General features: G+C 36.9%; 1 protein-coding gene and 1 pseudogene across 5 annotated transcripts; one reads left to right on the top strand and one right to left on the bottom strand.

The window, feature by feature from the left end:
* Positions 1 to 21,993: 21,993 nt before the first annotated feature.
* LOC145980360 (uncharacterized) lies at positions 21,994 to 55,031 on the bottom strand. Of its 5 annotated transcripts, XM_083113411.1 has the most exons (5): positions 47,504 to 47,668; positions 42,927 to 43,153; positions 40,866 to 41,566; positions 30,588 to 30,668; positions 21,994 to 23,021 (listed from the first exon to the last, which is right to left on the bottom strand). In XM_083113411.1, exons 3-5 carry the CDS (start codon positions 41,564 to 41,566, stop codon positions 22,088 to 22,090), a joined length of 1,716 nt encoding a protein of 571 aa, XP_082969537.1. In that variant the 5' UTR covers positions 42,927 to 43,153; positions 47,504 to 47,668; the 3' UTR covers positions 21,994 to 22,087. The 5 variants fall into 5 exon arrangements, with proteins under 5 accessions (XP_082969537.1, XP_082969539.1, XP_082969538.1 ...); XM_083113413.1 differs by lacking the exons at positions 42,927 to 43,153; positions 47,504 to 47,668 and adding an exon at positions 54,589 to 54,715; XM_083113412.1 differs by lacking the exon at positions 42,927 to 43,153.
* A 7,692-nt stretch (positions 55,032 to 62,723) lies between these two features.
* Positions 62,724 to 63,358, top strand: LOC145980216 (NADH-ubiquinone oxidoreductase chain 4-like; annotated as a pseudogene).
* The last annotated feature ends 8,731 nt before the right edge of the window (positions 63,359 to 72,089 follow it).

The raw sequence follows: 72,089 nt of genomic DNA, 5'->3' as shown, positions 1-72,089 counted from the left end.
AGCTACTCCTCAGTGCACGTCACTGGTGTTATCCAAGAAAAATCAAATTAATTAAAAAATAATGGTTAGATATTATCTACACTTTGATGAGTTGTGTAAAAATTTGTAACACATTTTTTGTAGGCCTACTTGCTAAAACATTAAAACATGGGTCCCTTACTCCACCACGGATTCAATTTGCTTCAAATGAAAGACTCTTGCATCAATACAGACAATGTTTGCCTACTGGTTACGTTAACCATTGTGCAAAATATTGTGTTGTTGAAATACATGTGTTTGACATCCGAAAAAGAAATAGGAATCCCTTGATTGATCAATGACTTCTTGGATTACAGTGTCATCATTAATATTTCACATAAAGTTTTATAGAGGGAAATGTTGTATCCTCTTTACATTATGAAAAATACCTTCCTTAATGACTATGGTACGAAACCAAACAATATAAGGGCCTCCTTCGCCTTACCCCATTTTCACGGCACGAGGTCTCTGGGCCTCTTATCGTCACCACTTTTTGAGCAGAAGCGTACAAACCCCAAATATCAGGTTTTTTTTTTTATGCTGATACTGATTTCTGCCAGTCACAGAATGGCTTAAGATATATGAATAAAATTAGGAGAGTGCACTCCATAGCAGAAAAGTTGACATAATTATTTGTCAAAAAATTAGGTTGTGCCTGAGGTACTTAGACAATGTCTGCTAAAGGCACAATGTATTGTCATTTTCTTGAACCTATATTCATAAGATGCCACCTGATAGCACCGACAACTTTCACAACATGTACAGGACATCAAGGCAAGCAACTTTTCTCAGTCACTATTTGCTCGTCTAATTCTTCTCTTGATGTTACAAGCAATTGAAATATGGCATCTTCTGTCCTTAATGTATGCAATCCCATTGATAGCTTCGCAGTTGCAAATGTCTATTTTTACTGCCGTTTAAAATTCTGAGAGCAATATACAAGATGCTATGGAAACAGTCAGGGTTAAGACTTAACTTTTCATTTATAAAATGGATATCATAACACACACCTATGTTGCTTATCTTATTTGTGTATGCAAGCGAAGCGAGCAAAAATATTTTACGAAATGTACTTTTATTTATATAAAATTTGAAATTGAGGGAGCAATTGGCCATCTGTGACCCCTGCAAGTGTCCTTAGCCATCTGAAAGAAAAATGCAAGAAACACTTGAAAACTAATTCCATCTTGAGTATCCATTTGTCCTACTATTCTTAGATTCTGCTAGTCATGTTTCTTTACTTCAATGTTTGCCCCCCTAGATTGGACGTCAAGAGAATTATTGAAGATTAGGCACACACAGGAGATGTACTACGTAGAAAATTTCAGCAAAAAATGCAGGCTCGACCAGGACTCGAACTTGGGTCTCTGGCACACTGTGCCATTGCTCTACCACTGAGCCATCACCCCCTTAAACTCAAGGCCATTTCGGTCAACAACCTCCCCGGGTCGAGAAAAGGAGGGTGGAAATTCTCCACACCCTGCAAAAATGATACTTAGTTGAGCTTCTAGCTGTGTACTGTGAATGTGTGCTTTTACAGGCGGATATGCTTTCACCTTACATTTAGTGTTTTAGTGGTTTTTTTTGTACAAGAAGTAAACTTTTGAGGGCATCATGCTATTTCGTAGTTGTGTGCCATATTGTAAAGGCAATTATGACAATGAGTCAACAGTGACAATTTTTTCGTTTCCAAACCATCCAGAAAGCCGAGAAAGATGGATTAGAGTTATCTACAGGAAATATTTTTCTCCAACAAAAACTTCCAAGGTAATTTCAAGTAGCTAGTATAAGATGCATGTTTTGTTTGAAATGGCATTTTCAAGTTGCCTTTGTATACTCCTAAACACCTAGAAATTCCTCTCCTTCGTTTAAAGTTATTACATGAGTAATTAATTAGACAAGAATCTATGTTCTATTCATTCTTATAGACAATACTACTTTTCTCTAGATGTAGTTCTCTTTATGATATTCCTCCACTTGCACATACACCTATGCTTAACTTAAATAAACAAAAACTCACCCTTGATATTTTTTCTCTTCCCTCTAATATTTAGTTGGGTAAGCTTATAACAATAAAGACAATCTAGAATAATTTTGTACTTTATAAAAATGCTACGTTGCTTTTCAGACTCTCTAGGCTACGCGTAATCACGATGATGAGTACAAACAGTGAATTGATGAAATATATCAACAAATAAGCAGTGCCTATGAAGCCAAGGACAAGTCAAACTTTTCCAATTCGAGAAGAAACCAACAAAGAAACATTCATTTCAAACTCGTGGCGAAACCGAGAACGGCCCAACATTTTTGTAGTTCAAAAAGAAACTGAGAATGAGAAACAATTACAACTCGAGACTAAACCGAGAGTGAAACATTAATTTCAAACTATTCCGATGCGAAACCGAGAAAGACATTTGTTTCAAAGTATGAAAAACCGAGCACGAGACAAACATTTTCAATTCGATACAAAACCGAGAAAGACGTTTCTTTCAAAGTATGAAAAAACCGAGAACGAGACAAACATTTTCAATTCGATAGGAAACCGAGAAAGACATTCATTTCAAACTATGAAAAACCGAGAACGATACAAACATTTTCAGCTCGATACAAATCCGAGAAATGCATTCCTATCAAACTATGAAAAAAACGAGAATTTAATATGCTTTTAATGTAATTGTATTTTACTTACATTGCGTAATTGTGCTTTATTTTTGTGAGGGGGCTGCTTAATTTAGGAGGGAGGAATCTTTGCGTTTAATTGCGTGAGATTATTCTGAGATTCTAACATTTTGCTTAGAGGTGATTTATTTTTTATTTAATCTGCTTAGTTTTGATGTAATTGTAGCTTACTTACATTATGCGTTTTTGCCAGTAAATTTGAGAATGAGCTCATGAAACTTATTCTTGGTGTTTTAATTTCCATCAGACGTTTTGAGGTAAGGATATTTCAGAATGATTTTATTTTTTTTATTGTGATTTGAAAATTTTTAGGCAGGAGATGTAGATTTTAAATGACCTACTGGGAATATAGTCAGCCAGGGTGGGTAAATCCAAGTGACACATGAATGACTTTGTCAGTGAATAAGTTAGAGCCATGCATTGCAGCTAGTTTAAAAAAAGTGTAACCTTTATTACTTACACTGTGCACGATTTTCTTTTTTTTCTTTAAAAACAAGATTTTTCTGTCTGTTTGCTGCCTTTCCAGGTTAAATGTGTCAACGACAATGAATGAATAAATATGCATGCCTTAACTTGTTTAAATTAATCGCTGGCTGAAAATATGTATATCCTCCTAAATTTTATCTATTAATATTTTTCTTTCGAATGCGTTTCAATGCTAAGATCAAACTGCAAAGAATTGTGCGTACATAAATGTAAATCACTACATTTAGAAGAAAAAATTAGATGTTCGAACTTATCTAGTACAATGTATATATTACTTTATATTTTGGTATATGAAAATAATTGATTTTCAGCAATTTGTATATCCTTATTTACTATTCTTGTTTAACAACATTCTGCTCAACATTACGTAGTAATTCTTTCCAGCTGTAGAAGCAATATCGTGAACTGCTGAGAAATGAACAGCTCTGGCTTCTGCTGGAAGGGTCAGATCGGCGTGACGTCACGCGGCAAGGGAGTGGCCTTCTAGCTCTAGGGGGTGATGACTGAGCTACAAAACCGGCCTGGCCTTGCTGAATTTTCACTGTTGCTGAGACGATTCCACGCAGGTAAAACAGTGAGAGCGAAACATCAGGCAAGGCCAGGCCGGCTCGGTATTTCATCGGTAGAGCAATGGCATGGTATGCCAGAGACCCAGATTCGAGACATGGTCGAGCCTCCATTTTTTGCTGAAAATTTCTATGTAGTACAAGAAAGTTGTTGAATACGAGGGGGTATCAAAAAGTTTTGCCTGTTGAGGTATAATTTGTTTAATAATGGAAAGATTGAAACATTGAACATACATATAGTTTGCCTATAGTGTCCTCTACTCAGGGTTACCCTTAGACATAGTTCCCATCACGTTTGATGCATTTGAGCGAGCATTTTATCCAGCCCTCAAAACCAGTTTGGAAAAATTCCACAGAACACTCCCTGCCCAACAGTTTCAAAGCTGTTTTAACCCCTGTAGGTCCTTTAATCTCATGCCACGAAGCACAGACTTAGCTCAGACTTAAGTAGTTAAGTTCAAAGTGGGAGAAACCTAAAGTGTGGACATGACAAGGAGTGGCAGGCCATCAACGTCGTTAACAGACGACAACCGCCACAGGGCTGATGAGCTCATTCGAGGATAGACGCATCACCATCCAGGAAATTTCTGAGGCAGTGCACACGTCCTATGGGTCAGCACATGCAATGATTGAGAGTTTGGGATACCATAAAGTCTGAGCTAAGTCTGCTTCGTGGCATGAGATTCGATGACCTACAGGAGGTGAAAACAGCTCTAAACGGTGGGGCAGGGAGTGTTCTGTGTAATTTTTCCAAACTGGTTTTGAGAACTGGATGAAACGCTGGCACAAATGCACCGAACGTGATGGCAACTGTGTGGAAGGGTAACTCTGAGTAGAGGATGCTACAGGCAAACTATATGTATGTTCATTGTTTCAATCTTTCCATTATTAAACAAATTATACCTCAACAGGCAAAACCTTTTGATACCACCTCATAACTCGATAAAACCAGTTGTTTGGTAGTTTAAACTATCAAAGGAAAGGGAGAAAAGCAATTATGGGCTAATGTAGCTTTCTTTCTTTTTACTTCAAAGTAACATAAAATACACCTCCTCTCTGAGTGGGCATAATTTGATGGAGGGACACTCACAAAGAACACCCATGCCAGGGTGCGAAATCCTGGGGTGGGGGGGAGGAGTTTTTGTTATAACAAACAAAAGATAAGCAATTACTTTTAATTTCAAATATACTTTACTGAGAATAATATCGAAAACACACACATATTAGTGCAGTTGTGAGTATTGAATTTATCTCAAGAGATCGTTAACAAATCTACATCAATACACACAATAAAAGTAAAATAAGAATGCAATACAATAATAACTATGAAATCTAATTGATTTATATTAACATAATGCACAAACTAAACAAAAACTTGCACATAATAAAACCACTTGAACTATTTCATAATTTATTAACATCCTTAACCATTTGTTAAAGAAATTAGCTTCTTTGCAATATCTGATATGTATGAAGGTAACAAATTAATTTATTTTATGTAATTAATATTAATACTATTATTAATAATAATAAATTTGTAATTGAGTAATTTATCTTTACTTTTATTAACATTACAAATATATAAATTGTATAATATACACGTATGTTTGTGGGTGAGGGGATTTGAAGATGAAGAACTTTCTCCCCCCAACAGTTTTCAATAATTTTGCACCCTGACCCACGCCCAGACTGTAATTTGAACCCAGGACTGCTGTGTTGTAGCAAGATGTGCTAACCACTCTGTCACATTCTATATGTGAAATACACCACAGTGTAAAGACATTTGTTGATGTTATCTTGAATACCCTCTACTCAAAAATTGCCATCAAGAGCTAAATTATGTGGAAGTTCTGTTCAATGTTTGACCACATTTTGAGATTTAAAATAAATGTGCATTTTATGCAAAACTGTACTCATGCCCTCAAACAAGTGATTGAAAATAAAATAGTTTTGTGCAAATAATATTCATTTAGGATGTTTCATGTCATAGTTGTAATGCAGTCATAACTAGCAGAGATGGTTCAATTTTTAATTGACATGTTTTGGAATTTCTCAGTTGACACACATGTACACTCATGTCCATCAGTTAAGGGATTTGCGAGATTCACTAGAAAACCTTGGGTCCTGTGATAATGGATGCACGAAAACATGCCCCGGCAACACAAACACATGACACATACGTCAAGACAGATCGGTACCATGCTAGCTATGTACAATACAGATTCGTGTGGATGGAACAGTCCGTGTGGGAAGAGGTGTTGAGTAAATTGTTTCTGACTGCATGTTGTGTGTGTTTAGCCCACAGTATTAAAGTCGTAGGGAAGCATTTGGATGGCATTACCCGTGGCTGTTTCATCGGCAGATTAGAGACTTGATAAAGACAGTGAGAAGTGGGTCAGGAGTTGAATGTCACCAGTAACATCATTTCTCGTCCATGGAGATGCTTCCAGGCAGATAGAAACTTTAATGGCAGTATGGGCATGGAAGACCATGTGCTACAACCCAGCGCCAGGATTGTTATCTTGCTTTAAATGCCCGAAGATGTCCAACCAGCACAGCACCTGCACTGGCTAGAGATCTTGCAACAGCCTCTGAGACACACATCTCCGTCAGACTGTGTGGGCATGTTTTCGTGCATCCATTATCGCAGTGACCCAATGTTTTCTAGTGGATCTCTCAAATCCCTTAACTTATGAACATGAGTGTATAAAAATTGTACGTAAGAATTGATCAAATTGGATCCACTTCAAAAATAAATGTGTTATACCTATGCTCCACTACTATTGATGAGATATGTTTTGACTGTAGTTCCAGATGCCAGAGTCAATGCAGTTACTTGGGTCTACTATGTGGAAATGAGGTTGACTTTTCCAAAAGGTCACTCCTTACATCCCCGTTCAGTTTAAATGGTAGCGACTCTGGTCCCAGATGGAGACCATAATTTTGAAAATTGACTCTTTGTCTGAAATGTCAGGTAGTTGGAGCAATGTACCGACATGCCACCAAATGAAATATTGCATGCTCAATTAAAGTGATTGCAGTGTCTCGAAAGTAAACTAACTGCCTTCTGAAAGTTTGCAAACCCACTTCAAGTCAATTATGTCAACAGTTTTGGAAGCTGTTCATAATTATGTCATTTTCCCTTTCCGAATTATTTTTAGATACACAATGTTTAATTATAAAGAAAATATATTTAAGTGTAATCTCTTTGAAACTTAATTTATGAGAGGTAGTTTGAACAAAGCAGAATATTGGTGACAAATAGCATTATGGACATGAAGAAAAAAATACTGGCTCTATTTATCAATGTCCCGACTTGTAGCAGTGTACCAGCTGAGAAAGCTCCTCATGTGAAGTTCATGCCCTGCATACCAAAAAAAACTAATTTCACATCATCTTTGCTGGTGTACCCAGACAATACAACGTGAGCACAAAAACACTCCCTGGTTTAAAGATGTCATAAAATTAATAGTTACTTGAATATTTTGATAAAATTGATATCCAAAGCTCAGTTAACTCAAAATATTTTAATCTTTCTTTTCAGAATCGCTAGTTGTGAATTGGGTAGCTAGAGGGCAGTAACATCGAAAATGGCGTTCACTCCGCAGCAAAGAAGCTGGTGCATGTTAGAATTTGTCAAAACAAGCAGTGTTGTGAGAGTGCAGTGTGCATTTAAACGGAAATTTAATGTTGATCCACCTACACACAAATCCATTCTGCAGTGGCATAAAACATTTGTTGAGAGAGGATGCATTTGTGATCAAAGAAAAGAACATTCTGGCCGACCGTCCATCTCTGAGGAAATTGTGGAGCATGTGCGAGAAGCTTTTGTACGCAGTCCCAGAAAATCAACACGTCAAGCCAGCAGGCAGTTGCAGGTGCCACAAACTACCGTAAGCAAGATTTTACGGAAGCGTTTGCGTTTTCACCCGTACCGGCTGCAATTGGTTCAAAAGTGATATCCACATGACAAGGTAAAGTGACGTGAGTTTTGCGAGACTATCCACACTTCTGACAAAGATAATTTTTAGTGATGAGGCGACCTTCCACTTGAGTGGAAAAGTGAACAGGCATAATGTTAGGATCTGGGGAAGCGAGCATCCGCATGCCACTCTTGATGTGGAACGTGACTCACCCAAGGTGAATGTTTTTTGTGCAGTGTCAGAGCGTCAAGTGTACGGTCCGTTCTTCTTTGAGGGGCCAACAATCACAGGTGAAAGCTACTTAACAATGCTACGTGACTGGTTAATTCCTCAACTTGCTGCAGAGAGACGTGACTTACATTCTACAACAAGATGGAGCGCCCCCACACTGGCATCAATCTGTAGGCAGCTTTCTGAATGACAATCTCCCACACCGTTGGATAGGACGAGCTGGACCCAATGATCAAAATCTATGCCCCACGATCACCGGACATGACAGTTTGTGACTTTTTCCTTTGGAGGTTCGTGAAGGACCAGTTCTATGTACCTCCACTACCCACAACCTTGAATCATCTTCAGGAACGCATCAGTACAGCTGTCAACTTCATCACACCCGATACTCTTGAGAAGGTGTGGTTGGAGCTGGATTATCGTCTCGATGTTTCCCGCGTAACAGGTGGCACGCACATTGAGCATTTGTAATTCCAATGAACACCACAAAAACTTTATGAGTTTTTACAACTACTGTGAACATTTCTGTAGAATACTACTTTTGGTATTAAAGTTATACCCTTTCAAAACCAGGGAGTGTTTTTGTGCTCACGCTGTACATTCAAAGTTTGGAAGAACTAGAAGTCACCAGGTGCCATGTCTGGAGTCTGTTGTTCTCTGTGTATTGGGAATACCAGTCAGCAATCACCTTTCATACCATTAACACAGTACAACAACAGAATCCCTTCATCTTTACCCATGTCAACTTCCACTGCAATAATGTGTGCCTTCTTCATGGGAGTAGCCCACTTCTGCCTGCAGACAAATGACCAGATGACTACCTGTAACTTATGATGGTATAGTTCCCATTCGTACATTGTATTAACAATATTAGAAATATTTAAAACTTTAAAAAAGACTTAACGTTGGTTAAACATATAACCGATTAATGTAAGACTTTTCCTCCGGAACGAATGAGGATAAAGAATACTTCACTCCTCTCTTAAGTAATAGACTGTTCTGGACTTTTGGCGCACAAAGACTGCAGTCGGCGGTTAGATGTTATGATGTTGCGTCTTTGCGGTTCGTGTTCGCGCGCTCGTTGCTGGCAAAACTTGGAAAATTTGCAGTGACACGAGCAGTTGACATTTTGATATTTCGTTACGTTGAAATGCTGAATTGAATAGTGAGTTCGATCCCAAAAACGAACTTGAACGGTGAACTTGCAGCCTGGAAGAAGGAAGAGTTGCAGCGTAACCGGATCGGATCGCCTTCTACAGACTGAAGCGGAATGATCAGGAAGTGCATTTAAGAAATTAGGAAGATACGTCAAAAGTGGTTTTGTTAGTGATAAGTGAGCCTTATTTAAGTGTCGAGAGCCCTCGTGAATATGGTTTATGGATTATTAGCGTCGATCAGTATAAGGTAACAAGTACAGCGCTGAACTACAAAAAAACTAGCTAAAACCGTGAGTAATATTTCCAATGTGTTACATTTTTTTTATTTTGTGTTCATTTTATGCAAGGTTTATACATTGAAACTTCACCAAGACAATCAGGGCATTCTCTGTATATCCCTGTATCTGGATTTTCCGGTGTAAACCAGGTGAAGGAGACTTAACAAGGGCCTCCTTGCGATTGTTTAAGTAAAAATAGAATTTGAGTAATAAAAACATGTGAAATGTAATTTTCATCTTTGCTTCATTCATTTAATCAGGTTTTGTAAAAAACTGAAAAATCCTGCTTGTATCTTGAACGAAAGCAGGCAAACACATTTCAAAACCAAAATACTCTTTTTAATGTTATATGGTGTCCGAAACTCCCGGGAGTTGCCTTAGATTGTCTTGGTGAAACGAAAATAAAATAAAAGGGGTAACAGGCATTGTGTTTCGTCGTTGTGGGCGATGTTTATGTAAACATTGAGTGTTGCAACCGGCGTTCGTGTTTGTCGGCAGCATGGCTCGTACAATACGGAAAGCTCCTTGTTGCGGCAGATTGTTGATTTCAGACGCTGCTGTACAATGTTCAGACTGTAAACAATGGGTGCATAAAGACTGCCTTGAGAAAGATTTTTCCTGCAAGCAGTGCAAGAACGGAGCTGAAAATGAAGTTCATGATAATGAAAAAATAGACGAAAATGAACAGGGTGTTTCGAAAGAAAGTGACGAATTTGGTTGTCTAGTTGATATTGATCGGGGAAAGAAAAATGAAATTTTAAGTAAAGTTTTGTCGCTTATGGAACAGAGTAGGCTAGCGCAGGAGAGCTTTTGCCTAAAATTGGAAGAAAATAAGGAACAAGATAATCTAAAATGGGAGAGATTATACGAACAAATGGAACAAAATAGGTTAGAACGGAGACAGGAAGAGGAAAAAGATAGGCTCCTGCAGGAAGACTTATACAGAAAATTGGAGCAGAAAGAGGAACAGAATAAATTGGAACTCAAGGAAATAATAAATGCTTCCATGCAAAAAATAAATGACAAGATGGAGGAAAAACTAGGCGTTTTGGAGGTGCAAGTCACTAGGATAGAAAAAATGGAGGACGTTATGAAGGAAGATAAAGTATCATGTCAATTTCAGACCGGAATTAATGAAGTAAAATATGATTGTAATAAGGTCCGTGACAACAGTGAGAAGATAGAAGATAGTTCTGATCAATTACTAGTGGCTATAGAAAGTAAACAAAGGGAGACAGATTGGAAAGTGCAGGTTCTAGAGGAACGAGTGTGCGTGTTGGGAATGAAAAATCAACAAGTTGAAGATGAGTCACTCGGAATACAGCAATCTCAGGAAGTGATAAGTAAAGAAGAAAGTTTTCACGAAAAACCTGAGAAAAATGATGTTTCCTGAACTGAAAGAATGTGTAACTTTAGACGTGACCGTACCGGAAATGACTCTGATCAGTAGAAGGAAGAGAAGTAAAATGAGGCTTAGATATATTTCTGTAAAGAAAAAGAAGAAAACGAAGAGAAAGAAATTGAAATCTGCAAAGAAAGTTGAAAAAGCGTTAATGAAAGTGAAGAAGAAAGTTCGTAAAACATCTAAGAATGTTAGCGCAGAAAGATCAGACACAAGTATGAAAAAGATGAAACAAGAAAAGAGAGCAATGCATTCATCTGATGAGGGTGAAAGAAAGTCCCAAAAGAAACGAGACAGGAAAGAATGGAAGAAAGTTAAGAAGAAAGTTGCTAGTGATGATTCTCATAGTGAGGAAAATATACTAATGGACAACAAGAAACGAAAAGAAAAGATTTTAAGAAAAAGAGATAATACAAATAGTTTTGGCAGACTAATAGTTTCTCTACTTCACGAAAGTTGGAAGAAGAAGATGAAAAATGAAAAGCAGAGAGAAGAAGAAGAATAGGAAAAAAAGGCATGATAGCTACGACGAACAGGGATCTTTAGAAGTGAAAATAACAACCAAGACGTATAATTCAAGAAGAGATATTTTGAGTAGTCGATTGATAATGATGTTTTCCTAAAGTTGGTACATTTTATGTAAAATATCGAAATTTCCATTTCACTTGTAGAAATGTTGATAATCACTAGTTTATGTAAATTTTGATAAAATGATGGAAATTGTTCAAATGTAAATAAGCTGTCAAAAAAAAATGTTTGTATGTTGTTATGAGCCAAGTATATTGAAAATTGAGAAAATGAAAAGAAAAAGTTATTTAATGTCAGTTGTTTTGTATAAATTATGTGAAAACTAGTTGTGGTTCGATGAAAAAAAAAAGTATTGATGGTTGGTAAAAGTGCTGGTAAATATTATTATTGTCAATGAGCGGGTAGATATTGTAAAATTGAAAAATAGCTTTGTAAAAAGAAAAGTAATAAGATAAAAAAAATGGAAGTAAGCCTCAAAATCGTTAAGAATAATGAAGAACAAATGAGAAAGAAGATAGAACAGTCATGCTCAGAAGAAAGTTATTTGAGGAAATTCTTTGGAAAGCAATGTTAAATAGCATTAATAGAATGATGAAGTGATGAGAGTTCTTGGACATAGCTATATGAGGTAAAAGTCAGTATGTATTAAGATATAGTGCGAGAGAGGCACATAAATATGAGGTCGAAGGCGGACCGGAAATGTTGAAAAATATAAGGTCGAAGGCGGACCAAAAAATGAAAAATAGTAGGTCGAAGGCGAACCGAAAATCATTGTTGTTATGTAATAAAGTACATGCTGATATTTAAGTGAAAGAGTATGTCCAGAATTCTGTTGCAAGTTAATAAATAGTTTGTTAAAGAGATAAGCGACGTATTGTACGATGTAATTTCCTGAAATTAGTAATTTGAGCATGCTGATACACTAAAGAAGAAAGAAGAAGTGACAGGTAAAGATCATTGCAAGAGAAAGGAGGTTTACTGTTAGATTAATTTCATGAGTATGATGATATTTTGTAAAGATAGAAATCAAAATATTTTTATAATGTTCTACACTTACCCGCCTGTATCGGCTCTAGTAAATAATTGAATCACAACATGAAGAAAATTTAAAATTATGGAATTGCAGAAACAGTAAGAGGAGAATTTATGTAAATCAGTTGAAACAATTTGAAAACCTGCAAGACAATATGTAAATGATTGAAGTTACTTGTAGTATATTGATAAATTATGTGGTAATGATTCAAAGTTGATTTTATGTAATGTATGAAGGTATATATGTATTGAAAAGAAATTGAGTAATATGTTTATTATGCTTCAATGTTTACAAATTGTAATTGTGTATATTTTCTTGAGATTATTCTTACTATGTGATTGTAAGAAACGATTGAACAGAATTAATATGTGAAATTGAAGGAAAATCTATATGTGTTTACTATGTTATAAGATGTTTTGAAATTGTAACCTGAATTTTTTTTTCTTTAAAAAAAAATGTATGTACGAGGGCTGGTCAAATATTTAAGGAGATAAAGAGACTTGGAAAGACATTAGCTCTCCTTGATCAGTCCATCTAATGCCTTTTTTGGGGAAGGGGCATCTATAACCGATTAATGTAAGACTTTTCCTCCGGAACGAATGAGGATAAAGAATACTTCACTCCTCTCTTAAGTAATAGACTGTTCTGGACTTTTGGCGCACAAAGACTGCAGTCGGCGGTTAGATGTTATGATGTTGCGTCTTTGTGGTTCGTGTTCGCGCGCTCGTTGCTGGCAAAACTTGGAAAATTTGCAGTGACACGAGCAGTTGACATTTTGATATTTCGTTACGTTGAAATGCTGAATTGAATAGTGAGTTCGATCCCAAAAACGAACTTGAACAGTGAACTTGCAGCCTGGAAGAAGGAAGAGTTGCAGCGTAACCGGATCGGATCGCCTTCTACAGACTGAAGCGGAATGATCAGGAAGTGCATTTAAGAAATTAGGAAGATACGTCAAAAGTGGTTTTGTTAGTGATAAGTGAGCCTTATTTAAGTGTTGAGAGCCCTCGTGAATATGGTTTATGGATTATTAGCGTCGATCAGTATAAGGTAACAAGTACAGTGCTGAACTACAAAAAAACTAGCTAAAACCGTGAGTAATATTTCCAATGTGTTACATTTTTTTATTTTGTGTTCATTTTATGCAAGGTTTATACATTGAAACTTCACCGAGACAATCAGGGCATTCTCTGTATATCCCTGTATCTGGATTTTCCGGTGTAAACCAGGTGAAGGAGACTTAACAAGGGCCTCCTTGCGATTGTTTAAGTAAAAATAGAATTTGAGTAATAAAAACATGTGAAATGTAATTTTCATCTTTGCTTCATTCATTTAATCAGGTTTTGTAAAAAACTGAAAAATCCTGCTTGTATCTTGAACGAAAGCAGGCAAACACATTTCAAAACCAAAATACTCTTTTTAATGTTATATGGTGTCCGAAACTCCCGGGAGTTGCCTTAGATTGTCTTGGTGAAACGAAAATAAAATAAAAGGGGTAACAGGCATTGTGTTTCGTCGTTGTGGGCGATGTTTATGTAAACATTGAGTGTTGCAACCGGCGTTCGTGTTTGTCGGCAGCATGGCTCGTACAATACGGAAAGCTCCTTGTTGCGGCAGATTGTTGATTTCAGACGCTGCTGTACAATGTTCAGACTGTAAACAATGGGTGCATAAAGACTGCCTTGAGAAAGATTTTTCCTGCAAGCAGTGCAAGAACGGAGCTGAAAATGAAGTTCATGATAATGAAAAAATAGACGAAAATGAACAGGGTGTTTCGAAAGAAAGTGACGAATTTGGTTGTCTAGTTGATATTGATCGGGGAAAGAAAAATGAAATTTTAAGTAAAGTTTTGTCGCTTATGGAACAGAGTAGGCTAGCGCAGGAGAGCTTTTGCCTAAAATTGGAAGAAAATAAGGAACAAGATAATCTAAAATGGGAGAGATTATACGAACAAATGGAACAAAATAGGTTAGAACGGAGACAGGAAGAGGAAAAAGATAGGCTCCTGCAGGAAGACTTATACAGAAAATTGGAGCAGAAAGAGGAACAGAATAAATTGGAACTCAAGGAAATAATAAATGCTTCCATGCAAAAAATAAATGACAAGATGGAGGAAAAACTAGGCGTTTTGGAGGTGCAAGTCACTAGGATAGAAAAAATGGAGGACGTTATGAAGGAAGATAAAGTATCATGTCAATTTCAGACCGGAATTAATGAAGTAAAATATGATTGTAATAAGGTCCGTGACAACAGTGAGAAGATAGAAGATAGTTCTGATCAATTACTAGTGGCTATAGAAAGTAAACAAAGGGAGACAGATTGGAAAGTGCAGGTTCTAGAGGAACGAGTGTGCGTGTTGGGAATGAAAAATCAACAAGTTGAAGATGAGTCACTCGGAATACAGCAATCTCAGGAAGTGATAAGTAAAGAAGAAAGTTTTCACGAAAAACCTGAGAAAAATGATGTTTCCTGAACTGAAAGAATGTGTAACTTTAGACGTGACCGTACCGGAAATGACTCTGATCAGTAGAAGGAAGAGAAGTAAAATGAGGCTTAGATATATTTCTGTAAAGAAAAAGAAGAAAACGAAGAGAAAGAAATTGAAATCTGCAAAGAAAGTTGAAAAAGCGTTAATGAAAGTGAAGAAGAAAGTTCGTAAAACATCTAAGAATGTTAGCGCAGAAAGATCAGACACAAGTATGAAAAAGATGAAACAAGAAAAGAGAGCAATGCATTCATCTGATGAGGGTGAAAGAAAGTCCCAAAAGAAACGAGACAGGAAAGAATGGAAGAAAGTTAAGAAGAAAGTTGCTAGTGATGATTCTCATAGTGAGGAAAATATACTAATGGACAACAAGAAACGAAAAGAAAAGATTTTAAGAAAAAGAGATAATACAAATAGTTTTGGCAGACTAATAGTTTCTCTACTTCACGAAAGTTGGAAGAAGAAGATGAAAAATGAAAAGCAGAGAGAAGAAGAAGAATAGGAAAAAAAGGCATGATAGCTACGACGAACAGGGATCTTTAGAAGTGAAAATAACAACCAAGACGTATAATTCAAGAAGAGATATTTTGAGTAGTCGATTGATAATGATGTTTTCCTAAAGTTGGTACATTTTATGTAAAATATCGAAATTTCCATTTCACTTGTAGAAATGTTGATAATCACTAGTTTATGTAAATTTTGATAAAATGATGGAAATTGTTCAAATGTAAATAAGCTGTCAAAAAAAAATGTTTGTATGTTGTTATGAGCCAAGTATATTGAAAATTGAGAAAATGAAAAGAAAAAGTTATTTAATGTCAGTTGTTTTGTATAAATTATGTGAAAACTAGTTGTGGTTCGATGAAAAAAAAAAGTATTGATGGTTGGTAAAAGTGCTGGTAAATATTATTATTGTCAATGAGCGGGTAGATATTGTAAAATTGAAAAATAGCTTTGTAAAAAGAAAAGTAATAAGATAAAAAAAATGGAAGTAAGCCTCAAAATCGTTAAGAATAATGAAGAACAAATGAGAAAGAAGATAGAACAGTCATGCTCAGAAGAAAGTTATTTGAGGAAATTCTTTGGAAAGCAATGTTAAATAGCATTAATAGAATGATGAAGTGATGAGAGTTCTTGGACATAGCTATATGAGGTAAAAGTCAGTATGTATTAAGATATAGTGCGAGAGAGGCACATAAATATGAGGTCGAAGGCGGACCGGAAATGTTGAAAAATATAAGGTCGAAGGCGGACCAAAAAATGAAAAATAGTAGGTCGAAGGCGAACCGAAAATCATTGTTGTTATGTAATAAAGTACATGCTGATATTTAAGTGAAAGAGTATGTCCAGAATTCTGTTGCAAGTTAATAAATAGTTTGTTAAAGAGATAAGCGACGTATTGTACGATGTAATTTCCTGAAATTAGTAATTTGAGCATGCTGATACACTAAAGAAGAAAGAAGAAGTGACAGGTAAAGATCATTGCAAGAGAAAGGAGGTTTACTGTTAGATTAATTTCATGAGTATGATGATATTTTGTAAAGATAGAAATCAAAATATTTTTATAATGTTCTACACTTACCCGCCTGTATCGGCTCTAGTAAATAATTGAATCACAACATGAAGAAAATTTAAAATTATGGAATTGCAGAAACAGTAAGAGGAGAATTTATGTAAATCAGTTGAAACAATTTGAAAACCTGCAAGACAATATGTAAATGATTGAAGTTACTTGTAGTATATTGATAAATTATGTGGTAATGATTCAAAGTTGATTTTATGTAATGTATGAAGGTATATATGTATTGAAAAGAAATTGAGTAATATGTTTATTATGCTTCAATGTTTACAAATTGTAATTGTGTATATTTTCTTGAGATTATTCTTACTATGTGATTGTAAGAAACGATTGAACAGAATTAATATGTGAAATTGAAGGAAAATCTATATGTGTTTACTATGTTATAAGATGTTTTGAAATTGTAACCTGAATTTTTTTTTCTTTAAAAAAAAATGTATGTACGAGGGCTGGTCAAATATTTAAGGAGATAAAGAGACTTGGAAAGACATTAGCTCTCCTTGATCAGTCCATCTAATGCCTTTTTTGGGGAAGGGGCATCTATAACCGATTAATGTAAGACTTTTCCTCCGGAACGAATGAGGATAAAGAATACTTCACTCCTCTCTTAAGTAATAGACTGTTCTGGACTTTTGGCGCACAAAGACTGCAGTCGGCGGTTAGATGTTATGATGTTGCGTCTTTGCGGTTCGTGTTCGCGCGCTCGTTGCTGGCAAAACTTGGAAAATTTGCAGTGACACGAGCAGTTGACATTTTGATATTTCGTTACGTTGAAATGCTGAATTGAATAGTGAGTTCGATCCCAAAAACGAACTTGAACAGTGAACTTGCAGCCTGGAAGAAGGAAGAGTTGCAGCGTAACCGGATCGGATCGCCTTCTACAGACTGAAGCGGAATGATCAGGAAGTGCATTTAAGAAATTAGGAAGATACGTCAACAGTGGTTTTGTTAGTGATAAGTGAGCCTTATTTAAGTGTTGAGAGCCCTCGTGAATATGGTTTATGGATTATTAGCGTCGATCAGTATAAGGTAACAAGTACAGTGCTGAACTACAAAAAAACTAGCTAAAACCGTGAGTAATATTTCCAATGTGTTACATTTTTTTATTTTGTGTTCATTTTATGCAAGGTTTATACATTGAAACTTCACCGAGACAATCAGGGCATTCTCTGTATATCCCTGTATCTGGATTTTCCGGTGTAAACCAGGTGAAGGAGACTTAACAAGGGCCTCCTTGCGATTGTTTAAGTAAAAATAGAATTTGAGTAATAAAAACATGTGAAATGTAATTTTCATCTTTGCTTCATTCATTTAATCAGGTTTTGTAAAAAACTGAAAAATCCTGCTTGTATCTTGAACGAAAGCAGGCAAACACATTTCAAAACCAAAATACTCTTTTTAATGTTATATGGTGTCCGAAACTCCCGGGAGTTGCCTTAGATTGTCTTGGTGAAACGAAAATAAAATAAAAGGGGTAACAGGCATTGTGTTTCGTCGTTGTGGGCGATGTTTATGTAAACATTGAGTGTTGCAACCGGCGTTCGTGTTTGTCGGCAGCATGGCTCGTACAATACGGAAAGCTCCTTGTTGCGGCAGATTGTTGATTTCAGACGCTGCTGTACAATGTTCAGACTGTAAACAATGGGTGCATAAAGACTGCCTTGAGAAAGATTTTTCCTGCAAGCAGTGCAAGAACGGAGCTGAAAATGAAGTTCATGATAATGAAAAAATAGACGAAAATGAACAGGGTGTTTCGAAAGAAAGTGACGAATTTGGTTGTCTAGTTGATATTGATCGGGGAAAGAAAAATGAAATTTTAAGTAAAGTTTTGTCGCTTATGGAACAGAGTAGGCTAGCGCAGGAGAGCTTTTGCCTAAAATTGGAAGAAAATAAGGAACAAGATAATCTAAAATGGGAGAGATTATACGAACAAATGGAACAAAATAGGTTAGAACGGAGACAGGAAGAGGAAAAAGATAGGCTCCTGCAGGAAGACTTATACAGAAAATTGGAGCAGAAAGAGGAACAGAATAAATTGGAACTCAAGGAAATAATAAATGCTTCCATGCAAAAAATAAATGACAAGATGGAGGAAAAACTAGGCGTTTTGGAGGTGCAAGTCACTAGGATAGAAAAAATGGAGGACGTTATGAAGGAAGATAAAGTATCATGTCAATTTCAGACCGGAATTAATGAAGTAAAATATGATTGTAATAAGGTCCGTGACAACAGTGAGAAGATAGAAGATAGTTCTGATCAATTACTAGTGGCTATAGAAAGTAAACAAAGGGAGACAGATTGGAAAGTGCAGGTTCTAGAGGAACGAGTGTGCGTGTTGGGAATGAAAAATCAACAAGTTGAAGATGAGTCACTCGGAATACAGCAATCTCAGGAAGTGATAAGTAAAGAAGAAAGTTTTCACGAAAAACCTGAGAAAAATGATGTTTCCTGAACTGAAAGAATGTGTAACTTTAGACGTGACCGTACCGGAAATGACTCTGATCAGTAGAAGGAAGAGAAGTAAAATGAGGCTTAGATATATTTCTGTAAAGAAAAAGAAGAAAACGAAGAGAAAGAAATTGAAATCTGCAAAGAAATTTGAAAAAGCGTTAATGAAAGTGAAGAAGAAAGTTCGTAAAACATCTAAGAATGTTAGCGCAGAAAGATCAGACACAAGTATGAAAAAGATGAAACAAGAAAAGAGAGCAATGCATTCATCTGATGAGGGTGAAAGAAAGTCCCAAAAGAAACGAGACAGGAAAGAATGGAAGAAAGTTAAGAAGAAAGTTGCTAGTGATGATTCTCATAGTGAGGAAAATATACTAATGGACAACAAGAAACGAAAAGAAAAGATTTTAAGAAAAAGAGATAATACAAATAGTTTTGGCAGACTAATAGTTTCTCTACTTCACGAAAGTTGGAAGAAGAAGATGAAAAATGAAAAGCAGAGAGAAGAAGAAGAATAGGAAAAAAAGGCATGATAGCTACGACGAACAGGGATCTTTAGAAGTGAAAATAACAACCAAGACGTATAATTCAAGAAGAGATATTTTGAGTAGTCGATTGATAATGATGTTTTCCTAAAGTTGGTACATTTTATGTAAAATATCGAAATTTCCATTTCACTTGTAGAAATGTTGATAATCACTAGTTTATGTAAATTTTGATAAAATGATGGAAATTGTTCAAATGTAAATAAGCTGTCAAAAAAAAATGTTTGTATGTTGTTATGAGCCAAGTATATTGAAAATTGAGAAAATGAAAAGAAAAAGTTATTTAATGTCAGTTGTTTTGTATAAATTATGTGAAAACTAGTTGTGGTTCGATGAAAAAAAAAAGTATTGATGGTTGGTAAAAGTGCTGGTAAATATTATTATTGTCAATGAGCGGGTAGATATTGTAAAATTGAAAAATAGCTTTGTAAAAAGAAAAGTAATAAGATAAAAAAAATGGAAGTAAGCCTCAAAATCGTTAAGAATAATGAAGAACAAATGAGAAAGAAGATAGAACAGTCATGCTCAGAAGAAAGTTATTTGAGGAAATTCTTTGGAAAGCAATGTTAAATAGCATTAATAGAATGATGAAGTGATGAGAGTTCTTGGACATAGCTATATGAGGTAAAAGTCAGTATGTATTAAGATATAGTGCGAGAGAGGCACATAAATATGAGGTCGAAGGCGGACCGGAAATGTTGAAAAATATAAGGTCGAAGGCGGACCAAAAAATGAAAAATAGTAGGTCGAAGGCGAACCGAAAATCATTGTTGTTATGTAATAAAGTACATGCTGATATTTAAGTGAAAGAGTATGTCCAGAATTCTGTTGCAAGTTAATAAATAGTTTGTTAAAGAGATAAGCGACGTATTGTACGATGTAATTTCCTGAAATTAGTAATTTGAGCATGCTGATACACTAAAGAAGAAAGAAGAAGTGACAGGTAAAGATCATTGCAAGAGAAAGGAGGTTTACTGTTAGATTAATTTCATGAGTATGATGATATTTTGTAAAGATAGAAATCAAAATATTTTTATAATGTTCTACACTTACCCGCCTGTATCGGCTCTAGTAAATAATTGAATCACAACATGAAGAAAATTTAAAATTATGGAATTGCAGAAACAGTAAGAGGAGAATTTATGTAAATCAGTTGAAACAATTTGAAAACCTGCAAGACAATATGTAAATGATTGAAGTTACTTGTAGTATATTGATAAATTATGTGGTAATGATTCAAAGTTGATTTTATGTAATGTATGAAGGTATATATGTATTGAAAAGAAATTGAGTAATATGTTTATTATGCTTCAATGTTTACAAATTGTAATTGTGTATATTTTCTTGAGATTATTCTTACTATGTGATTGTAAGAAACGATTGAACAGAATTAATATGTGAAATTGAAGGAAAATCTATATGTGTTTACTATGTTATAAGATGTTTTGAAATTGTAACCTGAATTTTTTTTTCTTTAAAAAAAAATGTATGTACGAGGGCTGGTCAAATATTTAAGGAGATAAAGAGACTTGGAAAGACATTAGCTCTCCTTGATCAGTCCATCTAATGCCTTTTTTGGGGAAGGGGCATCTATAACCGATTAATGTAAGACTTTTCCTCCGGAACGAATGAGGATAAAGAATACTTCACTCCTCTCTTAAGTAATAGACTGTTCTGGACTTTTGGCGCACAAAGACTGCAGTCGGCGGTTAGATGTTATGATGTTGCGTCTTTGCGGTTCGTGTTCGCGCGCTCGTTGCTGGCAAAACTTGGAAAATTTGCAGTGACACGAGCAGTTGACATTTTGATATTTCGTTACGTTGAAATGCTGAATTGAATAGTGAGTTCGATCCCAAAAACGAACTTGAACAGTGAACTTGCAGCCTGGAAGAAGGAAGAGTTGCAGCGTAACCGGATCGGATCGCCTTCTACAGACTGAAGCGGAATGATCAGGAAGTGCATTTAAGAAATTAGGAAGATACGTCAACAGTGGTTTTGTTAGTGATAAGTGAGCCTTATTTAAGTGTTGAGAGCCCTCGTGAATATGGTTTATGGATTATTAGCGTCGATCAGTATAAGGTAACAAGTACAGTGCTGAACTACAAAAAAACTAGCTAAAACCGTGAGTAATATTTCCAATGTGTTACATTTTTTTTATTTTGTGTTCATTTTATGCAAGGTTTATACATTGAAACTTCACCGAGACAATCAGGGCATTCTCTGTATATCCCTGTATCTGGATTTTCCGGTGTAAACCAGGTGAAGGAGACTTAACAAGGGCCTCCTTGCGATTGTTTAAGTAAAAATAGAATTTGAGTAATAAAAACATGTGAAATGTAATTTTCATCTTTGCTTCATTCATTTAATCAGGTTTTGTAAAAAACTGAAAAATCCTGCTTGTATCTTGAACGAAAGCAGGCAAACACATTTCAAAACCAAAATACTCTTTTTAATGTTATAAAGAGTAACATGTACAGTGTTGTTGTATTTATCAATGAGAATGACTTGTATTTTTTTTAATGTTGTTCTTACTGCGAAACAGTGGTTATATGAATACTCGAGACATTTTAACCTAGTAATTATGTACATACTTTTAAAAATACCAAATAAAAAAAAAACATTTTATGAAGTCACTTATATTTCAGGTACTTTAATCACAATTTGTTGACATACACACAAATACACAATTTACTGCAATATTATATAAAGTCTTACCTCACTGGAACGTACTATTGCCTTGTGCTAAAAGAAGTTTCGCTTGTGTCCACTTGGACCCCTGAAGTAATTGTATGAAAGGATGGAAGAACAGGAGTGACTACAGGTGGAGGAATCACAGGAATATCTTTGGCATGGTTCAGTGCTTCCGTGTAAACCATACTGTTCACTAATTCCTTGATCTTTGCTTTAACTAACGCTGAACCGACCGTGGACAACTGCTTCATGTGAGACACAACTTTCCTACAGAATTCCATTTCCTCACATTCATCAGGAAGTGGCTGTGGAGAAAGAGATTTTGAGCGTGGTTGAGGACAAGATTTTCGACGTAAACCATCGTCCTTTTGTGTTCTGCTGATACCAAAACATTGTGATGAAGCTGATCTTGGTGGAACAGACAATGTTGAATATTGTTCAGGCACATCAGAAATATTATGAACAACTTGTGCCATACCACTTAGTGGGTTATTTTGTGTTGTAACCCCAGATTGATACAACGACCTATCAGGATCCATCTGATCATTTCCTGCCGATTCACTTGAATACTGAACCTCAAATAAAACCTGCTGGATTCTGGTTTTGGCTAAAACTTTAGCTTCTGGAGACAGAGTTTTAATAATTCTTGCAATATTTGCACAAAATGCATCATCGTCATTACCACTGTACTCACCACTTACCTCACTTTCACATTTAACAAATGTTTCTTCACTAAACGTACTAGGGTCATTCGCATCAGCATCATAGATAGGACTTTCTTCCTTCACTAAAGCATCCATCTGAACCGCCATAAAAGAAGCTTCTTGTTCATCAGGACTCCCATCATCATGTATAACAGGCAAAGAGATGTTATATGCATATGGAACCTCAGAAACATCGATAAATTCTGGTTCTTTCATGAGATCCACTTCACCTTTTGGTTGACAATGAGTAGAAGATGCTCTACCTTTCCTATGGAGAGAAAGAAAAAACTTGTTATCATGAGATTTCTTGGTCATCTACAGCCTGTAAGATATCATATATGGTGACAGAATATCAAGACTTGTTTGTTGTCAAGGTAGATTCAGTTTTGTTGATTTATAACTGATATAATGCGAATGAATAGTAGGGATGGGCCAATATGAAATTTTGGTCGATACCGATAAGTTCCGATATAAAATTACAATGGTCCTTGAAGAACCTGAATGGATCATTGACAACCTATATAAATGCATGTTTCGAATGACTGCAGTGCAAAAGAAATTGCATATTTAGACATTTACTTACTGTATTAAAAAAGTAGGGCATGGAGATTATCTTTAGAAATTATAACAAAATGACAGAATTTTGCACTAAATTACAAGATATTTATTCTTACACGGATATGCCTATATCAATGTGGCAGTTAGCAAATCCTAACTTTGTAGTCCAAAATGGTATGTTGGTAATGCCGAAGTGCAGAAAAATAGGGAATTGATCTGCGCGCCATCTATTAGTATAGTTTCAAACCACGTCGGTTGACACACAGGCTGGTGTTTAAATATAGAACTACAAGCGCGCCCCGCTCGAAAGCACATTATTGCATCAGAAACGATTGGAACAATGGCTGCATATCCATTCTGTATGCTTACGAAATAAATTAACAAAAGCAAGCACTACAGATTTGGCTTTCTTCCAATAAAGGTCAATTCAATTCCGTGTGGGGAAAATGCTTTTATGAGGAGTAAGCGCAGATACTTTGTTGTAGAATAACTCTTGAAAAACTCGAAAGTCAAAACATTAATAATACCTGTCTATTGATATAAACACTTATTAATATGCAGATATTGTAAATTTGACTCCATGCTTTGTACCTCTCTTGCATGTTTGTTGAGCAAAAAATTAACATGTTAGTGAGCATGCTTTATAGGTCAAGTTCTAGAAATATGAAGGTATGAATAAAAATAATTTTAAAATTCACTGTAATATTTCCCCGAGAAGATCATTCAACAATAAAGCATGAATTGAAGGCAACACACATAATAAATAATTGACAAGAAAGAAAAAAAAAGATCCGTGACCAGGACTCAAAACTCGTATTACAAAACAACACGCTCCAAAAGGTGGTACCACTGCACCAAATTAGTGTTTGGAGATTGTCTCGCCTGGTAGATGGGATATCCCGGTCACAACTTCATCAAGCAAATTCTAGCAACTACGCTGCTTAATTTCCATATTTGCATGGACATTGGTAAGCTCTGACAAACAAAACAAGTCTTCTTCTGTACCAATTTTACAGTTTTATGAATCATATCTTGTTTAATCTGAGTGAAGTTGCGAGTGTGGAACTTCGATAGCTGCACGAGGCAGCCATGTGGCTCCGTAACTTCCAGTTAGGCTGGTAACTGCAAGAAGAAGTAGCAGTAAAGATAATCGCCACCAGAGTTCCAGTTACAAGCTAACTGTACATTGTAAAACCAAAATTTTCACAAACTTCCAGTTACGTGCTAACATGAACCTTAACTGTACATTGGAAAACCGGCCTTTATACACATAACTCTACATGGACTTTTTTTCATTCTACATTATGTGGGTGCCCAACAAACAGTTTGGAAACAAAGTTAGAAATCATTTCTTGTTTCACAAATGTGAGGTGGCAAGTCAATGAAAAAATAACAATTTTTTCAGCTATTACAGAAGGTTGTTTCATGTCGATGGCAACGATTTCGATCACCAGGGAACAGCACATAGGCACAGCACAGAGCAGCCAGAGCCGATAGGACGAAAGTACTGTGTGTTGACCTGCAAAGAAGATGGTTGGTGTGAGAGCGAGTGTTTATATGGCACCGAAAATTTCAGTCTTTTGGGGGGGGGGGGGGGTACATCTGTGTCCTTTCTGACGTTGGTTATAGTTATAGCCAGATAATTAAACAGTGCCAGGCGAAAGCCTTCCATGTGTCAAAGAAGGGCATCAAAGCAGTGTTGAATTGCCATAGAGCTTGCACCGTATTAGTTGCTCGAACCAGTCAAAGTGGGCCTCGGACATATCGGAAGCCCAAGCGTTCCCCTGATGTTGTGCGGAAAGTGAGATCCTTGGTGCGACGTGAAAACCCTGCAACGCAAAGAGCGATTGCACAGGCAGTGCAATGTTCCCCTGCAACTGTAAATCGCATCATAGCCCAAGATTTACAACTTGTGCGGAAGCACAAGGCTCAAGTTCATAAGCTGCGTGCCTCACATGTCCAGGAGAGGAAGACCAACAGTCGGAAGCTCTACGAACGCCAGCTGGCTGGGGACCGCTGGAAGTATGTGGTGTCCCTGGATGAAGCATGGGTGTATCTGTCGGGATGTGATAAAAAAACGGCCATCTACTATCGTCCACGTGATGCAAGAGGTCGATCTGAGTGGGTACGAGAATGTACTGAAAATTTTCCACGTGGGTTCATGGTTGTTGGTGGTTACTGCTATAACGGCAAACTTTGACTGCACAGAGTGGACAAAAAGGCTAAAATAAATGCAGCCTATTACCAGACGAATATTTTGGATCCACTTTACAGACATGATATCCCTTCTCTCTATGGCAGCGACACATCTCGCGTTGTCATCCACGAGGACAAGGCATCCAGTCATACGGCAAAGTCCACTCAGGCATACATGGATCGGATGGCACGTGAAACGGGCATTCATGCAATCCCCTTTACAGACATTCCTGTGAAATCCCCCGATGCCTCTCCTATGGATTTCTGTGGTTTTTTTCCGTTGTTGAAACGAGCCTTGGGAAGCAGACGGCCCCGCACAATTGAGGGTATTTGGAAAGCTTGTCAGGAGGAATGGGATCGTTTGGACCAATGTGTTCTTCAACGCAGTCTTATCCAATGGAAACTCCGCTGCAGGGCCATTGCTGCAAGACAGGGGTATCACGTGGAGCACCACCAATGGTTGCATCACAGATTTTCTTAAGGTGAGGTGGGTTCTAACTTTGTTACCATGGACGTGAAACGACCTTCTGTATTAACCCCAGGAATGTTTTGAGAATGTTGATGCAGGGTATCTATGTATTAGGGATGGCCAGATTCAAGCCCTTAAATATCCGGATAGCAGGTAATAATGGGCCTGGGTACTTGGTTCCAGGAACCAGACACACATACCCAGTTCTGGGTTCCAGATTTGAGTACCTTTGGAACTGGATAAGTTAGATCTGAAAATTGTTGACCCTACCTAGATTCAACCTCTGCTTATGTCTTGCAGATTTCTCTCAGGAACACCCCCAACACAGTCACCCTTTGAATATGATGTTAATATTGTACGAGGGGCATACTGAAAGTAATGAACAATAATTTTTCAAAACCAGAATCCACCAATACATGCAAACAACCCCAGCTATAAATATAGTTAGCCCAGATAATAATAAAAGTACCCTACCAAAAACAGTATACATCAATATATCATCACAAAATACAGACTTTACTGAATGCATCGAGGTAGTTTGACGTCATTAGCTTTGATCGTGTGAGCGCATGCAGTTGTTTCAAAATGGCTGACAGTAATGTTTCGTTTCCAAAATGTGCTCTGTTGAATTCCTTGTTATAGAGGGAATTCCTGCTGCTGAAATTCAGTATAGACTTCAGCGAACATATAGAGATGTATGCATGGGTGCTAGCAGTGCTAGAAGATGGGTAAAGCATTTTAAAGACGTTAAAGAACATCTTTCACCAGATTTTAAGAAACACGAGCATCAAAGATCAGCCTCAGAGCGGTTGCCCCCGAACTGCCTACATGGAACGCAACATGGAAAGAGTTCACAACATCTTTAAAGAAGACAGACGGGTCAATGTGGATACAATTGCAGCAGTACTTGATATAGGACACAGGGCAGTGCAGGAAAAATTTGTTGCCGCTGGGTCCCATGTTTATTGACGGCAGACCACAAGGTGCAGCGAAAAAACACCGCTCAAGAACTTCTTCAGAGATATCGCAAGGAGGGCGATGGTATTTTATTCAGTATTGTGACTGGTGATGAAAGCTGGTTCCATCTATATGAACTGGAAACAAAGCAGCAGAACATGGAATGGTACCATTCTACATTGCCAGCAAAAAATAAGGCCAAGACAGTGACGTCTGCTGGCAAAGTTATAGGCACCATCTTCTGGAACACAGAGGGTGCAACAAACAAGGTCGACCGCCCATTGCCAAGGCACACGACACACCGGCTTGGTCCCCTCGGAAGACCAAGACCGGGCGTCGCTGCCTACCAATTATCTTTCTGTTATAATATATACCACGACTAATTCTCATTTCCGGCGGGGCATGAGAGTCCGCATCCCAAAGTTCGGGTAAGGGTCTGCTTTTGAATATTAAAAAAAAAAAAAAAAAAAATGTTTACTTAACCAAGAACCTTAACTCTAAAGTAGGTAACCTTCCTTACGCTTAAACTTCCATCGTAATCGCACCCGCATCCCACTGACCAGTGAGGATACGCATGCGAGTCGCGAGCGAAATCAGCATAATCTAAACTGACATCTTATGGATTGATAAAGCCTCCGCCTCACTGACCAGTGACAGCGGGACACTTCATCAAACCAAAAGGAGGCCAGTTAATTTGTACTTATAAACCAAATTTACTATAAGGAAATACCCATTAACGATTACAAATTTATTTACATCTCAAATTTCCAATATTCACAATTCCCACATAGTTAGGTTAAAAGAAAAATATACAAACTTCTGATCAAAAGAAAAACTACAACCATGCCAAAAGATAAAATTTAGATCATTACAACTTCCATATTATAGTCAAAACTTTCTATTGAGTAAACATAAAACCCAGAGAGCACTCTCTTATATAACATGTCCACATCCCATCATGGAACTAACACAGCTGTAGCTTGGTTTCAATAAACAGGTAACAAATTATTAACTAAAGGTCGACAAAATTACTATTAACCAAAACCAAGGAAAAATTTGCATAACATCTTTCCGTAAATTTCTATTCGTGCTTCTGTCATATTTTCACATCTGCATCATGTTCTCTAGAACTCATGAGGTAAACTACCATCTTCAGGGTCAATCTCCAAAAACATTCACAACAAAATATAAGGGGAGCCTTTCTCTACCCAATATCAAAGCCATATCTCGGCCACAAATTACAAATGTCCACGTGGAATTCCTTAACATAATAGGGGACTCTATGTCTACCCTTTTTGGCTACTCACATTGCAAAAGCAAAACAATAGACTTTTAAATTAAATGAATGTCTAGAAAAACATATACTTGACCGGTTTCAAAAATACATCTAATATAAACCTAAATAAGAGAAACCAATAAACCTTCCTCAACTTTCCGGATACTCAGACTTTAAAACGGACCCGTAAACTATATAAGCTATCAGATTTAAAAGACACCCTCTGACCAGAGGTATGCTCTCGGATTAAACTAAAAAAGAATCAAATTTATTTAATTGAACCTCCTGACCAGGTGAATTCAGAATGATTTAGAATAAAAATTAACTTGACGAGAAGGATGTATATCTTTGATGAGCCTAATTTATTTAATTTGAATTTACATCGGAGCCACACTGACCAGTGCCAACTTCGACGGAATTTAAAATTTATGAATAATTTAAAAGTTTATATTATTAAGATTAAATATTTATATATGAATTAATTATTTATAAGCCTGCCAAAATCCCCTTTAAGGATCATGCTGACCAGCACAAATCCTGAAAGGTGGCTTACGGAAAACCTCGGACATTGTGGAAGGGAGAGCTGACCAGCCACTCCCCACACAACGCCCGTATTCTCCCAGCCCTGGACCTCGACAAGCGATTTAATCACCTAAAGATTCCGGAATATACTGATATACTGATTATTTTGCCAGCGAAACTGCTGGTATTTATACTCGCGGGATTGCGCAATTCTATACCCTGAATAAAAGATTTAGACACATGGAAAGTTATTTTTAGCGTTGAAAAAGCATATCGGACACAATGCAGCAAAACTTACAAAACCGCACAGCGCCGAACGAAAAAGAATCCATTGTTGATAAGAAAGAAAAAGAATGCAAGCTTCAACTTGCTTTGCATTCTTTTTCGCTTGGCAGAAACTGCGTTACAATTTTAACAAGGATAAAATATACATTCAAAAAGATTAGATTACAAAAGAATTTATATGAGGGCTATCGAAAAGTAATTTGAATAATAAAGAAGTTTACCAAAAATTTATCAATCGTTACAAGGGGTGCATTCTGGTTGAATTTCTTGAACCATAAATGCTCGCCATTATATCCAAACACTTCACAAGTTCCATCGTGCATTGCGGGATAAACATTCTAAAAAGAAAATCATTCTTCAACATGATACTGTACACTCAGCAACTGGAACGGAGCAACTATCTGCAAGCAACTGGAACGGAGTTCAACTGTAAGGATATTTTCAAGCTTCCAGAAAGGTGGGGAAAATGTGTACAAAGAAATGGAGAATTTGTTGAAAAGTAAAGAAAAGTCTGTAGATTATCATGTAGTATGTTTTCTTTAATAAAACCAAAACTCTGTTCATGAAAAATTGTTGCTCATTATTTTCAGTATGCCCCTTGTATTATAATAATAATGATAAGCATAGCCATTATAATACTTTCTATTAAGGTTATTTATACTATTCAAGTTTTATCAATGCCCTGACCCCCCCCCCCCCCAAATATTTCCGCAGACACCCATGGTGGTGTTATTCCTTCCATTTTTACATATTCATATATTCTTTATTCTTCTTGTCAGAAATAGTCACGAGCTCAAGATTCGTTCTCAGAAAATACATTTTAAAAAATATCCCTAGGTTTGAAAACTGCAATGAATTTCTATATCTTGAAAAATCAGCTCTTTATATCACATGAGTCAAATCAAAACCTTAATTTGTTTTTGTTTTCTAACTACTGTAGTAGGTTTCTGCGTGTAGGGTTGCACAAGTTTGATGCAATTTAGAATAGACCAATTGCCGATCCACATATATTTTTTTTAAAGTCTAAGTTAGTGCCTGTATACCTCAAGAAGAAGAATATTTGAAATCTATGTGCAGTCACTTTGAGCCACTGCGAAGGTCTTTCCACCCATCTCCATGCAGACTCATGCCATTGTTGAACTTCCTCCTCTATTTGTACACTGGCTGGCACGGTAAGCATGCATACACACATTGAATTTTCATTTGCCATAGAAATGTCTAAGTTTTAGGCTTCCGGAGGACAAGGAACGACTGCTCTTTGCTGGTGCATTTGTATGCAGAAGGCGCCATCTTTAAAATGACAAAAATGGTGTTGTAAAGCTCACTTGATCAGTGTTGCAACCTTGATGTAGTTTCGTAAATAACAGTAGATATCTCAGGTAAATTTGAGCTGTTTACCGTCTGTCCTGTAATTTTTGTTATACTTTTAAGGTTTTAATTTCACTATCCCTTGTAAGTTGCCTACAGAATTCAGGTTTTTGGCATGGAATGCATTTAATATGTTCTAGATATTACTACTATGAAATATGATTTCTAATACAAAATGTGGCACGAAAAGAATTTGCACTTACCGTATAGTTCGCAACACTGCAGTATCTTCCTCCTGTCTCTGTGGAAAAGGTACCTCAACATCACTCGCAATGTTCCTTTCTCTACAAAATAGAAAAAAAGTGAATTAATAAAAATGTATATATAGTATTTAAAATTATACATATACACACAGAAATATATGGCACTGATTCAAAAATTCATGCATTAAGTTTTAAGTTACGGCTTGTATGTGAAATGTTTGGATTACTTCTTCAATAGCACTTACGATACCATATTCTAATGGAAGGGTCCAATTTCTAGAGGAAATAAATTTCAGTCGTGCAATACGAATGAGTTGGTTTTAATTCCTCTTCATGCACAGTAAGGCTAATTGGGACTGGACCTACAGTTTAAAGTGGAATCCGAACCACTGTGTGCCTCCACCAGGTACTGAACCCACGACCCATTGATTACAAGGCAACAACGTAAAATATTTAAGATGCTATGATCGATACGGAAATGGAGTAAAATCATTATATCTTCCTATTTTCTTTATGAAAATGAAATCAAAATGGGGTTCCTGTACTCATAGTGGCTTGAATTGCACCTTGAGCCAACCTAGTCCATACCTCACAGCTTTCTATGATTCACAAGTTCATTGTGGGCCAAAATCTGTCCGAAGGTTTTTTTACCTGGATTTCTGAACAAGAATTAACTTCTATTGTTCTCATGGAATTATATTAACACTGACATTTTGGAGTTCCTGACAGGAATCTCATCCTGGACTGCTTGCACAAAAGTCAAGAGCACTAACCATTTGGCTAAATGCCACACATGAAGTAAACTAACAAATATTAACCACCTAAACTTCTGTTCATAATAATTACATTAGATATGAGTTACTAACTTCTTCTGTGACACTTAATTGTAGAGGTTCTATTAATTTCCATGATAGTGAAGCAAAGAGTTCCCAAGCGGATGGTGGCAGAGGCCACCAAATTTAATAGAACCTTTAGAAGTAAGTTTCACAGAAAAAGTAAGTAACTTACTTACGTCTAATTACAATATTTTTGGTTAATGAAAATAGAACAACATGAATCTTCTGGCTTCAAATTTCAATATGATTATAAATAAGCATATAAACATGCAGAACATTATTGATTGGTTGAGTTTATTTTTACTTTCCTTTTCTGCACTTTCGGCTAAATACGAGGGCCACTATTTATATTTTGAGGCTTGGCAACACTGATTGAAGTTAGGCGCGATTTGACGTTTGCACGGAATCGTCTCGCATTATTGACCATAACGTACTTCAAATGTTTTGTCAATAGCTTCATTTGTGTTGTTTATGTTGCCTTGGAGATTGCGCGACAACAATAAAATGGAATTAACTCGTCAACATTTTCGTGCGATGATTTTTTTACGATTTTCGACGTGGATTATCAAGACAAGAGTGCATCGATCAACTTACTTCCACATTTGGCGATGAAGCCCCATCCTTTGCCACTGTGAAACGCTGGTATAACGAATTTAATCGTGGCCGCCATTCGCTCACCGACGAGATTCGCGAAGGTCGTCCAAAATCAGTTGTTGTTCAAGAAAACATTGATGCTGTGCAAAACCTAATACTGCAAGATCGTCATGTGACATACTGTGAGATTGAGGCAACCATAGGCATTAGTTCCACCAGCATATATAAAATATTACATGATCATTTAGCTGTGAGAAAGGTATGTTCTCGTTGGATCCAACACAATTTGACAAAAACTCAAAAAGACGCTCGCGTCAATTGGTGCAAACAAATGCTCAATAAATACAATCGTGGTGCTTCAAAAGACGTATATAAGATTCTAACAGGTGACAAATCATGGATATATGCATATGAACGGAACGTAAACAGCAGTCGACTGTATGGATGTTTCAAGATTAACCCAATCCAACAAAAGTTGTTCACGCTCAAAGCACATCGAAACAAATGGTCGCCTGTTTTTTCGGGAAAACTGGTCATGTGGCAACTGTGCCTTTAGAGGAACGTAGAACGGTCAACTCTGAATGGTACACAACAATTTGTTTGCCAGAGGTCTTCGGTCAAATACGGAAAACAAACAAATGCCGTCGGATCATTCTTCATCAAGACAATGCCAGCTGTCACACATCTCGTCTAACAACAGTCAAAAAATCGAATTGATGGGTCATCCACTGTACAGTCCTGATTTGGCACCCAATGACTTCTTCTTGTTCCCGAATGTCAAGAATAAATTGCATGGACAACGATTTTCGTCGGCGGAAGACGCCATTGATGCGTTCAAAAACCATACTATGGAGGTGTCTCAAAGATTGGAAAAACTGCTTTGACAAATGGTTCGAACGAATGCAAAAGTGTATTGACCATAAAGGAGAATACTTCGAAAAACAATAAAGCAGTTTTCAATGCCAAATTCCTGTTTTTTCATTGTTAGGCTCAAAATATGAATAGTGACCCTCGTAACACCCACACCCAAGCCACGATTAGAACCCAGGTCTTGTAGCATTGTAGCACACTGTGCTAACCATTCTGCCACAGAGGTTGGCATGCAGAAAATAAAGTTTCGTGAAATTGTGTTTCAATTCTAAACAGGCACTGAATTCAATTTTTGCTTGGAAACTAATCACACAACTTCACATCATGACAAAGTGCATATTCAATTTACACGCATGTTGACAATTACAGGGTAGCTACGATTTTTCTATTAGGAAATTCCCTGACATTTCCAGGTTTTCCAGTACAAAAATGAAAGTTTTCCAGTCATGATTTTTGCTTTTGAACCTTGTGTTTTTCAATTCAATATATAATCTGTTAATTATTATGAATATTCACTAAACTTTTTTTTTAAGCAAATTTCATTCTACACACACAAGACCACGTGAAAATTTGAAGAGTAAAATGTAAAATTACAATCGGCATCAAATGTTTTGGGTGCTACAATCATGTGCATCTAGCCTTCAGGCTAAGGTAACAGAGGTACATTATTTCACCATAACAGATCTCCACAATATAAAAACAAACAGAAAAAGTTCATAAACCATACACAATTTTTCATTTTCTGGTGGATATATAGTGTCGTAGAAAATTATGCTTTTTTTTTGCTTACATTTATAAGTACACAGCATGTGGAGAAATTTTTGTTGCACATAGAAATTCTATAGGAAATGCCAACAAGACTAAGATCTATAAAATAATAAGACGATAACTTCATCTTCACCAACTTTCCGATGATTATTATCATATTGTCAATGTACTTTAGTTATCAAGTTTAATTTGATATTTTTCTAATATTATAAAAATGATTTTCTTTTTTTCACAGAAATTCGAAGGAACCATAAATTTGCACAAAACTGAGAATCATAAGAACAAAAGAAACAAGTTTCTAAACTGAATCTCTTTTGGGAGTGGAATCACAAGAACCGAATGCAGAAGTGGAAGTGAACCGCTTGTTCATTTTGCAACTTTTTCTCGTGCAGACTCCAAAATGGACATAAATTCCAGACAATCTGCAAAATTCCCTGACATTTCCCTGTTTTCCAGATGCGTAGCAACCCTGCAGTTAGCATTAACAATTCCAACAGAAGGAAAGAGACTGCAACGACAACAAATATTACTGTTCATCTCTGCATTTGAATGTGCATTTATTCACGGAGACTTGCCTTCCTCTCTTTTGATAACTGTACTACTGAGGAACACTAACAATAAGAAACAAGCATAAAGAATAGCCACAGTGAAACACCCATGTTCTGGTAAAGACTCAAGATAAAAACTTATGCAGGCAAAATACTAAGTTGACATGGTGCTTCGCCAATTTCTAACATTCCATTAGTGACCTCAACTTCCCCCATGTCCACCCCTACACCAACTAAAAGGACAAAACAACGAGGGTGGAGGGAAAGCACGAAAGTCGTGGACACTCAGAATAAAACTCAGCATTGGGCCAACAGTTTTGAGAAGCAGACTGACTAGCAAGTAGTCCAATATAACAGTGAGCTATACGATGCATGCTTTTAGAACCGTTATCGGGCGGGCCCACGCAGAGGGTTTGCGTGGCGATCAGCCAATGGCAGGAGTGCAACGTTGTACAGTTAGGAGACTGCGGTGCGGAAGTTAAAAGCAGTGTTGTGTATTTTTCTTGCGCGCAAGAACTTTTCATAAAACTCGCCACTTTAAGGTTCATCGTAAGATGGGGAAATACATTTTGAACCTGACTGTCCAAGTCCCATGAATTTCCGTTGCATACAGCCGTGACTCGGAAATGAGTGAAATCAGTGACACGGAGACCAAGGAAGACAACGAGAGCGTTGATGAATAAATACCTTCAAGTTTCTTTCAGGTATAGGTTTCTCGTATATGGTACAGTGATATGATATTCTAATCCTGTGTAGAAATATTCACTATATTATTTCACTGTACTCATATACACTGTGCATGCATTATCAAAATAATCGCGAATTTTCTGTCCTTCCCTTGCACTAGCAGTTAGTTTGGCAACAGCGCAGTAGCACTGGCTGGGTATTGGCCGAACTCATGTTGGAGGAGTAAACCCACTTTCCACCACCCCATAATAAAAAAAAAACCTGGCCTATGTCAGGGGTTCCCAATTTTTTTCTTTCACAGTGCCCTTAGTATTTCAAGATTTTTACATGGTGTCCAAGTCAGAATGTAGGCCTATCTAACACTTGTAACTTGCAACACTCAGTTAGTGTGGTTAGGTTGGTTGCCTTCGGTTAAAAAAATGAACATATATTTCAAATTCAGATACATTTTATGTGTAAAAAGTACTAAATAAGCACATATTTGGAACAATCATATTATTGATTGAATTTACAATTGTGATTAGTGGTACTGGTGAGCCTGATGTCCACTGCATATATTCTTAAATGTTGATATCTAAGCAGACAGCCACCCTTATTTCCTGTTCCATGATACTTGCTCATTATCACAGAAATTGCAGTACAGTACTCAGTAACTGCTAGCAATTGCTTTTTCCAGTGGTTCCTTTCATAACAAACACTATCTGTTCCAGGGTGGTGTTTGTTGTAAAGGGGCTTCAGTACACACAGGGAAAAAAAGGGACAAAAGAACTCCACAGAGGATTATCCTGGCTGTGCATCCATGTGCCAGCATCGGCCTGCAAAAAGCAGTTACCGGGGTGTACTACGAGGAAATGAGGTTGAGCTATGGGCAATGGTATAGTGCAGTTTCCTGTGTGCCCCCTCAAAATAAAATATTGGGGGCCTGCATTTCCACATTTTCTTATGAACCTATGTATCAGCGCAGTAGCTTCTGGAAACTAAATCAGGATGGTCTCAATCTCTGATAAACAAGTGGAAGAAGAAAAGGGAAATTTGAGGCTCAAAGCTGGTGGTTTCATATAGTTGCACGTCTGCAGTAATTATGCCACGATTTCCAAAAGCTAAGCAAAGAATGCCAGCAGGCTAAAATTATGAAGGTTTTAAAACAATTAAGTAAGGATTGGAACACTGGCCGGGAAATCGGTTTAAGTACAAAAAATAACCCAACAACTTGCACCTCAAAATTGCGTTAGTCATCATTTAAATTTGGTTGTTAATTCTGTAGAAGGTAACTGGGAAAGAACCACATTTTTGTAACAGTTCAGAATGATGTCTATATTATATATATATATATATATATATATATATATATATATATATATATATAGTAACAGTATTCTGCGATGGCAAGAGTTAAAATTTTGAACAAGAAATAAGTCGAACCCAACTCTCAAAACACTTAATCAGGGTGTCTACTAAATGTCCGTTTTTAAATTCCAGGTTTTTTACAGGTTTGTCCAGGTCTATTTATATTATTTTCCAGGTCTATATTTTTTTAAACGAAGAAAAGTTGTTATTGTTAATAACCCCTACCAGAAGGCCAGTTAAGAAAAATTTGCAGTAACTAACAAAAGCAAGCTGAGTTCTCGCCTTTAACTGGCGTGTAATTCATATTTCTTGGTAGTAGTAAAGCGGAACCTCGATTTTTACGTTTTTCAGGGGACCAAACTGGAAAAACTTAAAATGCAGGAAAATGTAAAATCGAGGTAATTTTTATAGCATTTCACTGCGTTGGGACCATGAAGATTGAATGTACGAGGCGTATTCGGAAAGTAAGTACCGAAAGGGTGTAAAAAAAAAAGTAAAATAGTTTCGTACCCTTTTTTATTTGCATTGCATTCTACAGAACTTAAACTACTTTTCTACGTAGTTTCCACCATTGTTCAAGCATTTGTCGTAGCGTGGCACTAGTTTTTGTATCCCATCATCATAGAATGTTCCCGCCTGTGACGAAAGCCATCCATGCACTGCTGCTTCAACATGGTCATCCTCGTCGAAATGCTGACCAGCAAGAAACTTCTTCTTCAGATGAAGAAAGAGATGGTAGTCACTTGGTGCCAAGTCAGGGCTGTTGGCGGATGAACAAATTGTTCCCAGCCGAATGACGTGATGAAATCTTGAGTTTGTTGGGCCGTATGCGGACGAGCATTGTCGTGAAGCAACACATGTCTTCGCTAAGCATTCTGCGTCTTTTGTTTTGAATTGCACGACGCAGCCGGATTAATGTGTCACAGCAGGCATCTTTGTTGGGGGTCTGTCCTTGAGGCAAGAATTTAACCATTCTTGCATTGAGAAAACAAATCACAGACCGGACTTTACAGTCGGCGGGCCGATTGATTTTCTTGAACACTTCAAACCTTCAGAAAACTACGAAGAAAAAGCATGACCTGATCCCACGCGTGCCTGTGGCTAACTAACTGATGAAGGACGTCAGCGAGAACTCACACGGTCGCGACTGCATCTCTACAGCGGCAATATTTGCAAACGGTACTTACTTTACGAATACGCCTCGTATTAACAAGCAAGGAAGCCAAATGAAAAAAGTGGGGCTATTGGCCTTCGGGGGAGAATTGAATCTTTCAGTTTAACTTTAATATTAACTGCTCAGTGTAAAGTCTTGGAGCAGATGAATATCACTTCTAAGTCATTACAAGCAGACTCTCTTGATATGCCTGCATACGATCTCTTACGGAATGCTCTCTTAGAAATGACAGAGCTTCGGGGATCATTTTAATCCCTTGTTGAAATGGTAAGTATATGTTCCAAGTAGAAGGAAATGAAGTGAATTATCTGACAAAAGAATCAAAAAGGTAAAGAAGCACTTTGACAAACTCTGTCCAAAGACTTGCCAACCAAGAGAGCTGGTAAAACGTATCAATATTTTCCCCGATGATAGTCACAACTGGACAATTGTTTTAAATGCACAAAAGCAGTTTTACACACATAGAAAGTGATACAACCTTCCAATGGCGTGATCACGTTTACTTTTTTCAGTATTCAGCCCTCATTTTGCCATCTTTCCTGTGTTTGAAAGTCACGGCCACTGCAACCTTCTTTTTGTTAAGATCTATAGACACTGAACTTCGCAAAGAACCTTCAAAATTTACAAAAACATTTCCAAACCTTTATTTCAGTCACAAATATTATCAAAAAAGTTGTTTCAAACACAAGATAAAAAACTTGAATGATGTGAAAGAGCTTGCTCATATTCTTGTGATACATCATAGTTCATTGACTTCCAGTTATCCTAAAAATCAAGTTTAACAAAGTAATCGATGCTTTTGCATAATCATTTTTCAGGTTACGTACAACTTACTGTACAACTTACTTGCTTTATGTACTATAAATAAAATAAAATATAACTTATTTTTACTTACGTTCAGCATTGAATACATTAGAGAGTAAGGTTAAATTTTACGGGAGATACGTGGAAGACATTTTAGTTATCGGGAAAGAAGGGAGTTTGGACAGTTTATATAAAAATCTTGATCAAGAAGCAGGAATCAAATTTACTAGGGAAAATATGAAGGATAATAAAAGTAGCTTCTTAGACTTAGAGATCCACAAAATAGATACAGAAATAGGAACTGGCATCTTCCATAAGCCCCTAGAGGGAAAAATGTACATTAGTAAGGAATGTGCCCACGCCAGTAGAATTAAATATAATGTTTCCCTAAACTTCTTCGTACGTGCTATCAGATTATGTAATAGTAAAGAAAGTTTAAAAAGGGAAACAGACTGGATCTATAACGTAGGTAGGAAAAATGGGTATGTAAATGAGGAAAAATTTACACAAAGCAAGAAGGATATATTCTAAACAAGAAAGTAAAGAAAACGGTAATGTTAGTAATAAAAATGAGGTGGTAATGAAATATAGATACGTGGCTATCCCATACTTTAGAGGAGTGTCTGAGAAGATAGAAAGAACAGTGAAAGAATTTGGTATTAAATGTGGGATGAAAGCACCCAGGAGCTTAGAGAAATATTTTACCAGTTATAAAAAAGGAGGAGGGAAAAACAAAAAAAAAAGAAGGGAAAAAAGGGATATATAAGATTAAATGCCAATGCAAAAAAGAATACGTGGGACAAACCGGCAGAAGTATCGGTATACGTTGGAAAGAACACGATAAGGATATCAGGGAAGGGAATCCTATCGATGGCCATCTGCAAGAATTTTTGATTTTATTTACTTTATTTTACTTCGCGTTTTGTGCCTCTTGGCTAATTTGCGAAGATGGGGATGAGTGATGAAATGATGAAATTGATGAATGGACATTCACAAACAACCAAGCCCGACCGGGATTCGAACCCGGGACCCTTGGCGTCGCAGGCCATCTGCAAGAAAATAAGTAAATATGGCATTTCAGACGAGTCCCATATGTCAAATTGCCGTGATCCCTCTGGTTGGGCCAGTACACCCCTGATCATTACCATAACATGTTACTGGGAACCCACTCGACAACCTCCCACATATTTAAAAAAAAGAAGAAGAAGAACAGTCACTAAAAAAAAGAAGAAGAAGAACAGTCACTAAAATACTGCTCAGCAAAGATGAGAAAGTCTCTCTGGCGCTGCTGTCCTGTGGGCAACTTGTTTGTTGGAGGGTGGGGTCAGGTGAGAGGTGGGTAATAGCAAGGACTGCTCGATTTCTAACACCCTTTCAATGTTGCCAAACTTACATGGACAAAAGGTCATTGAGTTAGGGCCAGCGCTAGTCATTTTGCCACCCTGGGCGGTGGCTACAGGTGCCGCTCCGTTCCGACCCAATATTATTTTTCGTAGCTATAATGCTATCTTGCATACAATGGAAACAAGCGTGTTTCAGACATGATTGACCGAAGATAGTATTTTTATTACCCTTGATTTCCAAAAAACTTTGTTCGCCACTTGCCACGGTTAGCTCTCGAAAGCCTATCCGGCAATCACCTGGCTGATTCCGGCAATCACCTGGCTGATTGCCCGAGAAAACCTCTTCAAATTATTCTTTCTTTTTAAAATGTAAGCTGTGTGTATATTTGACGGGTTATTTATTTACATAAATATTGTTTATGCAAACCTTGCCCCCCCCAAATTTATCATAAGTTAGCTCCTCTGGCCTTTTCCCCCCAATCACCGCCACTGTCTCTAAGGATATAATTATAATTAATAATTAAATTAAAGATAAAATCTGTTTCCTAGATGGTAATATTTACTATTGCATAGTAAGAATCACACCATGACAATATATTTTATTGTTATTAATTATTTAAATCGACAATTGTCACGAATGCTATCCATTCTTTTCAACCACTGACTGCGCCACCCTGAACGTCGCGTTTTGCAGCAGGTCCGCCAGAATTCCATCTGTCAGAGAACAGCTGTGAGGCAACGTGGCAACAGCGTGCCATTTGAGAGCAGAGGAAAAGAAGGATTTTCTCCATATTCTCGTCTGCTGCCATTCACCATGTCAGAAACAAGTGGGGGTGGATTTTAGTTCGCATATTTTCCGGGGGTTTTCTCTTCTTTGCTGAGCTGTACTGTGGCTGTGGCTGTTGACTCCTACAACACACCTAACTCTATTGACAAGGAAAAAATAAGATCCGAGTCTTATTTAGTGCTCCCGTCAAAGAATTTGGAATTTGAATTGCATCACTGTTGACCCACATCTATTTCGTAAATAGCTTTATAAGTGACACTATTGCATTTCTTAGGACCACACAGAGAACATTCCAGGGCTCCTAAACCACACCCCACCCACCTGTCACATTGTGCGGGTGGCCACTGCTTTTGGGTGCTTTACCAGAAGGTCACCCCTTACACTGCTATGAGAATGAATGGATCAACAAATTCAAGTGAAAATTATCACAGTCTTTTTTTGACAGTTATGTCATTGTGTACAATATAAAACACACACACACACAGGATGCAATCATTTGTGACTATTTGCATGAACATACCTGGCCAATAGGTTCACAATCTGAGACCACAGGCTCAATTTCAAGTTAGACGGTAGTATCCATTTCAAATCACTTGCCAGCACACGATGCTTATCCGCATCAACAGACACAATCATCTTGGAGTTCACTCTTACACTACATATTGTGAATACTCCGTTCCCGTTATCATTTTCATAATCAATGTTCAATAAATAAAAATATACACCATCGTTCGTTACTTTCATGTTCCATTTACCAAGTTTAAGCTTCGTAGGAATCCCATTCACAAATTCATCAAAACTTTCAATAGAATCAACAGACAAAAATGCACCGACTTCCCTTCCCGGTTTCTGTAAGAACGTCAGTCGCAACACAGTCATATTATGGCGATTTCTCTTAGATCTCAATGAAGGCTGCGGGAGTTTCTTGAATATATGTGGCACCGCTCCATCCACTAATTTTGGATAAGTAAGGTCAACGCAGCATTTATTATCAGAAGAATCAATATATACCTCCAATTTAATTATTTCCGAAGGATCAAAATGTTTCGAACACACAGCAGAAATCTTGGTGCAGATGGGACCCTTGTTCGGGATGGCCTGTATCCATGCTTTCCTTAAACCTTCCTCTTTGGGAAATGAAAATGTTGGTATGGGACCTTCATTTTTGAGGGTGCTGCAGTAATTGGATTTGCATCCCAGCACACAGCAACGTTGAAGCATCTGCAAATAAAAGCATGAATACAGACTACTGGTACACCACCAAGTTAAGGATTCCTCCTGTAAGGTCAGCATGATCAGTTTTCTCCTGATGCAAAATATATATATCAAGAACCATTGTGTTTTCCCTTAGTTTTCGTAAAAGATACCTTAGTTTCAAAAATAGAATCAAAGAAAATTTACACTGTCCTGACCCTTTTCAGTTAAATATTACCCAGCCGATTCTGAAATACAGTAAAACTTCATTAATCCGGACTAATGGGGGGATAAGTTGACCGGTTTAACAAAAGTCCAGATTAACTGAAATAACCTAAAAGAACAGTAGAAAGTGCATTAAAACTCTGTTTATAGCAACAAAACACATTTATTATGGTGTATTTAAAGGGCATAGGCCTAAATACACTCTACAGTACAGTAAAACGTAAAGCAATATGGCAATGCAGTTCATACATATGCGATACCCATATTATGATGATGTGCCCGGCGACTGTTGACTTCTAGCCACATTTAAAATCTTGCAATATTTTTTTTTTTCCTGTCTGGATTAAGCGAAGTCCGGCTTATTGGCATCCGGATTAATGAGGTTTTACTGCATATATATTATGATTACCTCCTGATGATTGTCTGAGGCCACCCTTCTCAGTACATTTCCAGTGAACCCTTCAGAGTGCCAGGACCTTGAATCGGCTGTTAGTTATTTTGGTATTTCCACTCGCAGGGTCGTAAAAAAAAAAACTGGGTAAATTTCACCCAACACGTGCTCATAGATTTCTGTTTGGTGTTTCAACATGTTCCGTTTTTCTCCCTTTTTTTTATCAATTGAATGATTCAATGAAAATGTTCAAAATTAATAAAATTACATTAATCAAAGGTATTACTATTTACATGCTTTAAAACAATTAAAATTCAGATATAAGAAGCAACTTTCTTCTGTGTGTTTTTACCCAGTATGCATCCTTGTGCCCTGCCAGGTTAAACAAAAACTATCCACATCAGTTTGCCTTTGTTACTTTTCATTTTTTATCACAAAAATATGTAAGTTCTCCAAATGGATCAAGTTTATTCATCAAATAAAGGAGAGAGTGAAAATTTACTTTGCTATTTTTCAACACTGAATTTTGAACTGAAAACCATCGATATTGGTTAAATCTTGTCACGTTTTGGTAAAATATTGTTACTAGATATGATGGTGGCAGCATATTGCAGTTCTTTCATTCTGATTAGCCTTGATAAAGATAGTTTGTTTCATTGTTGTTTTTTTATTAAGTCCACTTTACGCACAAGAAGGCTAATCAGGACTGAACCTCAGTTTAAAAATCCCTCTACTGGATATCGAACCCGTAGATATACAAAGTGAACTTACTCGTATCTTACCACATCTGATGCATGGGATATCTTGAGTTTATTCCACAGTGTATTTTCAGTGATTTGGATTCCAACTTTAACTGTTTCTTCTATTCTGATTAGCCTCATCTTATAAAGCAAACTGCTACTTCCATAAATTCATATCCTTCATTTTGGGTCCAGCTGAATGTGCGTGCCAATATATGTGTTTTATCATCATAGGAAATATATGCATGCGTATGCAACCTAAAATAAACTCGTATGCTATTACTACATAGAACAATTAATATTATTAAGAACTTCTGTTTCTTCAGTGGCTGAAATTCTTTAATATACTCAACATTTCAATGTACTGCATGTACACATTTTACATGAGGCAATAATACAATGAGATGAAAAAGACATAACTTTTGTCCATTACAAAAGATAAAGGCAACAATATTATAACAAAGTAGAAGATAGAAGTGTTTCTTTTTAAAGCAGCCATTAAAGAATTATTTTATACAATTGTTGTTCTTCAATGTACCTGTGTTATAAGAGTATCATACAGGCCCATATATGATTACACATACATACATATTATGGAATATCATTTCAATGTGACAATAATCATACACATGTATGTAAAATATCTGCCTTGGTAGTAGCTATCAGCCCTCAATTATCTATTTCATTTTCATATATCACTGTGTATTGGTAAGAGAGACTAAACTACATTTTAACATGGAGATGATGACTACGTTCACTTAAGTTTCAATTTCACTGCATCTTTCAATTCACGATTCATATTTGAGGGCATACTTCCACAGACAAATTACGGTTATGCAAGTACTACTGGGTTTTGAGTGCATACCGCTCATCTTGCCTGTTCGAGCGTTATTTGTTCACGCAAAGAAGCTCTCAATTCTGTTCGCTATCCAGTGTTGTCTGTGCAAACTATTTGACGCTTGAGCAAAATCCTCTCCATGCAGCACTCTATTGTGCATATATCTTGGTAGTGTAAAGTTAAAAACAGGGTGAAACATCAGCAAGAATAAAAATCACTTAACAGTAACATTTACTGTATTATTATGTAATATGCAAATGGAAACGCTCTTGCACTTGCTAAGCAAGTTAAGTAATCATTAAAATTTCAATCTCCGAGAAACGTCTCTAACTCATGTATTCAGTGATTTTTAATATTCGTACTTACCGATTCTGCATTGCGAAAGATTGTTAAAGGTGGGATTTTGCTTTATAAACGAAAATAATTTATATTTTCGACATATCAAGTAATTATTCTTCGTTGTTTTTTCGCTTCCGTAACATGCAATATGGCAGCCACAGGTTGACTAGCGTTGTCGATCATCAGTGGGTATGCAGTGTTTCCAATCTTCTTCACCGAAAAATACCTACTTTCGTGTTACTGATTTTGTATTTTTTCCTGTGTTCGAAAAACCCCATGAACCATGCATGCATAGCCTCACACATCATTTACAGATAGCCCCACGAACCATGCATGGATAGCTCCACAAACCATTTATAAATAGCCCCATGAACCATGCACGGCAAGGTTAGGTTAGGTAAGGCAAACATAGTTAAAATTGCCATCTTCTTGCAAAACAATGGCATGGTTGGAAACATTGACCGGGGGTTATGTCATCAAATGCATGGAACATCTGATTCACGTAGTGGAAGGTAATGGAGGCAAGAGCTTTCGTGCATCGGAGACACAATGTCGAAAAATACATGATTTACTGGCCGAATAAATTAAAGGAAGGGAGAAAACACCTCCACAAACCATGCACGATAAGGTTAGGTTAGGCAAACACAGTTAAAAAAATAATTAAAAAGGGTTTACGACATAAACAGCCACTATGTATCGAACAGATGGTTTTCAATTTCAGGAAATAAAAAGCGTGTTTGGAAACACTGACACTGGGTTACGTCATCGAACGCAGGCAAATAGCAAGGAAATGGCAGCAATCGCCTCTGCATGTTGGAAATATTTCTCAGGAAAGAAAAAGGAATTCTGGGTCAGAAAGCTTAAACGATCAAAGAAAACACACGAACTTCCACAACATCAGAGAAATTGATTAAAGTAAGTAGTTTCTTCTGTAAAAATGTAGCAATCCGTTCGACATGGTTAAAATTTGGTGTCGTGGTAGTAACAGGATCTAGAAATTGCAAAATAATTGCGAACCATTGACGCTAGCCCCACGAACTATTGACGTGTGGTTAGGTTAGGCAAACATAGTTAAAATTTGGTGTGGTAGTATCACGATTATATATATTTCATTGTGAAACAAAAAATTTCGCGAAAATCTACGGTTTCCATTCCGAAAACTAACTCTTTATCTTCGCTTATTTTGCAATTGGTAACAGTTTACTATCCTTCGGACACATATAACTTCTTAGTTTCGTCAATTTTTGACATTTGTACTTAGCTATTTGTTTTGCGGAACATTCCGTGAATGGTTTTTTGGGGCTATCCATCCCGGAATCGGTGGGAAATTTAAACAAAAAAATACCTTCGTTTGAAATTTTTGAGTCCAAATTTCCCACCGATTCCGGGCTCGCCCCTGGGGTAATTGACATACAGTCCCCAACCGCTAACGTGGCCCCGCCTCCACTCCGCTCCATCTTTCTCTATAGACTCCCTGTTAAAGGCATGATTAAATGTTAAGTATACCCGAAATGCCTGAAATTTCTTTATTTTCTTCTTTTTCACATAGGTACTTACATATTCTGCATTCCTAAGGATTCTTGAAGGTGCCATTTCATTTTTTTTCACGGAAATAATCTATATTTTCGATTCTGAAGTAAGTTTTGTTAGTTTCTTTTTCCCTTCAGTAACATGCTAAATGGCGGTCACAGTTTCACTTCCGTAGTCGGCATGCAGTGTTTCCACCCCACTCCACCAAAAAATACCTATGTAGCCCCACGAACCATTTCCGGTAAGGTTAGGTTAGGTAGAGTCACGTATAGGTTACAAGTTAAAAATTTGTTTTGAAAAAATATGCGTAGCCCCACACACCATTCTCGCATAGCCCCACAAACCATTTGCGGAAACGTACCTTCTTCAGTTACAAAAACACGTGTTTGGAAACACTGACCGGGATTACGTCACACACACAGGCTACATCCACCTGGAAGTAAATGGATGCAAGAGCTTTCATGCATTGGTCACACATTTATATCGAAAAATAGATGATTTACTGGCAAAATTGAAGAACAATACGAGAAAACACTTCCCCCGAACTTCCACAATTCTAAAGAAACTGCATTCTGTAAGTAATTTTTCCTGTAAATTTGAAGAAATTTGTTTCGGGGATACTTAAATTGGTAACGATTAGATAAGCCGGAGACACATTTCTTGAAATTTACAGGAGAAAAGATGAGAAAGTACTTACGGAATTGAGTTCTTGTGGACTTTTTGAAGCCGGGGAAATTGTTTTTTCGAATCGTGCAACTTATTTGGCCTGTAAGTAAGGTATTTTTAGTCATTCATGCATCTCCGTTGCACGATAGCTCATGCCACCATTGCCGTCGACTACGTGAATCAAATGTTCCGTGCGTTCGGTTATGTAACACCCTGTCAGTGTAGCAATCACGCGGTAGTTTGACAAGATGACGTGTCAAGGTTGCGTTGTGAAAATGTTCCCGGATATTGAAGACCCATGAGATTTTTTAATTGAACATGGAATCGTGAAGGAAGAAATGGAATGTCCTAAATGTTCTAGTATATGTAAGCTACACATTGCACGGGATGGGAAGTGGCTCTATATGTGTACGAAAATTGTTTTTTTTTGTTTAAATTTATTTTTCTAAATTTTCCTAACCTAACCGTCCGTGAATGGTTTGTGGAACAATTTTCGATTAAAAACATTTAGTGAATAGCTTGTGCAGCATTTATAGATTCATAGGTTTGGAATGAAACACTGCACATCAGCTGATGACAGACAACGTGAGTCAAGATTTGGCCGCCGAATTAGCAACGACAAATAAATAATTATAATGTTAAAAATAACGCTTTTTTCATGGAAAAAAAGTGATCCCAACTTGAAAAATGTGTCGCTATGCATATGAGGTAATTAGAAATGATTTTTATTTGAAAATAAACGAGTTAAATGTGTCTCCGGCATATCTAACTGGTACCCTTAAATTTTACCTTTTAACTTCAGATTCATGATTTGGAGGCCTCAATTAGTGAGTATGCCAAATATGAAGAAAATCGGAGAGGGGTCCGGTCATCTTAAGTCGTTCCAAATGACATTATTGGGTTAGGCTTGTAAGCTTTCTTTCTCTTGCAATTAATAATATATTTGGGGTGTATTTATGTTAAGAGACAGGAAGTTTCTACAGCGTTGTGCGGTGAATAAATAATAATTTTGCAGTGTAATACTACTATAAGGTCGGAAAACGTTAAAATTACGTACAAAACATTACGTACCGCAGTTGATAATTATAACATGGGCCAATGTATAAGGTCTATGATTATAATAATAAAGTTAGTAATAAGGGAATTCATATGGGAACGCAAGTAAAGTGCCAGTGAAGAAAAACACAGCTAATCTCAAACGTAACGTTCTATGAGGAATATAATTTAGAACTTACATATTCGTTCGTTTCTGCTTTTCGCGTTCGCGACGTAACTTTTGTGCTATGGACCTTTTGCTGGGCATAAGTAAACCTAAACCCCAAGTACAGCCCCAAGGCCTAAACCCCAGCACGTATCCAAGCACAGATTAGAAATAGGTTTTGCTTCACGTTTTTTTTTATTTTTTGTACACACTGAATGCATCGCTTGAATATGAAGCCACGTGAGAAGAGACGAAACGACAGTGTTGCAATACCCAAATATTAAACACCAAGCTCTAGACTAGAATGTTTACAGTCTATAATAGCCATTCACCAGGCCAAGGCGACATTCATGAGCAATTACACATTCTAATATCTACCCGTATGACCGCGCAGGAGAAGATCCCTGACGGAAGTGAAGTGACGTAGCAGCAGGCGACTCCACTATTAGGGTCGGGGGCGTACACTTTGAGTGAAAAATACATGTGGGCTCGCTGTAACCGGTTCAGCGACGCAAGTCGTTTAGGGTTACCAGAAGTTCTCTTTTGCCCGGCCAAATCCTATTTTTCGGGTATAGTCAAACCCAGATATTTCTGCCGCGATCGGCGCAGAAGGACGGGAGAACCAGTGTTGCTAATCTGCTCGATAGAAAAATCGCCAGTGACGTGCGGTGACGTCGACACTTGGGGTAGCAGTCAGTTGCGTGCTCAAGGGGGAGGGGTTGGTGTGGGTCACACACCCCTCCTCCCTTTAGGGCCAGTATTCCTACAAAAAAGAAGAATGTCAATAACAGGAAAAGATTGCAAAATTATGAATGAGTACTAGAGAAAAGTACACGTAACCCCCACCCACATTCGAAAATAAAAAAACTATTTGATTTGACTCTAAGCCAGAGATCCTGGGTTCGAATCTCGGATTGGCCATTTGTGTTCTTTGTGTGTGTCCCTTAATCAATTTTGTCGTACCAAAGGTGGCGGAAAAGCGAAGTAAAATAAACCAAATTGAGCAATCAATCAATGATTTGATTTCATTTTTGTTACTTAGCGTCGCTTTTTTGTCACATTTGGTTAATTGCGAAGATGATACGATGAAATTGATGAAGGGACGAGCACAGGGAACGCCCATGCCCGGGTCGGGGTTCGAACCCGGAACTTCTGGTGTCGTAGCGCGCTGTGATAACCACTCCCCCACGCTTGGTTGATTTGGTGACAGGTAACAGAACACAACACACTTTTTTGTAGTTTCTTCAATGATATTCATTTGACTTTTTGAGTTCTGAGATACATTTTTCATTCCAAATTATTTCATTATTCACTGCAACACATAGGACAAGAATGCGCACTCATCACGGGTTCGAATCCTGGCCTGAATTGTTCATGTCCCTTAACCAATTTCATCATATTATCACTCAATCCTCATTTTCGCGATAACCAAATGTGGCAGAAAAGCGAAGTAAAATAAACCAAACCAACAACAATATGAACACGCGTTCTCTTGCCCAAATAAATACATCCGTATTTATGACTTTTAGAGACCAAGAGTAGTATATTTAAATAAAACACTACTAAAACGAGAGTCAGAGAGAGCCTGAGCACATATTTGTAATTTAATCATTATATATTCCATATTTGAAAAAGAAAAAAAGAAAGAAAGCATAACATTATTGTCTGCACATAACACGTTCCCATTTCATAAATAATAAAACTACATCCCATATTATACATACGCACATATTGTACAACGTGTAAAAGGTTGTGTAAATACAGAGAACATAAGTAGAAAATTTTACCCTGTGTTCCTTAGAGGATTTACAAAAAAATTATGAGAAACCAATCTCCTATCTGTCCTATAGGAGATAGACTGGGGGATCTGAAAGCCTGGGCTTTCAACCATTGCAGCGGGGGGCGAGGGGACAAGGGAGGTAGAGGTAGAAATCTTCCTTTTCCTTGGGCCGGCCGTTTCTACCTGGAAACTGGCCAGGCGGAAGAAGAGCGAGCTAGGGTATCCAGTCAGCTTTGCCCGCGGAGAACACCGATGAACGAGAAGCGCGTGGAAAATAAAGTGTTGCGTATGAGCTGTGGTAGCATTAACAAGACAATAAATATTGTGATTTGAATATAATTCGAGATGTGAGATTGATTGATCTATCTCTGCTAGACTAGCTACTCCTCAGTGCACGTCACTGAAAATCGCTACAGTGCGCCGAGGCACAGCTGTCCGTAGAACAATGAAATTAGAGAACTCAGCTCTATCTAACGTTGAGTTTTAAACGCCATGCATTGTAACCAGGGCTTGGCTTTATATGTACATACATATGGACTAAAACTGCTAAATGTGGACTAATCCTTGTGTAAAATTACCGAAAATGATGTAAAGAAGACTTCTTCATAGTGATGTCAAATAAAATTAAACAATTTATCATTTTCCATTGCATTAATACCCTGGTGGCATTTTAACTGTTCACTCCCAATAAGCCCGTCCACACTGGTACTGGAACTGCAACGACATGTGATGTACGACTGACACTACCACTGGTTTGAGAACTAATAACACTGTTCTAAACACGTTTTGTTACAGAAATGAGAGTACCCAATCTTTACTACAGTAATATGAGGATGCTGATTACGGAAATGTTTAAAGTAGAGGAAACAGAGTTGGGCTATGCTTTCCCCCAGTTAAGAGAATTATCATAAAACATCACCAGCATTAAGTTAATTTGCATCTGTCTTTCACGGCATCTCTCATCTATGTTTTCATGCTTTAATTTCAAAATTTGAATTGTATTAATTCTTCCCAAGTGGCCCCCTGGCCTCATTTTGCGGGCGCTCTTAATATATTTATTAAGCTATGCCCACATTGATTATGATTAATTGTTATGTAACATGAATTATGCTATCTTGAAAATAAGAGCCATTCTTAGAAAATGAAATTCGTATTCGTATTCAAGAGGTCAATTTCAGTAAGAACGAGTGTTTTAAGGTGTTTTATTTGTCATCTCAGTGACCGAGTGAGTTTAGTGATCGACACGGTTTCGCCACCGAAGTTTTAGGTTCGAGTCCTGGTTCGGACAGGATTTCTCTGTGTGCGCCTCATCTATATTCCGATCGCAAAAACATTGTCTGGTTCCAAAAGTCTATCCAGCGACCTAGACTCACAAGTACAGGACTTCCACAAGGAGCTCCACTATATTATTTAATACACATACACAGTCCATACACCATGAACAATTAGAGGGTTTTGAAATCATTCAATATGCAGACGATTTCTGGTTTTGTATAACTACCCCAGAAGCAACACAGAGAATAGCTATGACACGATTAATACACAAGCTGCAAGAATAGTTTTATCAAGTAGGATTAACGTTCAACCTTAGCAAATCTCAAGTCATCATTTTTAATTATCGTAGTCAAAATGTATTTCCAAACAATATTAACAATATTTTTCACAACCCAGATGTATCTACATGCATTTTGATCGTAAAAACAATTGATTGGACCCCGCATATAAATCATTTAATAAATAAAGAAAAATCTCTCCTAAATATCCTTCGTGGTTTGGCAACCACTAAATGGGGTAGTCAACCCACAATCGTGTTACCATTTTACAGAAACTGCTTTCGTTGCTTGTTTGATTTTGCGTCTTTCAGTGACGGCGGAGCGTTACCAAAATTGCTACAAAAAATTGATGTACTGCAACGCAAAGGATTACAAGTCTGTTCAGGATCAATGAATTCGAGCCCAAACGTTAGTGTTTACATGGAAAATATCTCATCGTCGAAAACAATTAACATATAAATTCCTTTTTCAAACTTGGGAGAATCATCACCCCTTTCATTTAACATTTGAAACATGAAAAGAGTGGGCGCTTGCAATCGTTCTAGATTCTCTCATCCCGAAATTTTATTTCCTCCACTGTTATTGTATAGATCCTGATGCTTACCAACAGTCTCTCACATATCATTCACGTCCAGTATATTTTCCTCTATTTTCTGAGGCTAACGTCCATCTTTCAGATCATGGTCATCATGCTCAGTATAGAGAAATGTGGCCAGATTCAATTTTAATTTACACTGATGGCTCCAAAATAATTCAGGATGTGGGTCGTGCATACTATATCCATGAAGTGAAACATCCTATCATGACTACCATATCTGAACATAAACTGGACCTAAAATAAACTTTCGTTAACTTTTGAGTTGAGACCGAGACAAGAATGAGAACAAACATTTTCAACACGTTCTAACCATAAAATTCTAAATAAATATATAGCCTAGATGCTATATATAATAGTTTAATCTTGTATTTTTGTCATAGAACAGTCAATCCAATTCGTTATTCAGTACATATGAGCTGTAACTTACACTATATGTCACTGATTGTGATTTGAGATAATTTTTGTTGGTTGGTTGAGTTGGTGTTTTAAGTTCACTTTATGCAGTAAGGCTAATCGGGAATGGACCTGCAGTTTAAGGTGGGATCCGAACCACTATGTGCCTCCACCGGGTATCGAACCTGGGACCCCTTGATTACAAGGCGAAGATGCTACCGCTGCGCCATCGGGGAGGCCCCGAGATACTTTTTGTAAAGGTGCTGGCCAGAAGTAGTTCCATTTGACTAGGGTTTCGAGGAATCCTCATGACAATGACTAAATTGAATAAGTACATTAAAAATTGTCATTAATTGAAGCGTACGCTGAAATGATTATGTAACATTAAACTTGTGTTTCTGATGGGACATATTTATATTCAAGAACAACAAATTCAAGTGCGATTACAGATTTCATAACTCAATCATTTTTTAACAAGAGTCAGGTTGATGTCTTATATTTGGATACAGGAAAGGCCTTCGAATCTGTACATCATGAGATATTATTATATAAACTTGGGTTTTCAATAGGTCTGAGCCAATACCACTCTGAACAGATACCGACACCGATGCCGATACTCTCACCGATTCCCACCGATACCGATACCCATGCTTGAAAATTGTAATAATTAAAACGTTGTTGAAGATACTGATTAATATTAGTACTAGTGTCTTAGTAATTATTCCACTTTAATTATCAATTTACCAAGATTTTAGCTTTAAAATATTCAATAATTACCTAAGAATATTAAAGTACATTACTATATGTTATCCCAAAATTCAGTTTTACACATGGTGCAAAACAAGAAAAAAAAATAGAATTTTACATAACTTCGAGGATAATCAGACTCCGCGTAAATCGCACAGAATTTTTGGGAAGTCCGTAAAAAATCAAAATGCCGGAAAAGTATCGGCAGGTATTGGTAAATAAATTCCGATACTGATACCACGGGTATCGGCATAGGCTAGGCCCTAATAAACAATAAAGGATTGTGGGAATAATTATTATAAACAGAATATGATAGTAAAATTCTCTTCCAAAGTTACATAAAATCAAAATATAGTGAATTTTTTGTGCACCTAATAAAGTTCGATGTACCCTCAAAAAAATACCCCATCTTTGCCGCAAACTGAAATAAATCGGTATTTACGTTTTACTTAGCTTTGGGCCCCCGAAACATCGGATGAAATCGGCGCCGGCGTTGCCACCGTTTGAGTGAGGTGGAGGGGGGATACCCTACCATAAAATATTCTGAGTCCTATCTACTGTCTAGGCGGATAGCCTGCAAGATAAATTTTCAGCTGACGCAAAATAAGAAATCATTCTGAAGTAACTTAACATATATAATTTTTACTCGTACCAATCGAACAACACCTATATATGGACAGAGAGAAGTTATTTTAAGTAAATTAACTTAAATATAATGCAATATTTGGTACTATTATCTTCTGGCATTTTATCCTCCTTCAACATCAGCTGAACCATCCATCCCCTAGGCAGGGGTAGCGCGGCCTTCCCCTGGGTATGTGGAGGGTACGCCACTGGGTACGGAGGAGCTTCTCTGGGAGTGTAGTCAACCCTGGTCCCATTTTAGTGGCGCCACTGCTTCTCTGGCCCTATCTAACTACTGGTCTCATATATAATTTCATTTTTGGCCGACACTTATTTTTCAAGGGAGCATGGCTCCCTTCAGGCACTCCTCCCAATGCTGGTTTTTCGAAGTATTATTATTCCTAATATTTTTGAAGACTCAAATATTCTGTCTGATCACGAAGTTTATCATGCTCGAGAATGTTGACTAAACGGAACTGGACCAACAGTTTATATTTGGATTCGAACCACTGTGCAATATGCCTCAAAAGGGAGTCGAACCCAAGACTCCTCATACCCGATCGTTCAGTTTACCTTGACAATGGGAGGAATTATAATAACGACATACAGTAATAACCACCTATTTTTGCAAAATAATTACCTAATCTCTAAAACAAAGAAGTCAGCTTGGTTCTTGTTTACCGTAATTATTTACATAAATCAGTGCAAGTGTAGTTTAGAACAGTGGCGGATCCAGAAGTTACAGTTGGGAGGGGTGATTTTCAGTCACGTACCTCACCTCACCAAGAAACCATTCTAACCTATTATTTTTGCCTATCATAATTATGTAAACACTATATGGTACTGTGAACAGAGAGCAATAACTTCCATATCCTAGAGATTACTGTTTTGCAAATATAAGGGTGCAGGGCTCTGAAATAGATGGTTATTGTTGTATGTTATTATCATAATTCCTTCCATTGTTACGGTAAACTGAACGATCTGGAGAAAAGTCAATAAAAAAATAAAACAAAAAAAATTATCAAGGCCCGATCACTTTTGGAGAAATGTCTGACAGTGGTTCGGATCCAAATTTAAACTGTAGGTCCATTTCCGATTAGCCTATCAAGCGCATAAAGTGGATTTATATCAAACATTAAAAAATATTCTAAAGCCTGTTAAACAAAAGACAGAGCATTTGAGTCTTCAAAAATATCGAGCGTAATAATATGCCCTAACACCTGACAGTTGGGAGGGGCGATCGCCCCTATCGCCCTCCCCGTGGATCCGCGCCTGGTTTAGAATTAATTCTCGGTTAGGTGAGGTACCGAAATTAAATTCGCCCATCCCAACTGTAACTTCTGGATCCGCCACTGCCCCCTTGCTCTCCGCCTAGACGCTTATGGTTGTAGTATATAATACAGTATTGAACTTAAAATACTCACCTGTTTTGTGTTGGTGTAAATTTACATTTCCTTCTCCTCCGAGCTCTATAAACAGACTTCCGAATGTTGCACAGGTCAACATGGGCGAGTGTGGACTCCCCGATAGCACCCAATTCCTGGCTCAAGATATTCCTTGGTCGTTCCACAATAGTTTCTGCTGCCCGACGTTTGCATTTGTTTCTCACGATATGGCACTGAAGATTTTTTTCTTGTAAGGGGCTGTGACTGTGACAGTCACTTTTGTCGACGATTTCTGTAGCAGAATTATCAGTGTGGAGCGAGGCCCTGCAGCTTTTCCAAGTGCACCTCCAGAAGATATTACCACCCTTCATTACTCGACTCTTCCTGTACTTGTAGCCATCTAAAACAATGCACTCCACGCACTTGTTCGTAATGCACTTTGTAAATTCCATGCTTTACTTTCAGACGCACTCGTTCCGAGGGACCTGTATTGCGACTGGACTGGAACTGGGCCAATGTGTACACGCGCTGTTGCCACGTCGTACGTCGATAAATCGTTTGACCCATAAGCGCGCGTTTGCGCTGAAAGGCGTAGTGCGTTCCAAAGTTCATTCAATGGGAATCAGCACAGCGTTTCTATCTACCCACAAGAGCACATAGCAGTCTACCTATGCTGTTTTTTCCCCTTGCATGCATTGACGTGTGTCTAAGCTTAAACTACGATATTCCATATGTACGTGTAGACAATGTAAGCCATGTAATCAGAGGGAGGGTTCCGATTCCGACTTATCACAAACAGTCAGGACACTGGCGTACTCATGATTTCTTTTCGGAGGGGCTGCAATTCTAAAGGTGGGGGAATACACAATAAAGTATTTTGTAATTACCATTTTCAAAGACAGCAATGTTAATTGGGTATCATTTTAAGCAGGTTTCTATTTACCGCTTTGGTTTTTCCCGAGTTCTTTAGTGCTTTCGCCGACATCCGCGGCAGACTGGTTAGAACAGACCGCTACGACGGCAGAGCTCGGGTTCGAATTCCTGCCTGAGCATTGGTGTTATTTCTGAGTGTCCCTTCATCAACTTCATATATAATCCTCATCCTCATCTTCGCGATTAACCAAAATTGGCAGAAAAGCGAAGTAAAATAAGCTAAAACAAGCAACCGTTACTATTTTCGTTTGAAATTGTTGATTTTCTCAAAATTTCTGGAGGGGTTGTAGCCCAGCTCCCTCCTGGATACGCCAGTGGGTCAGGAAAATGATCGCAATTAAAAGTGCTAAATTCCCGATGTTTTCTGCACTATAAGTATCAGAAATTTATTGAAATTAGCAGTTGTTATTCCAGAAATGCAAAAACAATTGCAGGGTCACCAACTTAAAAAAAAAAAAAGTGGGCTTAAACACTTGAAGTTCACCAAAAAATCCCCCCTTCCATGTATCATGATATTAATGCACACCAATAATGCATCCGTACATAATTTTAAAAAAATATATATTTTGCTGATTTTAATACACATTTCACCACGAATCACGATAACAAATATAATAATATTAATAATAACAACAACATGACAAATAATTGGCTAGACATGGTTCACTATAAGTTGGCTGTATTGCTTGAAAGGCGGGGAGGGGGGACGAATTAAAGATTTTTCAGTGTTGGAAAATGTCAAACCGACGGGCGTAAGCTTATAGATTGTTGCTGCTTTAGAAGTGAAATAGGATCCTGTGTTTGAATTTTTAAAGAAAGCTGAGAAGTACAGAGTGCTGCAAAAAAAAAAAAAAGGTAAATGAACATTATATATGAGGCGTTGAGGATACGAAGGGCGAACTCAGCATTGGGCGATTTTTTTTTCTCTTCCAGAACTTGGTTTGTCAGGCATTAGTGAATATGGTAGATAAGTTATTTTGTTGAAGACGCCCTTCTAACCATATAAAACTAGGGCTGACAGAAGCTCTCTCTATCTTCCAAGAGCGGTAGAGTTCCCTCCGGATACGAAGGGCGAACTCAATAACCTAGCTCCCTGCTACTCGACCCAGTCCACCCCACTCCACCGCTTGGTTGATTCAGTCCGCTTAGTTTAGTTTAGTTTGCCCGTCACTTCTATTGCGCACGTTGGTGGAATGTTATCACACCATCTAATTACGTGAATTATGGATAATCAAGTAGCGGGATACTCCAGAAAGCAAGGGAAAAACGAGAAGCCGTGGAAGAAGGTGGAGGCAAAGAAGAAAAGGAACTACGGCGAAGAATACGTATGAAGACCAGTGTTTCTTTCAGAAAATTTGCTCCGGGGGGGCATTCCAAAGAACCGGGAGGGCGTTGTGAATCTCATCTGCGATTTAACTGAGAATTACCAGTGGTCGCTCGTGGTTCGTCAATGAACTTGACGCTGAGCGTTACAGTTGGGAAATGACGTACAGTTACAAAAAGAAAGTAGGATGCGGTGGCCTAAGTATACTTAGTAATTCAATGTGGAAAGACATAGATTTTTCTTTTTATTTGTCTGTTTAGTCTGTTGTCGAACATTTATAAATATTATCTTGTGCAATTAGCATTACAATAGTAAATAGTAAATTACAAAACATCACCTACTTTTACATTTTATCATCCAGAACAAATTCCACAATGGTGAACCAGAAAAAATATTACAATTATTAAACTCAATAGAACACATCATGCAAAGCTTAAGATGGCATGAAGAATTTACAGCAATCTTATCCTGCGAGCTTTCTTCGTGGCATATAAATCTACTGTTTTCTCCAGAAAATCATCAGTTGGAATCTTAGGTCCCTCAATGCTTATTATCATGCAATGCATTAAAGTTCCTGGTAGCATTCTACTTCTTGTCCTAGCTAGTATCCTATTCATAGCACTGAAAGATCTTCTACGCCGGCCGGCTGCCGTTACGGGAATGGTTAGAAGGACTTCACATCAACTCGAAAAATCCCACGTCAGCTTCTAAGATTTTCAACAATGTGTATACATTATCAAGCATCGACTTGACAAAAAAAATTGTAGGACTTGAGGTCAGCAAGAACTTCTGTAAGATTGGAGAAGTGTGGGCGTTGTTATTTACAGAGGGAAATATAAAGGCAAGAATATTCGCCACACAAAGTAATGCGGTCCGATGCGAGGGAAACAACGGTAGTAGAAAAGTTTTATACTTTGATTTTGTTGTACAATTTTGTCCGGGGGGCGGTATATTCCCTCCGGGGGTGCGGAGTACCCCCGGAAAGGTGCCTGAAAGAAACACTGATCAAGACAGACGAATGTTGTGGTACACTGGCGAACTTTAAAAAAAGGTCTCCCTCCTCTTAGTTAGATTGGAAGGTAGCTGGAAACACTTCATTACTCATGTATTGGATAAGAAAGTAGGGGAAGGCAGTTGCAGACAAGGCCATCACTACCCTATGCGCACGTAAATTTGTTTCCGGAAAGCTTTCTGTTGGAGTCTTGTCAGGCATGATCTGGGCAGTTTGTGGAAGAATTTTGTGTTCCTAACCCCCTCTCTCTCGGTGTGTGTGTGTGTGTGCGTGCGCACGCCGACACCTGTTTCTTTTTAAGTTTAGCGTATTTTTATTGCATCGAATAATTGGTGTTATGGCTGGGAATGAACCAGGTTAGCAATGGGCAAATAAAAAAAGTATAAAAAATACCAAAATTCCTGGCATGAGTAGTTAGTAGTAGTAAAGGTCAGGCAAAGTTCCTCGTGCGTATAGCAACGTGCCATGAAGGCACATTTAAGGGATGTGGTAGTAGGGCACCGCATATTCTCGAGCTCGTCCATTTTAGAGGAGATACGATCAGCACCACGCTCCAGCCGCCTTTTTTTCGCCAAGGTTGTAGTAGAAATGAGAAAATAGAAATGTTTTGCATTCTGCGTATGTGACAGTATTCTTTGCATATTGTCCCTGAAGTATCTGTTAACATCCTAACCCGCAGTTTTTTTCAGGATAAACTAGTTGAAGGTCGCGAGTGGTTCCTGAGAAGTAATGAACATATCACAGAATGCGCATTAGTTTAGCTCACGTTTCTTGGGGGGAGGGGGAGAATGATATACAAATTTATTCTACGAATGCTTACGTCATTGTGACAATGGAGTATATTTTGCAGACTAACGAGGATCTGGCGTCTAGACACAAGGCCAGTATAATTATATGTGAAGTTTGGACTGTGTCCTACGTTTGTGATTGCCTTTCACAAATTTCGTCTCAACACACCTTTCATCCTTATCTATGTGATTACTCAAAAGTGGAAGAAAAGCGAAGTAAAATAAATAAATCAATTGGTCATTGTGTCCCTGCGTTTTTCAATATTTCTTCCTGATCGAAAATTAATGTTTCACCGATGTAATGCATCACTATAGTCATGTGAATTATTATTTTCCGTAATCATAGTGTGCTTCATCATTCCTTAAAGCATAGACTTTAACGCTGTTGTCCTTAGTGTAAACGATCTTAACTGTGTGGAAGTTTTTATATAGGCAAAAAAATGGTTAAGAGTAAATCCCAATTGATTGTTAGAAATTTAAAATATTATAACTCTGACGTGACGCATATTAACTGTTCTTAGTTCGCTGTCAAGGAACGATTTCTCCTAACTAAAAAGGATTCCGGCCTCCGTGGTAGAGTGGTTAACACAGCCTGCTTAAACACCGCCTTGGCATTGTGTTCGTTCGGTGTTCATTGTGACTGTCCCTTCATCAATTTCATCATTTCATCGCTCACCCTCATCGTCGCGTTTTGCCAAAAGTGGCAGAAAAGCGAAGTAAAATAAACCAAATCAAACATAAATAAGAATCTGACGGGAAAAATATTCCATTACCAAAAATAAAATATATAAATATACAGTAACTACTTTGTTGACACTGCATTTTTTTTGGCAGTGTGTAGCTGTCTTAGGGTCGTATGTTCGAATTAGCTGACCTCAAAATATACGAAGAGTGAACGATTAATGGAAATGGCGATGCGCATTTCTATTACTTTAGTAAGCGTTCAGTCGTAAATCCTGTGGACACAGTGTGATTTTCGTGCAAGGAAGGGTTCCTGGGACATCAACTAGGTCGACGTTTACTTATAACATTACGAGGGTATGGATTTCTCTCAACAAGTGCAACAAATGTTTATGGTCATGGAAATTATTTATACAATTTGTTTGAGTAACGTCGTTTTCTACCTCTTGAAATTAATGGTGACTGGATGAAAAGACACACGTGGCAGATTCTAACGTGCTTTGAAGACAGAGGTCTTAAGTTCGAACCATGATTAAGGCATGTTTTCCCCATCACATCCATGTTACCAATCGGTTAATTATTCTCATCGCCACGGATTAACCAAGAGGCAAAAAAGGTAACGTAATATATCCTAAATAGAAAAGAATACAGAAAAGGGGCAATTGTTGATGGAGCAATTTTTTGAATAGTTGTTATTACTAGACAATTAATTCATGTTATTCCTTCTATAACTTCTGGTATTCAAATATGGAATGGAGCAGCTCCTATTTTTATTAATAAAGCTACGGTTAGAAGCTGGGTCTGTATATTTAAGTTTACTGAATTAATTATAATTAGTGCTGCAGCCAAAATAATTGATGACGCTAATGCTTGAATTAAGAAGTATTTAAGTGACGCTTCTGTATTTCGTTGGTTATTTGGTGTAGAAATTAATGGAATAAAAGATATTAAATTAATTTCTAAGCCTATTCAGGCTCCATATCATGAGGTGGAAATAGAAAGGAGGGTTCCTATTGTGAGGGTCAATAGGAATATTATTTTTTTGGGGGTTGTGAGCATTAAAAAGGGAACTGGTTGAATATGTACGGGAGTTACTAGTGGATTTGCTGGAGTAAAATTTTCTGGATCTCCCAGGGTCGTGGGAAATATTAATGAGAGTTGTATTAATCTTAAAATTATAAATATAAAACCTAATATGTCTTTTATAGAGAAGTATGGATGGAATGGGATTTTATCCATGTTGCTATTAATAGATAGTGGATTATTAGATCCGGTTTGATGTAAAAAGAGTAGATGGATTATAGATATCGCTATTAAAATAAATGGTAATAAAAAATGAAAGGCGAAGAATCGGGTTAGTGTGGCACTATCTACTGCGAAACCACCTCAAATTCATTGAACTAGTATAGTTCCTAAATATGGAATTGCTGAGAGTGGGTTAGTAATTACTGTAGCACCTCAGAATGATATTTGACCTCATGGTAATACATATCCAACAAATGCTGTTGCTATTGTTGTTAATATAATTATAACTCCAATAGATCATGTGTGAATATACAAGTAGGACCCATAATATATTCCTCGACCGACATGTATATATATGCAAATAAAGAATATGGAGGCTCCATTAGCATGAATAGTTCGTAGCATTCATCCATAATTTACATCTCGACAGATGTGTATTACTCTAGAAAAGGCTAAGTCTGTTCTTGAAATATAATGTATTGCTAGAAAAAGACCTGTTAAGATTTGAATTGAAAGACATATTCCTATAAGTGAACCAAAATTTCATCAGTAGGAAATATTTAGTGGAGCTGGTAAGTCTACTAATGCATTATTTGCTAGTTTAAGAAGGGGGTGATAAATTCGTGCTGGTTTTGTCATTTGCAATTATTTAATTATTTTTAGAGGCCCATGTGAAAGTCTAGTGATTTTTACAATTGCAATTAATGTAATAAATAGATATACTACTACTATAATGGTTATTATTATAATGGATTCATTATATAATTTTATTCCTGGTAGGGGGGATGTGCTTCTTCAGGTTGTATATGTATCTATATTTTGTAGTGTTGAGGGGATTAATAGGGGGTCTATTATTATTAATATAAATAAACATAATAGTATTAGGGTTACACCTATAATTATTATTTTTGTTCTTATTTTAAATATTTCATTTGGTGTAAGTCTTGTTGTATAAATAAATAGGACCAGTATTCCTCCTAAAAATACTAGAAATAATACATAGGAAAGTCATGTGGATTTTAAAAATGTTGATATTGTTAGGCATGCAGTAATAGTTTGTATAATTAGTATAATCCCTATAGATAGTGGATGTTTTATTTGTAATATTATTAGTGCTATTAACAGTATAATAATAATTAATATTAATTGTATTTTGATATCAAGGAGTAGTTTAATAAAAAATATTGGCTTTGGGAGCTACTGATGATATAATTATATCTTCCTTGATGTTTTTAGAATTATTAATTCATTTATGATTTACAAGACCATTGTTTTTATTAAACTATAAAAACTTATGTTAAGAGTATTATTTATATTAATTATTTTATTTATTAGATTTTTATGTTTTATTTCTCAACGTAGGCATTTATTAGTAACTTTATTAAGACTTGAATTTATTGTGTTATCCCTATATTTATATATAACTTATTATTTTATTAATAATCAAGAAGAATCTTATTTTTGTTTATTATTTATTTCATTTTGTGTATGTGAGGGGGCTCTTGGTCTATCTGTTATAGTATCAGTTACACGTACTCATGGTAATGATTATTTTAATTCTTTTGTATTATTAAAATGTTAAAGTATATTTTTATTTTTTTTATTTTTAATCCTTTTGAGATTTAATAGCTCTCTATGAATGGTGGTTCAAGTTTCTATTATTTTTGGTTGTTTTTTTGTTTTTATTAATAGTGTGGGTTGGTATAGGGGTATGGGGGACTGGCTATTTTATTGGTCTAGATGTAATATCTTACTCTTTAATTTTACTTAGTATTTGAATTATTTTTTTAATATTGGTGGCTAGAAATAGTATTTTATCTATTTATTTTTACCCTTGTAGATTTATATTTTTGTTAATTATTTTATTATTATTGTTAATATTAACTTTTATAAGAAATTTTTTTTTATTTTATTTGTTTTTTGAAGGATCACTGGTACCTACCTTATTTTTAATTTTAGGGTGGGGGTATCAACCAGAGCGAGTACAAGCGGGGGTATATTTACTTTTTTATACATTACTTGCTTCTTTACCCCTTTTGGTTGGTATTTTTGTATTAAACTATAAGGTAGGGGGTTTATATATATATATATATTTAAATATATTAATATTAATATAAATTATTTTATTTTATATACTAGAATGGTTTTTGCTTTTTTAGTAAAAATACCTATATTTTTGGTTCATTTGTGATTACCTAAGGCTCATGTTGAGGCTCCAGTTAGTGGTTCTATGATTTTGGCTGGAATTTTATTAAAGCTTGGTGGTTATGGTATTTTGCGAATTATTTCTTGTATTGAGAGATTAGCCGTTAAATATAATATTTTTGATTTGGTGTTAGAATTGTTGGTATTTGGATGATTAGTATTGTTTGCATACGTCAAATTGATTTAAGGGCCTTGGTTGCATATTCATCTGTAGCACACATAGGTCTTGTTTTAATGGGAATTATAACTATAGGGGCGTGGGGTATAAATGGTGGGCTTACCTTAATAGTAGCACATGGTCTTTGTTCTTCTGGGATATTTTGTTTAGTAAATATTACTTATGAGCGATTAGGTAGTCGTAGTATATTAATTAATAGGGGAATGATTAATTATATTCCTAGATTATCTTTATGATGATTTATATTAAGAATTACTAATATGGCCGCTCCACCCTCTATTAATTTGTTAGGTGAGATTAGTTTATTGAATAGAATTATTGGATGATCATACTTTAGTTTTATGGGGGTTGCGTTGCTTTCTTTTTTAAGTGCTGGCTATACCCTATATTTATATTCCTATACTCAGCATGGAATATACTATTCTGGTGTATTTTCTTGTTGAAGAAGTAATATTCGTGAATATTTATTATTATTTTGTCAATTATTTCCATTAAATTTTTTAATTATTTTTTGTTCTCCAATATTTCATTGAATTTAAATTATTTAAGTAGTTTAAGTAGAATAGTAAGTTGTGGACTTAGTGGTAACTAATAAGTTCTTAAATCAATGGTTTTTAATTTTTTTATTACAAGAATAGTATCAATTATTTTATTAATTAGTAGAATAATTTTATTATTATTAGGGATAATATTTTTAATTAAAGATATTACAATTTTTATCGAGTGAAATATTGTTAGTTTGAATAGTTCTAGTATTATTATAACAATATTGTTTGATTGAATATCTTTAATTTTTATAGGATTAGTTATATATATTTATTCTATAGTTATTAATTATAGAGGTTCTTATATAGAGGGGGATTATAATATAAATCGATTTATTATTTTAGTTTTACTATTTGTTGGATCTATAATGTTTTTAATTATTTCTCCTAATATTATTAGAATTATTTTAGGATGAGATGGGTTAGGATTAGTTTCTTACTGTCTAGTAATTTATTATCAGAATGTTCGTTCCTATTCTGCCGGAATATTAACTGCTTTGTCTAATCGAATTGGTGATGTATTTATTTTATTATCTATTGCTTGGATATTAAATTATGGTAGCTGGAACTATATTTATTACTTACCAGGCTGTCCCAGAAGTCCTGCACCATCAGCACACTGAGCTCCAAGAGGTGAAGTTTGCGGGGGTAGGTGGCGCCACCAGTGAAAGGCTGTTGGCAGGCATAGAGGACAGGTTCGTGGGATGAAGTGAAGGCACGCACATCATGTGTAGCGAATGTTCCCGTGAAGTTAAAGTGGGCACGATGAGTGAGGACCAAATTGCACTTAGTGCAGTGCTACGTTTTTTATGGAAGAAACTACTAACAGCAAAAGCGGCAGCAGAGGAAATTTGTCGTGTGGAGAATGAAGATGTGGTGAATCGATCGACAGCTTCCCGTTGGTTTAAAAAATTCGTTTCAGGTGATCTACGCCTCATGGACAAGCCTCGCACGGAACGACCTCCTATAGACATTGACGAGTCTCTGCAGGATGCTGTGAATGCTACACCACAATCCAGCACACGTGTGTTAGCAAGAGTTGTTGGGGCATCCAAATCGACAGTAACCGTCGCTTGCATGACATGGATAGTAGTATTGATCCCAGCCAACGGATGTTGCTATTTAATATTCGCAATTCATTTGCACGTACTTATAACTAATTTGCACGGGTTTTAATTCATTTGCAAGTACTTAGAATACTTTACATTTATGTATTTGCATGTTTATAACTTTTTATGAATATATAATTATTTATTTTATGAAAAATATGTATATAGAAGGTAATTAGAGGTACTAAATGTTATGCATATGGTTTTATATTCATTACTGCAAAGTATGTAATGTATCAATCGATAATAATTAATGTTTATAATATTGAAAATAAGTTTTCTATGGTTTATGAACCGCTATGAACGGTGGTAATGGGTGTAGGTACAGGTCCAATTACGATTGGGGACGGTCCCGGTACTCGAACCCACGATATGTAATATTATTAATTAGTACTATGTAATAATTGCATTATATTATGAAACACGATGGTGCAACACGCTAGACAGAATACTGTCTCCGAATTTCGACTCCGCTCTGATGCCAGACAGAGAGAATGAATTAATATTCCGCGCAGGTAGAAGAGAAAGGAATTTTGGGGAGTGTGCGTTCAAGGTCAAATGACGTCACAACGTCAGAACAAAGAACGAATCTGATTGACCAATCAGAGAACGCGTCGGTAGATTTTCAGAACCGGTTTTTTTCAAGGTTAACCAGTACGCAAGAACAGGAGAAAGGTATGCAATACTGTAGGGTAGGGGAGGGATTCAACCAGACAACAAAGAATGTCTGAGAATGCGCAGCAAGGGTTAAATTTTTTGAAACGGTGCGTCGCTTGCATGCTACGACATGTCTCTGTCAAAGTATGCCAAGGTTACCGAGAACACTAGAACAAAGGATGATGGGAAGGAGTTCAAGGTGAACTAGAACGCAAGAACAAAGAAAGCGTCGGTTTTATTTCAACCAATCAGAAAACGCGTCGGTTTTATTTCAACCAATCAGAGAACGCGTCAGTTTTGTTTATGAAGTATAAAAAAGCGCGTAAAAGCGAGAAAATGTTAGTTTGAGAAGAATTTCTGAACCATTGTGTCAGAAAAGATATCAACTTGTGATTTTTGTCTGAGATTTGAAGACAAAGAACTCAAAAGAAGCTATAATTAAGGTAAGTGTTTTTATTATATGGTGCTTTTAAATAATGCGTAAATGCAAATAATGAACCGAAGCAAGAAACAAATATGCGTAATGTGAACAAGTACTACAACTATTTTTTTCTATTTTTTTACAGGTGATTCTATTGTCTGTGTGCGTGCGACTGGAAGGATCTGTTACTGAAAGATGGCGTCTACAAGCTCCACAAACGAGGCTAACCACACTGCGGTGAGTACTTCGAACGAAATTATATGTAATTTTCATTCTGGAAAGTATACTTCCCCACTAGAACTCGTTAACGCATACTATGATATGTGCGACAGAGTTATTTTCCACGACGATATTCCTTCTTGTGATCCGACTTTTTTCTGCGAGACAGTGCAAACAGCAATGTGTCAATTAGGGGTGGGGGCAAATCAGTTTTCAATTGTGGATGAAAAAGAAAGATATTTTAGACGATTTGGAATGCTAGGACGGGAGGTATCCATTGAAATACCTAATCAGGTTGTGGGGGACCCTGAATATTTGGTTGGGTCCATGTTTCAATTTCTAATGAAAAAGATTTTCTTTGATGTGGCACCGGACAGTCAGGTTGGTTTGATTATTTTCGGCAATGAAACCAATAAGGATATTTATATCCCTTGGCGCCGCCTTTCGGCATTAAATCCTAAAATTATTCAACACTATGTAACCAAAGTGCTGAACAGCAACGAATCCTTTTTTGTAGATAACACTATGAAATGCATGGCGCATATTGTCGAACCCAAGCGCGGTAGAGGGAAGAGAAAATATCCACTTTACAGAAAATATGCCCCTTTACTATCAATAAACAATGCGAATCAGAGACAGCGGGCTATCACTGTTCTGACTAACAATGACAATTTGTGCTTGCCACGCGCTATTGTATTTGCCCAAGCCAAAGTCGACAAGAATACTAAGAAAGTCGACTCGTTCCGAAAGTATGACAATAAGCTGAAAGAAGCCGCTATGCGTTTATGCCATGAAGCACGCGTTGATCCAACCAATGGATGCACAGTAGAGGACATTGTTAAATTTCAGAATCATTTGGGTCCAGAGTACCAAATTGTTGTGTTTTCAATGAAAGAGGGGGAAAGGGAGTATGAAGTTATTCGGTCAACACCGTTCGCCCCTAAACAGATTAATTTATTGTATCACGATCAACATTTTGATATAGTTAATTCGGTCCCCAAACTTTTTGTGAAACATTTCTACTGCCCCAAATGCCAAGTCGGGTTCGCTCACAAGTATCAACATACTGAATGCACGAGATATTGTTCATTATGTGAATACACTCATGATGGCAATGAATCCACTAATACTATCCCCAGAAAATGCACTGCATGTAATAGGAAATTTCTGTCCCCGGAATGTTATGAAAATCATTTGCGCACCGAAGGGCGGAAATCCAGTGTTTGCCAAACTATTCACCAATGTAACGTTTGTTACAAAGTAGTGAACAAGAGAAATCGCAAAACACCACACAAATGCGATGAATTTTTTTGTAAAAGCTGTAATGCTTTTGTAGAACCAGCACACAAATGCTATATTCAGCCTATTAAGCCCGAACCAAGTACAAAGTTTCTTTATATTTTTTATGATTTTGAGTGTATGCTGGTAGAAAGAGAAAATGACCAGAAACACGAAGTCAATCTGGCTGTTGCTAAGCAAGCCTGTCATGTCTGTAAAGACACTGATGTAGATTTCTGTGAGACGTGTGGTCCCCGTGTCCATATTTTCCCCAATATTCAAGAATTTATGCAATATATCCAAACTCCGAGGGAAGGGTTTGATAAAATTGTGTGTATTGCACATAATGCAGGGCGATACGATTCACATTTTGTTTTAAATTATCTGATTACTAAAGAGAATATTACCCCCTCTGTAATTATGCAGGGTAGGAAAATAATAGAGATGTCAATTACCAAGAAAATAGTGTTCAGGGACTCGTTAAATTTCATGCTCATGAAATTGAAGGACTTACCTGCAAGTCTGGGACTAGCGGAAGATTTGCAGAAAGGCGATTTTCCGTATTTGTTTTCAACCTCTGCAAATCAGAATTATGTAGGTCCATTCCCTGATATTCAATATTATGATATAGATTCCAAGTCCCCTAAAGAAAGAGAAGAGATGCTAAAATGGCACGAGGAAACAGTGCAAGCAGGGAAAATGTTTGATTTTCAAAAAGAGTTGCGCGAATACTGTATTAAAGATGTGGAAATTCTTGCTGCTGCATGTATTAAATTTTCTAATCTGATCGAAGATCTGACTGGAATACAGTGCTTTGTTCGTTGCGCGACTCTTGCGTCGTTAGCGTCTTTGATATTTAGAAGTAAATATCTTAAAGAAAACACGCTTATTAAAGTTCCGCCATTTGGATTTCGGGAACAAGACCAACAGTCTCTAATTGCCTTAAAGTGGTTAAAGTGGGTAGAAAATACTGAAAAGATCACTCTAAGACACGCAGGGAATCTCGGGGAGGCTAAAATAGGACGTTATAAGTTGGACGGGCTCCATGAAGAAAGTAAAACTGTTTATAGTTTCCAAGGGTGCTACTACCATGCTTGTCCGATTTGTCTTCCTGACAACAGGGATAAGCCTCTTAACGAGACTGGCGAGACCCTTGACCATAGGTACGAACGTACTGTTACCCGTAAAGAAATGTTAGAGCAAATGGGGTTCAAAGTTGTAGAAAAATGGGAATGTGAATTCAATGAGGAAATTAAAAAAGATCCAGAATTACGCAAATTTATTGCTGAGAATTGTTATTCCCTGAATAATCCACTTATCCCAAAACAAGCTTTTAATGGGGGACGCACTGAACTTTTCACGGCAGTTTATGAAAAACAAGAGAATGAAAATACGAGCATGAAACTGCTAGATGTAGTTTCCCTTTACCCTGCAATGATGAAGCAAAGAAAAATGCCTACAGGGAAACCAGTGATTTACACGTCAGAGTTTCCCACCTTGGATAATGTGTTTGGGGTTGTAAAATGTGATATTCTCCCCCCTAAAGATTTATATTTACCAGTACTGGGCATGTCGTGCAATAACAAATTAATGTTTGCTTTATGCAGAACTTGTGCACAAAGCGAGAATCAAGAACAATGTTCACACGCAGATAAAGAAAGATACTTACATGGCACCTGGGTATCGGAAGAACTGAAACTAGCTGTAAAAAAAGGGTACAAAATACTCAAAATATATGAAATTTGGGATTTTCCTTCGGCTCACCAGAATGATAATGTGTTCAAAGACTATGTAGACACATTTCTTAGACTGAAACAACAGTCTTCAGGATACCCTTCCGGCTGCAGTTCAGAAAATGACAAAGACAAGTATATTCAAGATTATTTCGATCGTGAGGGAATTCAACTTGTAAAAGATGAAATTGCACCTAACCCAGGGCTTCGTTTTATTTCCAAAATTCTGCTGAATTCAATTTTCGGGAAATTTGCCCAAAATCCTTTAAAAACTAAGTCTATTTTCGTAAATACAGAACAGAAATTCCATGATATAGTGTTTAATCCGCAGTATGAAATCAGTAATGTTGTCCCTATTTCCGAATCTTGTTTATTAGTGAATTATATTGATCTGGAAAGCAAAAATGAACCGTTAGTACTCTCAAATGTACTTGTCTCTGCGTTTATTACTGCTTATGGAAGAATGCACTTATATTCTTTTATGGACAAAGTCAAGGAAAGTATTCACTACGTGGATACGGACTCTGTGTTCTATGTAGAAAGAGAACATGAAAAACTTATTCCTACAGGCTCATTTCTTGGTGAAATGACGGATGAGATTAAAGAGCCCTACCAAATTACATGCTTTTTGGGTGGTGGTCCCAAAAACTATGCATATAAGATGGTAAACAAACATGATCCTCAGGATGAGAAACATGTTATTAAAGTAAGGGGCATTACCATGAATTACAGAACTCGACTCCAGATTAATTTTGATTATTTTAAGCAACTGGTCAAAGGGGAAATTGAAAAGCGAGTTGTTGAGAACCCACGTAAAATTAAACGAAAAGCCAATTTTGAAATTGTTTCTGAATCTGAGCAGAAAACACACCAAGCAGTGCACACAAAACGAAGAAAAATTGAAAATTTTGAGACGGTTCCATATGGCAGCTAAATAAAAAAACGAGTGTTTTTTATTTTTTTATTGTTTTTTTTTTTTTTTTACACCCCCAAAATTGTCTGCAAAATTTCAATTTGTTTATTTATCCAAGGGCACTCCCCATCGATTCTCCGTCTTCTGCAGACACTACATCTCCCCTCTCTTCTTCGCCTCTGACGCGACGAGGGAGGAGACACAGGGCGCAGGCGGTGAACAGCACGCACGTGGTCCATAAGGGCCTTTTTGCCCCTGAAGCCCGTTCTCCAACAAATTTCGCATTCCTGTTTGATCTCATCCTGAAAAGAAAAGATAAAATTAATTTGTGGTATATATTTGGGCCATTGTGTGTCTGCGCTTCAAGCAGAGAACGTGTGTTGTTCAACATGGAACTGCGTTTTACACACCCGTTTGCTATGATGGTTTGTGGGCCCTCACAAAGTGGAAAAACCACTTTTGTGGATAAGCTTCTATTTTATAAACATAAAATGTTTACACAAGTTCCAAAAACAGTAATATGGGCGTATGGTGCGGTTCCTCCCAGATTAAAATTAAGCCAAAATACAAATATTCACTTTATTGAAGGAATCCCTGATGTAGCAAATATGGATATTGAAACTCCTGGATTAATAGTCATTGATGATCTAATGAATGAAAGCAGCAAAGATTCCGCTGTCGCAGATATATTTACGAAATATTCTCATCACAAAAATATAAGTGTTATTTTTATAGTACAAAATTTATTTCACAAAGGTGCTAAAATGAGAGACATAAGCCTCAACTCACACTATCTTGTGATATTCAAAAATCCACGTGACAAACACCAAATATACCATTTAGCACGACAATTCAAACCTGACAATAGTAAAAGTGTTTTGGAAGCTTTTCAACATGCAACTGAAACACCCCACAGTTATTTAATGTTCGATTTAACACAAAATACACCTGAAATTTTACGTATGAGGGCGCATATTTTCCCCGATGAACAAATGGCTATTTATGCCACTGGAAAGCATGTCAACAAACCATTTCTTGTGCGAACGTCAGAATGACATCACAACTAAAAGAACATGCTCCGGCACTTAAATTATTGTGTAAATTAAAATCTATTCAACGGAAACGCCTTTTGCAACGAGCAACACCAGGACTAGTTCGTGTACTAGGACTATGTGCAGCCAACACAGTACGCGGTAATATTCCACTTTCAGGGGTACAAAAAACTAAGCTTCAAAAGTATAAGGTCAGTTTGCGTAAACTAGCGGCGAAGGGCACTTCGCTCAAAAATAAAAAGAAAATATTAATTCAAAAAGGCGCCGGCTTTTTGCCATTTTTAATCGGTCCGATTATATCAGCGTTAGGTAGTGCATTGTTTTCACAATGAGCGTGAGAAAAATGATTCTTGTTCCCGAGGACTTTGCCACTAATATGCATGCCTCCGTTGAGAAAGCTCAGAGACACGAATCAAGATTAGATTCTAATATTCGTACAATATTAGCACGTGAAGATATAGGGGAAAGTGAAAAATGGAAACTTTACCAACAGGCACTTCGACAATTTGTTAATTTTACTAAGCCTATTCCCACACATCTACCATTGATCGAAGAAGAAAATAAGCTGCCACAAATAAGTGAACCAGTGCAACAAGACGACCCCCCTCCTAGTGTTACTCTCAGGGAAGAAATTCTTGCTTCAGTACCGAAAACTGTTCAGAAGAAAACAGAACTTTTACTTAAAAGACTATTCTCTTCTCAATATATAAATTGGGACGCATATGGAACAGTGTACATAAATGGAAAAAGAATTCAGGGTTCAAATATCATAGATCTGATTAATGATTCTGTTCGCCCCCGTAAGAAAAGTAGAGATCCTGTCGGGAGAGATCAGTTCCAATCTATCCTTCATTCTCTAAACATACCCAAAGAATATATAGTTACACGCACGCCCCCATCCCCTTCAAGAAATAGGAAAGCTGAGTTTATATGGGAAGATATATAAATTATGGATCTTAAAACATTGTATTATACACATGAACTACCGACTTCATTTTCCAATATTGAAAAATTATCCAAACATTCTACGCAATCACGAAAGAATATTTCCGAGTGGCTATCAAAACAAGATGCATATACTTTACATGTTCCAGTTAGAAAAAAATTCCCACGTAAACGTTACGAAACCACTTTTCCCCTGGAACTTATGCAAATGGATTTGGCAGATATGCAGAATATCGCCAAGTACAATGACGGTATGCGCTATATACTTTGTGCAATTGACGTGTTTTCAAAGCAAGCGTTCT

The sequence above is a fragment of the Lepisma saccharinum genome, chromosome 27 (genome assembly GCF_977018435.1).
Source record: "Lepisma saccharinum chromosome 27, izLepSacc3.1, whole genome shotgun sequence".
NCBI classification, from domain to species: domain Eukaryota; kingdom Metazoa; phylum Arthropoda; class Insecta; order Zygentoma; family Lepismatidae; genus Lepisma; species Lepisma saccharinum.
This window is presented reverse-complemented; position numbering and strand designations above follow the sequence as displayed.

Bases quoted from the DNA above. Each gene is read 5' to 3' on its own strand.
- LOC145980360 (XM_083113413.1), bottom strand. From the start codon at position 41,566: ATGCTTCAACGTTGCTGTGTGCTGGGATGCAAATCCAATTACTGCAGC. The intron at 30,669-40,865 runs GTATGTTCATGC...TCTATTTTGTAG, and splicing joins ATTGTGAACCTATTGGCCAG to AGAAAGGAACATTGCGAGTG. The intron at 23,022-30,587 runs GTAAGTGCAAAT...TTCTCTCCATAG, and splicing joins GCAGTGTTGCGAACTATACG to GAAAGGTAGAGCATCTTCTA.